The sequence below is a fragment of the Mesocricetus auratus genome, unplaced genomic scaffold (assembly GCF_017639785.1).
Source record: "Mesocricetus auratus isolate SY011 unplaced genomic scaffold, BCM_Maur_2.0 Super-Scaffold_100020, whole genome shotgun sequence".
Taxonomy (NCBI): Eukaryota; Metazoa; Chordata; class Mammalia; order Rodentia; family Cricetidae; genus Mesocricetus; species Mesocricetus auratus.
In genome coordinates, this window is record NW_024429201.1 from 23299085 (window position 1) to 23371173 (window position 72089).

Here is a 72089-nt window from a genome sequence, read left to right on the forward strand (position 1 = left end):
TCTTAATAAATCCAACTTACTTAGTGGTTAAGAGACTCCTGGCGGGGCTTCTCAGGAAAAGCAGTCATTTACCAGAGCTGTACAAATTCGTGCAGTAAGCTGCTGTGGGAAGCAACACAAGGCCTCACATTTAACCATTCATGAGGAGTGGATCCACCACTGGTCCAGAGATCCAGGCCGGCCAGTGGGTCTTGTACTTACCACCCATTCCCAACCAGAGAAAAAAGGCCAAAGTTCAGAATAAAATACTTTAAATTACAGAGGTCACTTCTGCCTCCTTCCTATTGACCAATAGTAGGTTTCCACTGGCTAGAGTCATTGCCTCTGTTTGTGTGGTTATAACAAGATACATGAAGCTAGGCACTTTGTAAAGGGGGAAAAATGCTTATTCAAAGTTCCAGAAGCTCTGAACCGAGTAGCACCATCTGCTTGATCTTATGCAATGGCACATGAGGAAGAAACAAATGCCTGGGGTACCCTTCCTTTCCAACAACCCACTCTGCTTGCCATCATTGACCTCATCCCAACAAACAAACCTACTCCCAATCCCTATTCTGGTCTTTTGAGGACATTACTCTGTTCAGGAGGGTAGAGCTCCTATGATTTGATTATCCCTTAAAGATCCCACCATTTGAGTCTTTACTGAGACTCAAATGTCAATATAGGATCAATGTGCAGATGAGGACAAACTGTAACAATCCCTAACTAGGCAGCTAAGTATCCAGTTAAAACCAGCAGTGCAGTGGGAATGGTTCTGTTATTAAAGAGAAAGGGAAAACAGAGTAGGGACTTGGACCCTGGGTCTAGACACTTAGCTCATTCATTCAGCAGGCATTTTTTTCCCCTTAGGGATTGTAAAGTAGGCTTATTTGTCATAAGTGAGCTTAAGTTTAAGAATCAACAGAATTTGGAAATCTTTGATAAGTAGACTCTTCTATTTCTATAATTGTTTCATACTACATTGTTTTTCAGATTTTAAATTTTTTATGTATATGAGCTTTTGATTGCATATATGCATGTGTGCCACATGTCTGCCGGGTGTCCATGGCTGTCAGAAGAAGGCATCAGGCCCCCAGGAAGCAGAGCTATGGATGGTTATGAGCCACTGTGCAGGCCCTTAGATTGAACCTGGGTCCTTTGTAAAAGTAGCAATTGTTGTTAATGCTGAGCCTCTCTCTAGCCCCAAGCAACATATATTTTTGACATACTACAGAACAATACTATGGGTGTGGCTTGTTTTTGTTTTTCTTTTGTTTTTCCTTAATGTGGATCTTACTAGAAGCATTCTGGTAAGTTTCCCCTTAAGAACAAATGTTGTTCTCCCTACTACCAGTATTGGAAAGAGGGCATGTGGCCAGGAGCTGCATGGATGAGGGCATGAGTTAACTCTCCTGCTCCAGGAGGGACTTGGAGTGGAAATGTATGCACAGGGGCCTAGGTTGGGGAGCAGCGTTTGGAAGCATGAGCCAGTGTTCCCTGGCATCTTTAAGAAGAACCTGTTTTGTTCTAGCAGCAGAGCTGGCTAGCTGGACATGTGAGTAGCCACACTTGGGTCATGTCGGTGTCCTCAGCAAGGACATTTGATCATGCCTCAGGAGAACCAGCAATGTTTTTCTTGCTGTCCCTCAAGATAGAATTTTTTTTCTTTAGTGTCTTGCCCTAGGTGTCAGATCTCCTGGAACTGGAGTTCCAGACAGGTGTGAGCTGCCATGTGAGTATTGGAATTGAACCTGGGTCCTGTGGAAGAGCAGCCGGTGCTCTTAACCACAGCCATGTCTCCAGCCCCAATAGAGATGTTGTTAAAGGTGTCACAGATTGCCCTTTGTTGAGATCTGCAAGGGGCATAGCTAGGGCTGACCAGAGGAGGAGGGATGTAATGAAGAAATGGACAACAATGGGGTCTTTCGTGCCTCTGAACTAAGTCTGCGGATTATTGGAGCCAAAGCCTGGGTCTCTCTTCTTCTTTACACCTGAGGTCCTGACCCGCTTCTTCCCCATTACTCATTGGGTGACATTTTAAAAAGTTCTTAAGTGTGTGCAGATAGCATAAGTGTGCATATCTGTGGGCTTGCCCTTGCCTGTGCATTCAAGTGTGGAACCAGATGGTCAACTTTGAATGTCCTCCTCTATTACTCTTTCAACTTTTTTTCCTTTTTTTTGAAGTAAGGTCTCTCATTGAACCTAGAGCTTACCTTTCAGCCAGGCTGGCTGGGTAGCCTCTAGGCTTTATCTGTCTCCACCCCACCCTACCCCCATTCCTGGAACTGATTACAGGCATGCTTCTCTGTGGACTCTGGGACTGGAACTCGGGTCCTCAGGCTTGTACAGCAAGCCCTCTCCCCACTGAGCCATCTCTCCAGCCCCTACCAGACTCCTTTGCGTTATAGACAATTAACACTGCCCATTGGGACTATAATGATCTTTACAAAGCTGGTTCCCATATTTTGAGATGACTACATTTAGTCAAGAAGTGTTACTCTAACTTCTACCGTGACATCTGGCATTTTAGTTCATTTATTATGCAGGGTCTCACTGTGCAGCCCGGACTGGCCTTAAAGTTGGCAGAGATCCACCTGCCTCTGACTCCCAAGTGCTGGGACCACCACCCCTGGACCATACCTGACATTTAACAAAGACAAAACATGGTAGCACCCCTTGCCCCAACCACTCTATGAGCTCCAGACAGGGAGGACCTGTCGCAATTATTCTGGAAGTCAGTGGCCAAGTAAGATACTACCCTGTGTGGTATAAAAGATCAGAACTGTAATGTGTAGGCCCCAGGGTAGGTAGGGGTGTGTATGGACATTAATTAGAGTTACTGTCCATGGTATGGCTTTTATGATTGCTTGTGGTTAAGTGAGGGTTAGTGGTATTCCTCAAATATCTCAAGAAGCAACCACAGAATTGTGGATGGTAAAAATTGCTCTGTATTTTGAAAGACATCCATATGCATTAGACCTTACTTCCAGTTAGCTTTTTGAAAATGCACTGTGTCTGGTACTTAAACTAGGACATGGTAATAGGTTAAAATGGAGTCCCTAAGCTCTGTGGCAGAGGTTCTCCGCCTTCCCAATGCTGCAGCCCTTTAATACAGTTCCTTATGCTGTGGTGACCCCCGACCATAAAATTATTTTTGTTACTACCTCATAATGGCAATTTTGCCCATCATGACTAATGTAGATATTTTTGGAGATAGAGGTTTGTCAAAGGGGTCTTGACCCACAGGTTGAGAACCTCTGTTCCAGAAACTGTTTCAGGCTTTTTCAGCTCAGTGGCCTACAATACCTAATAAATAGTAGTGTGGTCAGAAGTCTGGAAATGGGGTGAGGGGAAGAGAATTCACCTCTTCCTGTGTCCCTCATGAGTCCAGCACGACTTAGGACGGACAGTTGGAGGGATGGGGCTTTTACTGATAATCCAGTGTTATCTGAGCTCCCATAAAAAACAGCTGGTGTGGCCTTAGTTGGCGGCTTTGTTTTCCTTAGGACCTAAAACCTCTAAGCTCAATATCCGGGAGTTTGCCCCATGTAACAGGAACTGAAGTTTCTGTTTTAAGATAGCCCAGCTGGCCTCCAACTCACCATAGCAAGTGGCTGAGGATACTCAAACTCTCCCACGAGCCAGGGTTACAGGTGTGCACCACCTCCGTCCTGTGAACAAAAAATTTGTTGTTTTCTGTCTAACAGGTAAGAAATTAAGCAGATACTGACTTTGACCTTTGCTCAGTAACCTGAGCCACCGCGGTTCACCACTCTCCTGGGGGCTGATTAGTGGAAATATTGTTGCTCCATTATGAGACACAAATTATATTTCTAAACCGAAAATACCAATACAGGTTTGTAACAAGAGATAAAAACAGGCCTCCTCCTGGTTAGATTGTAACTTACTTAACCTACTGTTTGCTTGGAAAACAACTGTGGAGGTCTATCCGGACCAGGAAGTGCCTCACTCTCTTACTTCCCGAGCTGTCACTCCAACAGGTACTCATATTACCACCACTAGCTTCTAAAAGGAAATCAGTAGGTGAATTTCTAGAATATTCTATTGTCTGTGGAAAGCTTTGAGTAGAGGCATGGAAACAATACCCAAAATAGGCAGAAGGGTTCCTGAAAAAGAACAATGCTAACATTCTGGAATTAAAATTGACACCATGATGATTGAAAGGTTCAGGCATCATACTTGCCTACCCCTGTTACCTGGCAGAATGCACTCAGGCAGCTCTCTGGCCAGCCCAGGGTTCCATGAGTACAACCTGCATGCAGGTGCAAAGGACCCCTTAAAAGGACAGACCCTGCTGGGCGTTGGTGGCGTAGCCGGGCGTTGGTGGCACACGCCTTTAATCCGAGCACTCGGGAGGCAGAGGCAGGCAGATCTCTGTGAGTTCGAGGCCAGCCTGGTCTACAAAGTGAGTTCCAGGACAGCCTCCAAAGCTACAGAGAAACCCTGTCTCGAAAAACCACAAAAAAAAAAAAAAGGACAGACCCCCCCTCCCGCCCACTTGCTCTCATTCTTCTTACCTCACTGTACAGGCTTTTACCTCTCTCACTCTTCTCCTCTCTCTCCTCCTGCTCTGCTCTTACCCCCCTTCATCTGTCTCGTGTGTCTCTGTCCCCCTCTCGCTCTCCCACTATAATAAACTGTGATTAATACACACTCCATGGCTTGTGCTCCATCGAGCCGGTTCCAAGGGCCCATTCCGTGCTCACGCTCGTGTTTCACCTTTCGCCCCCTTTTAATTTCTAATTTCTAGTTTCTAATCTTAAGCAAAATAACAACAATGATGTCATGTGTATTTTTAAAGATTGGAATACGCTATCCACACGGCGGGATGGCTCACCCTATTTGGTGCCAGGCAAGTTGAAATCAGGACTGTGAACGCCCCGAGTGTACTACAAGTAATCCCAACAGGAAGGATGCTGAGCCTCCTTTGCAGGGAATGTTCCTTAGCTTTGATGGGCAGGTTGTCCAACCCCACGAAATGGACATTTACTATAAACATGACAGAGGGGTTGGGCATGAGTGGCAGGGAACAAAAGAAATAGAGGGATTGCTGTCTTTTTCCAAGAGTTCTAAAGGGCTTACAATCATGACAAAAACGTTGTCAAGCTTTAGAACAAAACCAAGGACGTGTCAGCAATAAGCCGTAATACAAAACCCATCTGAAGAGGCAGTCAGAACTTTCAGCGTTCTGGTGGGGCTGACAGGCTCATAGCTGGATGACATGTGTGTACAAGTCGACATGCTACATGTAGCTGAAATGGCTACTTGAGGGGAAGGAGCTGATATTAAGAAACTAAACGAGGAGGTCAAAAGTTGGAGATCTGATGACCTCTTCCGGCCTCTGCAGGCACTCTGGGAACACAGTGCAAGGACAAGAAAAATGACCATACATGAAAATTTTAAAGAGAAATCTCTTTAGAAAATTCACATTTCTTAGAGAATACGAGGGAGAGGAAGAAATACTTCATTCTGTCTTCTCTCCCTTGGTTCTCTGTACTGCAACCGAAGTCTGAAAACTACTTTACTGAATTTGCAAAGAGTTTAAGAACTTAGTTATTTCAAGAGCCCGCTTTCTTCAGGGTACGTTGTAATGTAACTGAAAACACTCTCAACGTCTCCCAACATTTCTACCATTCTTGTAGGGTGTGTATGTGCTCATATACACGTGAGAGTGAAAGTCAATAAATAACCTCGTGTTATTCCTCAGGCTCCACCCACCTTTTTTGAGATAGGATCTTCTATTGGCCCGGAGCTTGCCAGGTAGGCTAGGCTGTCTGACTAGGGAGTCCCAGGGATGTGCTTGTCACTGCTTGCCTCCACAGAGCTGGATTTGCAAAGGCATACCACCCTAATTGGCAGTCATATACATTCATTCTGGGGATGGCACTCGGGTTTTCAAGCTATCTCTCCAGCTCCTCCAACATTTTTAAAGAATATACAGGCCTACATATATCTACTAGTATGAGAGTATACTTTATTGAATAATGTGCAGAAGCCCAATATTGATTGTGAAGATGCAAAGGCCAGAAGGCAGGCCCTGTTTTCTCAAGTTTTGATTTCTACGGTTTCATTCACCAACAACCAAATATTAAATGGAAAATTCCAGAAATGAAAGTTTTGATGCCGTTCAAGGAAGGATGTTGAAAACTTAGTCCAGGCTCTGGATAGATAGCTCAGGGCTTAAGAGCACGCGTTGCTTTTGCAGAGGACCTTGCTTGGTTCCCAGCACCCGCGTAGTGGCTCATAGCCATCCAGTCCCAGAGAGTCCAATGCCCTCTTCTGAAGTCTGTGAACACCAGGTGTGTATGTGGTACACACACACACACACACACACACACACACACACACACACGCAAGGCAAAACACTCAGACACATAAAATAACAAAGAAATTTCAGACTTACACAAGGGTTGATGAATGAATCGTTTTATCCTGTGTATCCACAGTATATACACTATACCCTTGTTAATAACCGTCTCAGTATGACAGCTATCTGTCCCAGTACTTGTGACTAAATAGCCTTTTATTTATTTATTTATTTTGTTTTTCGAGACAGGGTTTCTCTGTATTGTTTTGGAGGCTGTCCTGGAATCGGCTCTGTAGACCAGGCTGGCCTCGAACTCAGAGATCCACCTGCCTCTGCCTCCCGAGTGCTGGGATTAAAGGCATGCGCCACCAACGCCCAGCATGACTAAATAGCCTTTTACTTAACAATGACCCCAAAGCACAAGAGAGTGATACACAGAGGGTATCATGACATCAAAGAAGAGACTAACTGATACTAAAGGGCAATGCTGGAGAAGATACAGGGAAAACCAGTATCCTGCATGCAGGGTTTGGCTCTCCTGGCTTCAGGCATCCACGAGGAGGTTTAGAAGCACCTCTCTACTTCTACTTTACTCCATATCTTTGGCCGTTAAAAAACACAAACAAAAAAAAACCTGTCACTTGTTTTATTACTTTTCTGAATTCTGGGTGTCTTACAGTCAATTGGAGCATCCCTAAAAATCAGTGCTATTCCTTGGGTTAACTGCAGCATTTCACTTTTTCTTGCCTGTGGTCCATAAAAGTGATGAACCTAAAAACCCAACGGTATTTCAGAGAGGTAAGGAAACAATACCATGTTATTAATGTGTGCAGAAGTATGTTAATGGCTCCCACCTACCCTAAAATGTGTTATCTCAAGAGATTCCACTGGGAATGATTTTTTTTTTTTGAGACGGGGTAGGAATGATTTTTTAAAAACTGTTGGTTAGCTGGCTAACTGTTCAACTTAGTGAGCAATTTATGAAGACAATGAGCAATAGCTCTTAGGCTAAGAGGAGGAGCCTCTCTCTGATTGTGTTTTCTCCATTGATTGAAATGTTGAGATTCTACTTGAGGCAAGGTAGTCTTCAGGCAAAATTGTCCTTTTCAAAGTCTTTGCCAGGGGGTACAGAACACCTCTGTGCTGGTTAGTTTTATGTCCCCTTCATACAAGCTCAAGTCATTTAAGAGGGGACCTCAGTTAAGAAACTGCCTCAGATACAGAAGCCTGTAAGACATTTTCTCAATTAGTGACTGAGCTGAGGGGGGGGGCGTGGAGGGGGGGGCAGCTCATTGTGAGTGGTGCTATCCCTAGGCTGCTGGTCTTGGTTTCTGTGAGAAAGCAGGCTCAGCAAGCCAGTAATCAACACTGCTCCATGGCCTCTGCATCAGCTCCTGCCTCCAGGTTCCTGCCCAGTTTGATTTCATGTCCTGATGTCCTTTAGTGATGAACAGTTAAGTTGCTTTTGGTTATGGTGTTTCATCGAAGCAATTGAAACCCTAACTAAGACAACTACCGCACTTCAGAGTCCTGAGCTTTGATGCCTGGGGCCACGGCTCAGTTCTTTGAGCTCTTTCAGAAACCTTTGTGGCTGGGTACAGAACCAGGATCCATTTTCTGTTTTGTTCTGAAAGTCAACCCCACTAGTCACTCCCTAAGCAAAATAAACTGCGGGCTCCTCCTTGTCAGGCCTCAACCACGACCCCCTTTTGAGATCTGACCCTGGAAGGTAGCAAAGCACACACCCTAAGGTTCCAGAGGTTCCAGAACGTGGGAAGGACCCTTTAAAATTCCCGGAAGCCATCCCTCCTCCTCCTCCACATCCTTCTGGCAGGAGGTGCCCAAACATCGCCCACCGCCCTGGGCTTTGGGAATGCGGCTGGGGTTCAGCCGGTAAGACCTTGGAGAACCTGCGCGTGGGTACCTGTGGCCAGGTCCACTCGCGTGGAAGATTAAAGGCTCGACGTGACCCGTCTAAACTGGCAAAATAAAGACATTAAAGAAATAACACTGTCCACACATCTGGGGACACCCTTATCACTGCAGCATCAACCTTTAAATGCATCTCCCCTAAATTACAAAAACAGAAGTCATTTCGCCAACTTTTAGCTAAACTCCAAACTTGGCGAGCGCGCGCGGACGCCAATAAGGGGGAGATTTGGCGCACCACGACGGGGCGGCCCCGGTCTGGTTCCGCGTCCCAGGAGGGTCATTGAAGAGGTGGCGGGCGGTTTTCAATGACCCTGGAGGCTGAGTCACTCCCGGGCTCACAGCTAAGCCACACTGGGAGAATATAGGGTGTGAGCATCTGACCCGGAGCGAGGGGCTGCGGGCGCGAGCGGAGGCCGCGAGCACGCGCACAGCCCTCGGGGCCCCGCCCACGCCCCTGAACCGCCTCCAAATACTCCTCCGCGCGGCCTCGCAGTCGCCTCCGGTCTCCCGCAGGGTCCCAACGCTCTGCTCCGAAGAAAGCCGGCGACCGCGGGCGCCCAGCCGCGCGGGCAGCCTCGGGACAATGGGGCCGCGGCGCTTGCTGCTCGTCGCGGTTGGCCTCAGCCTGTGCGGTCCCTTGCTGTCTTCCCGCGTCCCCGTGCGCCAGCCAGGTAAGAGCTGCCCCCGGTGCGCTCAAGGGGCTATCAGAAGATAGTTTGCGACTGCTCCGCGAGGGGGTCTGCCTGGCTGCAACCCTGCCTCAGTTTCCCCCAGGAGCCAAACAGGCGTTTGAACCGAAATCTAGAGCCTCCCCTAGTCACATCCAGGTGGGGTTTGCCATCATCCTCTTTCTGCCCCCGCAGGGTCGATGCTCCTTTGGACTCTGGTTTGGGGCTGGGGGAGGGGTGCAGCCCACTCGGTTTTGGCTCGGGAGGAGGGGCCCGAGTCTCCGGAGCAGTCTCTGTCGTTGCATTTGTTGTCATTGTGTGGCCTCTTTTGCAAGACCACCTTCAGAAAGAAAGGGTCCGGTGGTTTGGATGTGAAGTGAAACCACTCCCGCCTAAGTTTTGCTTTGTTGGAACTCTCTTTCTTGCTTGATTTACAAAGAAAGTAAGGTGATGTAAAAAAAAAAAATCCATAAGCACACTTAGCGGACAATGAAGACTGGCAGCCCCCCAGCTCGGCGTAGTTACCCGGGAGGTGACTGAAGTGTGTGTGTTGGGGGTGGGAGGTGTCTTTGTTATCTGAAACTCGTTCCTCTGGGAAAGGGACCCCTCCTCAGAATCAGACTCATCTAGTCCCAGTTTTTCCTCAATGGAATTTCTCATCTGCCTCAAAAAGGTTGCCTGCCTTCAGTGCATTCGTTATCGACTGTATTTTTAAGCATCTGCCTGTTTCACCAAGCAAACTAATTTGGCCAATTTATTTCGTCAAATATTTTCTCTCCTTTCTCCAAAGTAGAGGCGTTGCCTGTAAAGTTCCTGATTAGAAAGCGAGGGAGCTGGTTTTGAATTTCTTAGTAGGAATAATACGGTAGAAACCCCTAGCCAGAAACCCCTCGCCGTGTCTTTCATGCCGAAGAAAATCTAGTGGGTTTTTGTTCGTTTGTTTGTTTTTTTGTTGTTGTTGTTGTTGTTTTTGTTTTTGGTTATCGCTGAAAGAATGTGCACTCCCATGCTCCCAAACGCCAGGATTAAGAGGTGACAAAGAGTAGGGTGTTTCCTATTTTCTGTCCTTTCTCGGTGTGTACTGAGTGATGCTCATGGGAAAACTCAAGAGCCCCAGACAGGGCCCCAAGTTTAGCTGCAACTAGCCAGCCTGCCTGCCTGCCTGTGGGTAGCCATCCTTAATCAGCTGTGGGGGAGAGGGGTGGAAAGTGTGTGCAGAGGTTCCATGTCACGTAACTCGATGTTGCTTCCTCAGTTTTATTTTGAGACAGGCCTTGGAAAATACAGACTTTGAAACTTGGGCAGTGCAGGGCATCGGCGTGCTCAGCTACACCAGGCTGATCAGTCCTTCCTTCGGGTAGCCCGCATAGCGGATTGGGGTGCCTGTAGGGAGCGAAGTCAGAGGCTGCTCCCCGCTTCTTCCTCGTGGAAGGGATAGAAGAGCACCAGCAGAAACAGAGACTACTTACTGAACAAGCATTGGCTAGTGTGTCTACACTGGGTTCTGGAAGCCCTTGATGGGGAAAGAAGAAAGGGCAAGAGAAGGGGGAACTAGGTGGTAAATGAAGTATTTTATGTTCCCACCTCTCAAACAAACTCCCTGATAAGAAGAGAGTTTGCCCTCTTTTACTGATTCTAACACTGAGGCCAAGGACACCGAGTGACCTGCCATCAGGGACTGGCTATAGGAGTGACCCACCCATGTTAGGTGCATGCAATACGTAAATTCACAAATAAAATCAACTCAAAATAAGTCTGCTTCCCATTACCACTGCATGCCAGCAATTGTAAACTGTTGGTGTCTGAAACACTAGCACATCTAACAATCTCTCCCCATCCGGTGTCTTCCCTTGCCCCGATACCCTCAAGGCTCTCTGCAGCCCTGCCCACCAGTCCCTGCTTTCCTATGGTATCTTGTCATTTCCTGTCTTGTCACTTTGTATCTGTCTCAATTCCCTGCCAAGGTCCCCATGGTGTCTAGAACAAATGTTCAATCCACAGGTGTTTGTTGAGTAACTGGTGAGTTCATTAGGCAGTTAGTTTCCCCTGGCACAGGCAGTTTAGGTCCAAAGACTTGTATTTATTAAAGAAGGGGGTGTTAAAGGGTAAGGGGGATGCTTATGAGAGAGAGAAGGTGAAAAAAAGTTTGAGAATAGCTGATGGTAACTGTGGCAAAGTGCATTGGGATTTCAGGGCCACGCCTGGCTCGTCAGCAGGAAGTGAGGGGACCCTGTGCAAGCCAGCCAGCCAGCCCCGCTTCTCTCTGGCATCCCTTTCATGGCTTCTCTCTGGCATCCCTTTCATGGCTTCTCTCTGGCATCCCTTTCATGGCTTCTCTCTGGCATCCCTTTCATGCATCGGTCGCTCACCCGCCTGTGGATGTGTGCCTTCTCTGACTTCTTTCCCCATCACCCCAGGCCAGCTGGCCTTCCTCAGCTTCCCGTGCCCCTTTAACCAGAAGCCGCTCCTCTGGACGAAACACCACCCTAGCTGCCCCTGTTGGGTCTGCCATATGGACTTGGGCTTTTCAGAGTCCAGGATTTGTTTCTTCTCAGAAAATCTCCTTCCCATTCTCTTTCCTCCCCTCCCTCCTCATTGCTCATTTCTCTTTTGTTGCTGTCAAACTGGAGCTTAGCTGGGCTCTAAGCAAAAGGACCCCAAAGTAATGGAGTTCCCAGAAACCTGGGTTTCTAACAACCTGGGTTTTTACTCTCCTCATTTGGAGCCCATGTCCCTTTTCTCCCTAGGAGCTCCGTTTGTCAGTCTGGCTGTGTCTTATGGTTTATTTGTTCCCCACATCTTCCTCCTTGTATTATTTGTTCCATTGAGATGAAGCCCCCAGAACACACAGTCACCTACTCTGAAGTTTGGGGCAATGACTGCTTCCTTTGCTGTGTTCCCAGTTACCACGCCAGAAGGAACCCTGTGACCCCGGGCCCCCTTTCATCTGCCCCCTAACAACTACCAGTTGCTTTTTGTATCTGTGACTCTATCTGCTCTTGGAATTTCACCATCCACATGTGGCCTTGTGTTTCTGGGGATGAATTCATTCACTAGATCCAAAGTTCCCAGGGTCTGCTTCCACTGGGGGGACACCAAACACACTACTACCAGGATAATGTTAGGAACTGTGACATGTGCATGTTTACCGTGTTGCTAGCATCAGGCTCTGTATTTTCTAAAGTCAGTCTTCTCTGTTTCCTGGTTTGTGGCTTCTTTTATTCGGCTTTTCCCTCCCTCTTGGTGAAACTGTCAGAGTAAATGGCACTCCCTACGCGCCAGGTGTTTTTCCAGGATCCCTTCCCCAGGTATGTCCTCCAACAGTGAGCTTGCTGTAGTTCTCTGTCAAACACACTAGAGTCACCAAGTTGGGGCAGGGGAAGTGTTCAAGCCTGTGCTAGCAAGCCCCAGTGATGTCCCACACAGGCTCACGAACGCATGCACAGGCACAGTACTAGGATAACTGTCGTGTGTGTGCTGCCATGGCAACTCATGCTTGAGCAGCAAGCACTCTTACTCACTGAGCCATCTCTCCAGTACTGGTTTTTTGTTGTTGTTTTGTTTTGTTTTGAAACAGGGTTTTCTGTGCAGCACAGCTGGCATTAAACTCTGAAGTCCTCCTGCTTCAGCCTCCCAAGTGCTAGAATTACAGGCATGCACTACTATGCCTGGGTTTTGAAGTGAATGGCTTTATCCTACGTCCTAAGGTAGCCTACAAATCCTTTCTAACCTTGTATGTATCATCTGCTTTCAAAAGTAACTTTGCTGTCTGAAATTGCAGAACTAATCTGTGATTTGCATGTAGGAAGGAACAAATCTGTATAGCTTCAGGAAAAGGCAAAATAACGTGTATTTAAAGTTTGTGACAAATTGCAAATAGAGTTTTAGAGTGCTACAGAAAGGTGTTTTTTTTGTTTTTGTTTTTTTTGGCATAAGAAATACATTTTACATTAGGCACAGTTGGAGTATATACAATAACGTCCATGACACCTGTGTTGTCTAACACATGCAAAGCAAAGTTTGCCAAGAAGCCCTTGCCTTTACGGTGTGCAATCCATTCTCCACACTGTTATAGTTAAAATAGAACAAAAAAAAAAAAAAACGAACAAACAGAATGCACAGGAGGGTGAAAAGATGTCTCAGTAGTTGGCACAGTGCTCTTGCAGAGGACCTAGGATTGGCTCCCAGCTCCTGAATCCGGCAGCTCACAATTGCCTATGACTCCAGCCCCAGGGTGTTTAGATTCCTCAGGCCTCTGCGGGCACCCACACTCATGTGCACCCCACATGCACACAGTATTTATAAGTATTGGAACCTTACAAATAAATTTCATAGCCACTGCTCAGTCTTTACTGGAATTTAAACTGAGCGTAGGTGGGACAGTGACTTGTCCCTAAAGAACAAAATCAATGGTTTGCCAAGAGCCCTGCTTTCCCAGAAGTACCATTTGTGAATCTCTTATCTTGTCTAGGACCGGTTTGTTTCCATTGAGATTCGGTGACTGCAGAAGGACTGGGGTAGAGGGACAGCTGTAGTCTGGGAGGGACTAGGGATCCTGTGTGCCCTGACTGTGAATTGGTCTTTTATCTCACTGCTGAGTAAAGTGCAGACAGAGCTTTCCTGGGACCTGAGGCTTGGGGATGGTGATTCAGTGCAGAGAACAGACCAGCAGGGCTAAGGGAGGCCTAGAGCATCCTCTAACCACACCTCTGTCTCCTGCCTCCAGGCACCATAGGCAAGAGCCCTACAGACTTGTGTGCACCTCCCCATGCCTTGGGAACACCATAATGACTTCCTGTAGCTGGCCTGCCTCCAGCTCCTCCTGGCCCGCCTGAAAGCCCCAGGGTGTGCCAAACAGACAACCTCCAGGACATGCTACCTTGAACTCTGCCTTACTGGTCTGTTCTCCCACTGACCTTAGGTAGACCCATCTAGAACATCACTTTAAATATTTGATTGGGGGGGGGTGTCCCAGGGAGGATGGTGGTCAGTAGGTAGGAGTACTTCTTGTGCAAGCAGGACAGCCTGAGTTTGAATTACAAGCACCCAGCCTCAGCATCCAATGACAGAAACAGGCAGACCTGGAGAGCTCTCTGGCTAGTCAGCCTGCTTAGCCAAAACGGAGGGCTTCTGTCCACTGAGAGAGCCTGTCTCAGAGCGATGAAGCAGAGAGCAGTCACAGAGACTCTCGATGTCCTTCTCTAGCCTCTGCATGCACACACATGGTAACACATACCCGCACACTCTGCAGGCACGCGCGTGTGCCCGCGCGCACACACACACACACACACACACACACCGGTTGGTTTTCACTGTCCATCTCTGTGCATGCATCTCTACTTCCATGCATGTCTGTGAGGGCTGAGGTGGGGATAGGGGTTGGTACCCATCCATAATCATGAATGAACTCCAGAATTCCCAAGCAACAGGAAGACTGTCCCCAAAATAGACGTGAAACACCTGAAAACTAAAGGACAGCATGGTTCATGTGGTCAAAGGGTATTGAGTAAGTCTTGATGCCGGACTATCTAGGCTCGAGTCATGGCTCACCCTCTTACCAGCTGTGTGATCTTGAATTAGTTACTTAGCCTCTCTGTGCCCCCGTATTGTCATTTAGTTACATGCTTATCTTGTAGGTGTGGTAGAGCTGTGTGAGGTCAAAGCAGGTGAAGTGTCTGGTGTTTAGTGGGTGTTCAACTCATGCCCACACACCAATTTCTAGATATTCCTCCAGGCCTTCAAAATGTTAATACTAGTCAGGCATGGTGACTCTTAATCCCAGCACTCTGGAGGCACAGGTGTGCAGATCTCTATGAGTTTCAGGACAGCCTGGTCTGCACAGCAAGTTCCACACAAGCCAAGGCTGCATAGTGAGACCCTGTCTCAATACATAAAATGTGGTAACAGATGATTTCTCTCAATGTAAAATCATGTCCGTAAGAACATTCAAGAACTTTCCCCTCCTTCAGAAATCAGACAAAGAAAAGCAGGAATAGCAATCCTTACATTTGGGGCTGGAGAGACGGCTCAGCAGTTAAGAGCACATGCTGCTCTTGCAGAGGTCCCGTTTGATCCTCAGTATCCATGTCAGATGGCCCACAACTAGCTCGAGGGAGGGCACCTGGTCTCTCTCTCTCTCTCTCTCTCTCTCTCTCTCTCTCTCTCTCTCTCTCTCTCTCTCTCTCTCACACACACACACACACACATGCATATACACACATGATTAAAAGGAAAACAAATCTTTTTAGAACAATGGTTACTGTTTTTAAATAAATAAACTTTTCATTTGTAATTTCTAGTGACAAGTAAGGACCATGAAATACTTGTTTTGCTTTTTCACATAATTACCTGTGGTCCATCATTCCGCTTCCATGTGACCAGCCTTATTTTATCTACATCCTCACTGTCATCCACAAGAGAATTTTAAAGCAAATCCCAGACTACATCTTACTTCATCTCCCCTCCCCTGACAGGGTTTCTCTGTGTAACTGCCCTGGATGTCCTGGAACTCTCTTTGTAGACCAGGCTGGCCTCGAACTCACGGACATCCGCCTGCCTCTGACTCCGAGTGCTGGAATTAAAAGCGTGCACCACCACTGCCCGGCTACCTAATAGAATGTGACGGTGATCTGGCTGAGAGGAATCCATTAGCCTGAGCATCACCAACATTGATTTGTGGCATCTGCATGGCTAGGCAAGTGTCCCCTCCTCTCTCACTGCTGTGTGTGTGTCCCTCCCAAGGCTGTTTCCCTGCAGGACCTTACTTGCAGAAAGAAGACTGCTGTTTGAGTAGCAGCACTCCTGCTGAACCTCCAAACAAGTTCTCAAGATCTGTCCTTAAGTATATTATTAAATAGAAATAGAAAAATTTAAAAGGATACTAAATACACATACAGCCCTAGAGATACTAACTCTTTTTTCCCATAAATGCAGTATCATTGTTAGAGGGTAACGAACAATTTTTTAATGTCATCCACTATGCCAGGTGTCCAAACTTTCCTGGTTGTCTTATTAATGCCTGTTGCTACTACTTACAAATCAGGAGGGAAGCTTACCTCCTACCTTCCTGGTCTTTTATCTGTAACTGCTCCTTAGCTCCTTTTAACCCTGGGGGCCAAACCCAGGACCATTGTGACTTCACCCCTTCTAATTACCATTTATTTATCTGTCTTGAAGGCTTGCTTCCCTCTGCCCTGATTGGCTGCAGCTTGAGCAGGCTCTTCATACACAGACAGTCTGGATCCTCTCCATCATCTTTTATGTTCAAAGCAATCTTTTTTGGCCAGTGGGAAGCCACAGGGTTTTGACCTGATGCTAATAATACTCAGAGGTATTCAAGGTCATGTTGTACATTTCCTATCCAGATGTGAAGGAGGGCATTTCCCTAGGGGGCCTGGCTCCTGCCCTGGGAAAGCAGTGTTTGTTTGCGTTGGAGGGAGTGGAGCATTCTAGAGAGGCTGGTGTTTTGCTTGACAGTCTGTCTCTGCCATGTTTTTCTCTTCTCGTGTTCTCCTCCCCTGTCATTCCATTTAGCCTGTGAAATGCAAGCCACAGTTGACCTGCTCTCTATGGGAATGTGGGCGAGAGCCTGACTTTCGCTTAGCACGTGAGCCCGAAGAAAACACTGAGTCACAGTTGAGACCCTGGCATGGTATTAAATCCCAGGATTAAAGGGACAGGGAAAGGGTATCTAGTCACCCCTCTGCTTCTAGCCAGATCTCAGCAAAGTCAAACCTGACACTGAGTTCAGGTCTCTGGTTTAGTCTGTGTTTAAGCTAGTTAGCAATAATAAGCTGTATTCAATATCAAAACCAAAGCCCAGAGTGTTGGTGAACACCTGTAATCCCAGCACTCAAGAGGTGAACACTACAGGATTGGGAGTTCAGGGCCAACTTCAGCTACATAGTGAGTTCAGGGGCTGCCTAGGCTACATGAGTCCATGTGTCAAAACCATGAAAATAATGCCAGAACCAAACAGGGCCCTTCACTAAGTTAAACTTAGCAGGAAATGTCAGGACCAACTTTGGGCCCTATATTGCTTTCTCTGTGAAACCAGAACTCTACTTTTTCTTGCTGTGACAACATCTTAATAGCCAAAGGCAAGGTGAATCAGACGAGCTTTGGTCAGCCAGCTCATAGACACTTCTCCTTTGACCTCTGAGACGTGCCGAGACTGCAGGAAAGTCTGAGGTGAGCAAACTTTAATTCCAGTGTGAGGCTCTTGAGCATATTGGAAGAATCTAGCCACGTTGCCTGGATAGTGTTAACAATGATGCTGACATACGCTTCTTAAAAATACTTTTTCTAGAGCTGGGCGTTGGTGGTGCATGCACTCCCAGCACTCGGGAGGCAGAGGCAGGCAGATCTCTGTGAGTTTGAGGCCAGCCTGGTCTACAGAAAGAGTTCTAGGACAGCCTCCAAAACAATACAGAGAAACCCTGTCTCGGAAAAAAAAAAAACTTTGTAAAAAACTAGCATATCAAATCTAAAGTGGGAAGGAAGGGTAACGCCTTCGGCAGTGATATTTAGTCGAGGGATTATGCATTCTTCCCCGTTCTAGACTGTAAATACCATGTGTTTCCTGGGTATAGTGTTCCTGTGATAGATATTGGGCTGGTGCCAAAGGACATGCCAGGGAGGGCATGTCAGAAAGCAGCATCAGCAAAGCTGCTAAGCCCAGGGACTGTTTTGTTTTCAGGGACAACATTCTAGCCACTCAGTTAGATGAGCAGTTTCAAGTCGTGTCCCTCTTTCAGTGTCACATGCGTTCCTACGGTGTTTGTATGCACCTGTTTCCCTCTGCATCACCCTCCGTCCGTCCAGGCTCATGGAACTGAGCATCAAGGCGTTTCCTTTGTGTCCATGCTCAGCAGTGGGAGTGCTGAGTCACAGGGTAATTCTAGTGTTAGAAGTTCCATGCCATCTCCATGATGGCTGTGCTTCCTACCCCAGCTGGTGTCCAGGGGTCCCGCCTTCTCCACACTCTTGCTGACAGACACTTGTTATCTTCCATTTTTTTCATCGCAGTCATCCTAACAAAAGTGAAGTGAACGATCACAGCGGTTTTAAATGACAGTTCCCTGACAATTAGTAACGCTAAGCATTTTATCACATGCCTTTTTGCATTGTGTTTAGAGAAATGTCTTATTTAGTTTCTGTCACGTTTTTTAGACAACTTGTTTTCTTGCTAATGAGTCAAGAATCCCTTGCCAGGTAGGGTGTGTGGTTTATAGCATTGTCCCCGTCTGTAAGCAGTCTCACTGTGGATGGTCCCTTTGCTGTACAGGGCTTTTATTTGATTCCACTCCTTCTGTCTTCTGCTTTTGTGGCGCAGGCCTTTGGGTCAGATCCACAAAGCTTTCACTCTGTGTTTTCTTACTAGAGTGCGTAGTTTCAGGTACTAGTTTTGGTTTGAGTCTTTAGGCCAGTCTGAGTTAGCTTTTCTATATGGGGATAAGGGAAAAAGTGTGGTGGCAGCTTGCTTCACAAGTTCACTGCAGCCTGCTCCTGAAGATGCAATCTCTGCCCTTCTGACGCTCTCACCACAACTCAAGAAAGCCAGCCAGGGGCCTGGAGAGATGGCTCAGAGGTTAAGAACACTGGCTGTTCTTCCAGAGGACCTGAGTTCAATTCTCAGCATCCACATGGTGGCTCACAACCATCCATAATGAGATCTGGCGTCCTCTTCTGGCTTGCAGGCATATTTGCAGACAGACAGAATGCTGTATATATAATAAATACAGTCTTTAAAAATAAATAAATTAGGAGTCACGTCTGAAGCCACGCCTCTAGGATGTGGTCACCACCAAAAGTTCACTGTCAAGCAAGATGCTACTACAGAAAAAGGTCCTTATTTTATTCCTATTTTACATTTTATTCCTATTTTATATTGCATTTCCCCTTTTATTTTTTTGGTATTTTTGAAATAAGGTCTCACTTTGTAGCCAGGATGACTTATACAGCAGCCCAGGTTGGCCTGAAATTTTCAGTTCTGGTCCAGTCTCCCAAGTGCTGGCATTACATGTATCTGCTACTGTGCCCAGCTGTCCAGTTATATGTATGTATGTATGTATAAATTATTATTATTGGTGGAGGGTTTTAAACCCTGGGCCTTCTACATGCTAGGCAAATGTTGTCACTGACCCCCAGTTTTGTGTGTGTGTGTGTGTGTGTGTGTGTGTGTGTGTGTGTGTGTGTGTGTCAGGGTTTCTCTGTTTAGTCCCTAGCTGTCCTATAACTCACCAAGTAGACCAGGCTGGCCTTGAATTCACAGAGATCTGCCTGACTGCCTCGTGAGTGCTAAGATCTCCTCCACCTCTTCCTCCTCCTTTTTTTCCTTTTTTTAAAATTTTTTTTATTTTATTAAGACAGGCCTGATCCTTCTACCTTCTGCCTTCCAAGCCCTAGAGTTCTAGGTGAATACTACTGTTGGTTTTTGTTTTTGTTTTTCTTAGTGATTGTTTGGGAGTTTTGTTTTTTATATCTACCTTATGAGCATGACTCAAGTGTTGTCCAAAACCGTGAGCAGAGGCTGGGCGTGGTTCATAATGCCTTTAGTCCCAGTACTTGGAAGGCAAGAGGCAGGTACATTTCTATGAGTTTGTGGCCAGTCTGGTCTGCATAGCAAGTTCCAAGCCAGCCAAGGCTATAAAGTGTGACCCTGTCTAAAACAAACAAAAAAGCTAACTTAGTGCAGAATTTGCACTGGAATTTGGACTCCTTTCGTAAGACTTTCCTTCCTGAAATTTTTTCCCAGTGACTATGGAACTTGTGACCAACCTCCTCCTCTGCATTTATTTGCTAGGGATTAGGGGATGCAGTAAACTTTGGAGACTAAGTGAGAAAGCCCAGAGGGTCATAGAAAGTCTGCTTAGGGTTTTGACTGGTATCCCAAAAAACAGACAAAAGGAAAGGAAAGGTTACAGTTTGAGTTAGAACTCAGAAAAGTGGGTAGGTGCGGTGATGATCTGTAAATGCCTGCTCCACTGCATAGCAGAGCTCTGTAAATGGCTGGCTGCATCACTGCACAGCAGAAGCTCTTATGCCTGCATCCCTGCACAGCATCAGGGAGGGTTTCTGGGAAGAGTAAGTACATCCTCTCACTAAAGGAATAATTCTTCCTCATCTCCTTAGCATGTCTTTCAGCTTTCCTGGGAAGTGGTCTCCAGGCCTCCTGGTGATTAACAGACCCAGTTGGATTAACTCTTCAGGAAGGAGACAATAGTGGGTCATCTTCTCATCTTAGGAGCAGATCAGGATGTCATCTCCACTCAGGGCCAGAGGGAGAACTCAGTAACTTTACCTTAATGGACTTCAACAAATCCCTGACACCTGCACCTTTTTATTTAGTGTTTTAATTTTGGCAGTTGGTAGGAGGCGGGGGTTAGCAATTGGGATGTTTTCCTTTCTGGTTTATCCAGGAAAAGGAAGACGGTCCAAAATCAGTTATAAGCAGAGTCCATTGTAGGTGTCTCCCAAGGTGACTAATCCCTCTTTGGCTACCTGACATCCCCCTCGAGATTTAAGATCTGTTAGGAGATGGGCTGGGATTAGGACTTACAAGGGTTTAGAATCTCTACTCCTAATAGTATTAGATTGCAGGAGGCCCATGAGTATCAGCTGTAAAGGAGAAGAGATGAAATTGAGACAGCAGTTGAGTACATGAGATCTAGAGATTAATAGATCTTGTGTACCAGGATTATAACAGATAAAACCCATTTCCACTGTGAACACTCTGACATCATTCCCAAAGTTCTTCACCCGAAGCAATGGTGGTGCCTTGGGCTGGAGGTTCAGTCACACTTTCATGCATAGCTTCTAGGCATCTGTGTAAAAGAAAAGAAAGATAGCAAGAATCCAGACCAGGGGCAGACGCCCTAAACACTTCTGACATGTGTGGCCTGAAACAAAGACAAAACTTGTCCATAAGATATATCCAGCTCTAGCTAAGGAAAAAAGATGATGCATTGTCCCCGAAACTACCTGGGAATATCCTGCCTGCTGTCCCTGTCTGCTATGAACACCAAAGTGCCTTCCCCACTGTCTATGCAACACTCCACTAAGTGCCTGTGAGCCCTAAGGGATCAAGGCTGTTTCCCCTCACTCCGCCTTGTCTAGCCTCTGGCAGATTGTCCAAGGAAGACAACCATGAATCTTCTCATCTCATTTATTCTGACATCATCTACCTGGACACAGAATCAGCTCACCGTTTAAGGGCTCAGCCCCATATATGAGCTCTGTCTCAAACCTCAGGTCCCTGAGCCCAGACCCCCAGAACTATAACCAAAAAGGCTGTGTTAGGGGCTTCCATAATATCTATTTTTATTCTATAATTTGCTAGAGCAGTTAGCTCAAGGAGCCCAGGAAATAAGTTCACCCATTCTTCCCTTTGATCATAAATGATATTACAGAAGATGCTAATGAATGGCCAGGTGGGAAAAAGACAGAGCAAGATGTGCAGAAGGGGCAGAAACTCCCCTGCCAACCTTCCAGTCGTGCTTTGGGCTTTCATGTGACCATCCTTGGTCCTGAAGCTATCTAGAGGCAGTCAGCTCATTAGCATACAAAAGATATTCTTATCCTGGAGATTTCAAGAATCTCTAGACCTATGTGCCAGGAAATGAGACAAAGGACAAGTAGGTATTCCAGGTTATCACAGACACTTTGAGGTGAGGACAGAGCTGATGCATACCATCTTTTACACCAAGACTCACCCTCCCTACCTGTGCCTTCTACTGTTCTGTCATCCTGAGTACCTTGGTCATTGATGGGGTACAGCAGGGAGGAACTGCAGAGCCTGTAGTTTTATTCTTAGAGGATTGGCTCAGCAGGACCCTGCGTAGCTGTGCAGAAGCAGAACTCGCCAGTGCCTTACATTGTGCCTCTCTGAAAGTGTGTTTTCAGGAAGGTTCTTGTTGTGGAATACTCCTTTACACTGCGTGAAGACGTGTCACTGTGTTTAGTTTAATAAAGACCTGACTGGCCATTAGCTAGGCAGGAAGAGGTTAGGCGGACAGAGGGCTCTAGGGAGAAGAAAGGAAGAGTCGCCAGCCAACACCGAGGAGCAAGACACGCAGGAGGAGAGGTAAAAGCCATGAGTCACTGGCATCTGGGTTGATGTAAGTTTTAAGAGCTAGTTGAACAAGTCTAAGCTATAGGCCAATCTTTTATAATTAATAATAAGTCTCCGTGTCATTTTGTTTGTGAGCTGGTAGCTCAAAGAAAAATCTGTCTACAGGTTCCATTAAAGAAAACAAAACCAAATCTGAAAATCTACGGCACTTGTCAAGTTTTAAGGCTTAACTCCTGAAACATCCCTGAGAGGCACATCCAGCCTTTGCCACCAGTACCCCCCAAGATCAGAGACCTCGTCCCATCACTCTGTGGCTCTTGTCTGCACAGCTCAGCTCCCCAGCACCCAGCAGATGTAGGATTTTATCAAAGCTCTGTGCAAGGAAAACCCAGTTGTCTGACTGGTACCACTGCTCTTCAAGTGAATAATTTTGATGGATGACTGGGCTAAGGAGGTGTATCGAGCTGAGCTTTTATTTTGACACCTGGTTGATACTTCAAAGAGCCTGGCTGGCCAGGTGTGCACCTCGAGGCATACAGCGATCTAGAATAATGTCATGACCTGGTGTAAGTGGCCAAGCACGTCTGCTGCCAGACTGACCTGCTGGACAAGGAGGCAAGTGATGGCTGAGGTGAGAGGCGCCTCCTGGTTGTGTGAAGTAACCAGAAGGCCTCTGAACCTAGATAGGAACAACATTTAGGACATCTGTTTTGTAAGCAAACTGAAGACAGGAAAACTACTGCCATGTGGACCTTGGTCGTCAGGTTGGGGAGCCCTGGGTCCTACTCTGGATGGCCCCCGTTCTATGGCACGTAGGAACTTTTCTCTCTATGTGGATTCACCCTCTGGGAGAGGTGGGTTCCTCAGGATGGCTCAAACTCGCTGTGGAAGGAAAGAGAATTGATAGAAACTAGAGGTAGGCCGGGTGGTGGTGGCGCACGCCTTTAATCCCAGCACTCGGGAGGCAGAGGCAGGTGGATCTCTGTGAGTTCGAGGCCGGGCTGGACCGATAGCCTCCAAAACAATACAGAGAAACCCTATCTCATAAAAAACCAAAAAAAAAAAAAAAAAAAAAAACTAGAGGTAAACTGCATGTATAGATGGCGAGGTGTAGAACAGGGAAGAGAGCACTTTTTGAGGACTGCCAGAATGGCTCGTGGATAAGGGCACTGACCAGAGTTCAATCCCCTGGGTACGCATGATAGAAGGAGAGAACCAACCGCCTGTGGTGTGCCTGGTCTCTCCTACCACATAAAATAAAATACATAAAATGTTAAGGAAAGCACCGTTTGATCTTTCATGCAAGTGAGGACTGCAAGGTAGATCTGGGTGGTGGTTTGTCCACCTTTGTCCCCCGGAGGGGCAGAGTATTGGGAGTTAGCTTACATCCAAGGAGAATGTTGCACCGTGCTCTACGAGAGGAGCATATTCACCAACAAAGTCCGTAGTCCATTTGTGCATGACCTGAACCTAACCATCTGCACCCCGGGGAAAACTGCAAAAAGCAGACAAATGTACCCTCCGCTTGCCTGCTTGTTTATCAGACTCACCTTCTCAACGTTTTCTTTTTCAGAATCCGAGATGACAGATGCCACTGTGAACCCCCGCTCATTTTTTCTCAGGAATCCCAGTGAAAACACATTTGAACTGGTCCCCCTGTGGGATGAAGAGGAGAAAAATGAAAGCGCCTTGCCTGAGGGCAGGGCAATCTACTTAAACAAAAGCCACTCTGCTCCCGCCCCCTCTGCCCCCTTCATCTCTGAAGACGCCTCAGGGTATCTGACCAGCTCCTGGATGAGGCTCTTCATCCCGTCAGTTTACACCTTTGTGTTTGTAGTCAGCCTGCCTCTGAACATCCTGGCCATCGCGGTGTTTGTCTGGAAGATGAAGGTCAAGAAGCCGGCTGTGGTGTACATGCTGCACCTGGCCATGGCTGACGTGCTGTTCGTGTCCGTGCTCCCCTTGAAAATCAGCTACTACTTTTCCGGCAGTGACTGGCAGTTTGGGTCTGGGATGTGTCGCTTCGCAACTGCAGCCTTTTATTGTAACATGTATGCCTCCATCATGCTCATGACGGTCATAAGCGTTGACCGGTTCCTGGCCGTCGTCTACCCCATCCAGTCCCTGTCCTGGCGCACTCTGGGCAGAGCTAACATCACTTGCCTGGTCATTTGGGTGATGGCCATCATGGGGGTGGTGCCTCTTCTCCTCAAGGAACAGACCACGCAGGTTCCGGGGCTCAACATCACCACCTGCCACGACGTCCTCAATGAGACCCTGCTGCAGGGCTTTTACTCCTACTACTTCTCGGCCTTCTCGGCCGTCTTCTTTCTTGTGCCGCTGGTCATTTCCACCGTCTGCTACATGTCCATCATCCGGTGTCTCAGCTCCTCCTCGGTTGCCAACCGGAGCAAGAAGTCCAGGGCTTTGTTCCTGTCGGCCGCTGTGTTCTGCGTCTTCATCGTCTGTTTCGGACCCACCAACGTCCTCCTGATCACGCACTACCTGCTCCTCTCTGACAGCCCTGCCACGGAGACGGCCTACTTCGCCTACCTCCTCTGCGTCTGTGTGAGCAGCGTGAGCTGCTGCATCGATCCCTTGATTTACTACTACGCCTCCTCTGAGTGCCAGAGGCACCTCTACGGCATCTTGTGCTGCAAAGAAAGCTCCGACCCCAACAGTTACAACAGCACCGGCCAGCTGATGCCGAGTAAGATGGACACCTGCTCTAGTCACCTGAATAACAGCATATACAAAAAGCTATTAGCTTAGGGGAGAAGGATTGCTGGAAGGTCACACAGAAAAGGTTGGAATGGACAGCCCGGGAGCCTGTTAGTCTCTGGCAAGAACTAGATTTACTTCACAAACCACGACTGATTTGCATGCCTACTTCTTACAAGTGCTGTCAAGCATAATTACCAGAAAAGTAATGGGAACCAGAGAGAGATTTCCAATGTTGCCAGTGCTGCGATGGCAACCGTCACTTCTTGTATATCTAGGTGACTTAAATATACAGATGGTATGCACACACATATTTGCAATGCAGTATGGAATCAGTGCTTTGATACTTTCTTGTTTATTCCCTACCAATTACTATGGAAATAATTGGATTCTCTGAGTTAATAAACAAAGTCTGTTTTGGTGGATGTTAACACTGAACAGCTGAAGGTATCTAATGATAGGGAAGGAGTTCATAGTTTAGACCTAACACAGCTTTTGCCCATATATATATATGTATATATATTTCAACTATTTGATGGTAACGTTTAAACAATAGAAGGGTGAAACAGTATTATCTGTGTAGGAGAAGATCTCGTTCTTTTCATCTTGAATTACCAAAGCAGTTGGAAAGCCCATTTTGATATGGGGTATCATTTTTTCAGTTTACATGCTAAATATATGGACCAAGACTAAGCATAAAACTCACCAGGATCATAAGAAACCTTACAAAGCAGCCAAAGTCTGAGGAGATAACTTGGCACAGCCATCTCCATGGGGGCCTCTGAACAGCAGATGCATATTTATCCAGCTGTGCCTCCCAGAGAGCAGTGATGGGGACCACCAGGCCCACTCCTTCCTCCTAGGCATCCCATTAGCTATGAGTTGACTATATCTGCTTGAAGCTGGCAAGATAGGATATGACATCCTGGGGGGGAATAACTACAAAAGTCGCCCGCACATCTGAGGAGCAGAGAAAGGTGTGTTTATATCCAGTAGCTGCCCTGAAAGGCTGCCTCTTGCACAGACACACACACCCATGTGGCCTGGGCACTCTGGTAGATACTGGGCCTACAAACTCACCGACTGCGGAAGATTAACTGAGTCTTGCCTTTACTCAAGCAACTCAGAAAGCTGACATGGCCAACTCGATGTATGCACTGCAAATACACCATTGTACATAGAAGTGTCTTCAGCCACACATCACCAAGCGTATTTCACATAAGTAAGGCCTAACAGCTAAACAGCTTTGGATATCTGAGTTTCTGCTTCAGTAGCTGTAGGTTAGGATAAAAACACAGTTTAAGATGTATATTTTTAAGAAATAAACCCTTAAGTCTACAATAATTAGACACTATTTATTTACAGATATTTTATTAAAAATTATCCAAATCAGCCAGGCATTGTGGTGCATGCCTTTAAGCCCAGCACTTGGGAGGCAGAAGTAGGCAGATCTCTGTGAGTTCAGGTCATTCTGGTCTACATAATGGCTTCTAGGCCATCTAGGGCTACATAGTAAGACCTCCGCTCAAAACAATTATGACATCAGAACAAAACAAAAACACCTTTTTAGAAAGCAAGAAAACACAAAAAGTTTTACCTGAACCCAGTTTTAAGAAATATATAGGCATTTTCCCTAACAGTTAATTAAATTATTTTAAAAGCATTTTCAATGCCACTGTGACTAATAAGCATATGAAAATCTTCATGGCTTTGACAAAGTAATTTGAAAATTAATTTGAAACATATACTTTTCCTGATTTAAGAACTATGTTGGCATTTTAAGCAAATAAAGGAGAGTAGAAAGGGTACATGTTTATTTAAGAGAACAAAGTATTTTCAAATATTGTAGAATAGCTTCCATGAAGGTCCTGTAATTATACTGTTAACTCAGTTACTGTATTGATTTATAGAAATCATCCGCTCACTGTTATATGTTCTGTCTGTGACGTAATATAACTATCATTGTACTTGCGAACTTTGGTGTCACTGTTTCGTGTTCACTCTTTTTTAAAAATATTATATAACATATTAATAAACATGAAAATGTGCTTGGTGTCTATCTGGAACAGATTATTGTGGGCCCTGGTGGGAGAGCAGAGGTGCTTTATGGAGGTGGAACTAGGGTTTCAGGGTGAGTAGGGGACGGGGAGGGTCCCCAGAGGCTATAGGTCAGGGAAAGCCCTTACCATAAACTAATCCCCTCTACAAGACCCTGCCACTCCTTGCTAGTGCTTCCCATTTGTGCTGTGTGTGTGTGTGTGTGTGTGTGTGTGTGTGTGTGTGTGTGTGTGAGATCCAATCATCATGATGCCATTTCCATACCTGTATATAGGGTACCTTGATCATCTTTACATCCACCACCTCCCTTACCCCACTCCCTCCCTCACCCTCTGACTGCTCCACAGCCACCGCACCCCCACTCACACCCTTCACTGTCATGTCCTTTCTCCTAAATGACACATATGAGCTCAGCCACAGGGTCAGACGCCAAGAGCACCATACATGAGCTTCCTTGGACATGGAGAAGGGATCTAGGGGAATAAGAAGAGAGTGGAGAGGAGAGTTCAGCGTGGTTTCTGCAAAGGCATTCACTGGACAGTTATCTTCCTGTGTTTTAATCCTCTTTTGGGGAAATTGATGATTCTAACATTGAAAACACATTCAGTCCCGCACTTAGGCACCTGAGTGACTGCCCTGCACCAAGTAGCATTCTTGGGGTGAAATCAGAATGATGCTTAGCCTTGAGAACTGAAAAATCAATAAAGTTTCAGCAGTGTTTCTGGACTCATAGTCAATTTTTAAAAAATATTATTTCACCTAAACAATCGTTCTGTTAGCACAAAGACTTGTCAGCGTGAATTTTCTAAGGTCATACAGCAGAAATTAGGCAGGTAGTGGTCTCAGCGCAGGAAGCCCCAGCCTTGGGACCCTGCTTCTAGCCAGAAAACAACCTCAAACTCTATTACAACTTTTCAGAATATTCTTGAGCTCAAATAACACTTGAATTTTATCAACATGAAATGTTTGTGTTTTCCACCACCAAGTGAAAAATACCATTTTTCGAGGAAATGAACCATCCATCTGGCTGTTGAATAGGTAGTTGGAAATTTTTATGTATGCTTCATTTGAAGAAATTAGAGAAGCAGCATGTCCTTGAGGAAGCCTTGAATTTCAGAAGCCAACGGAAAGACAGCTTTAAGCATGGTCTGTGAGCCAGCTGTTTCCATTCTGAGGCCTGGGCCTTCCCCATACAGCTTTACCTTCTTCACAAAGGGCCCAATGACGGGGCACATCCACACATGTATGAAACCCTCAATAATTAAGGGGAAGGACTGTCTCCAGCGGTGGCCACCAGTATCATCGGTGCTTTGAGTTGAGCCTTCCAAAGTTACTAGACCAAGTGTGTGTGGGGAGAATTGGCCCCGCTATAAGACAACTGGAGTTTTCTATAGGAGAAGCAGTTAAGTGAGCTATGGTCTGAGGACAGAGAGACCGGTAAGGTCATTCTCAGAGACACCTGTGAGGTCAAGACTAAGTGGGAACATTGACCTTTCCTGAGTGTACAGCTGAGTTTTCCAGAGGCTACTTGTCATGTGACAGCCACTGATCTCTGAGGCAGACAGGAAAATGTCATCCACTGAGCCAGGCTTTAAAGAGATTATAAAAAGATACAAACACGGGGGCGGGGAGGGCCTGGAGAGATGGCTCCGAGGTTAAGAGTGCTTTTTGCTCTTTCACAGGTCCTGGCTCAGTTCCCAGCACCCACACAGTGGCTCACAAACTCTTGTAATTCCAGTTCCAGGGGATCCAACACCCTCTTCTGACCTCTGAGGGCATCAGGCTCGTACACAGCACACACGTCCACGTATGAGCAAGAACATCTGTCTCCAGACGCTGGAGAGAATTGTTCTCAAGCACAACTTCCCAAGCTTACTGACTTCAAGAACGCAGAAACGCAGGTCTGGTGGCTCTACTAGTAACGGTGCTCAGTGCCCGGGCGGCTGAGACAGGAGGATCACTAGGCGTTTCAGACACCATGAAAAGTTCTGGGCTGCAGTGTAATCCTACTTCCCAAAAAGAGGAGGAAGACTTGGAGGAGGAGGAGAGGGAGGGGGAGGAGGAGGAGAGAGAGAGAGAGAGAGAGAGAGAGAGAGAGAGAGAGAGAGAGAGAGAGAGAGAGAGAGAGAGAGAGAGAGAGAGAGAGAGAGAGAGAGAGAGAGAGAGAGAGAGAGAGAGAGAGAGAGAGAGAGAGAGAGAGAGAGAGAGAGAGAGAGAGAGAGAGAGAGAGAGAGAGAGAGAGAGAGAGAGAGAGAGAGAGAGAGAAGAAAAAGAAGAGAAAGGAAGGAGGGAAGACAGACAGACAAGAAGGGGAGAGAGAAGGGATGAGCATAGGAGGATGTAAAGGTAAATGAGAGGGGGAAGGGAGAAGAAGAAAGATGGAAAAGAGGAATAGAATTGGAGGCAAGAGGGGGAGGAGTGGGGAAGGAAACAGAGCAAGATCATTGTATTTAGAGCAAACAGGAGGAGACCATTACGTCACTGCTGGCCACCAAGCTGATGTTCTGGCTGCCTCATGACTAAGGGGACTCATGCCTTGAAGCAACAAATTATAGACTTAGTAGACTCACGGCAGGCACGGTGTGTGTGACCCATGGGTCGGGAGGCAGGCACGGTGTGGCCCGTGGGTCAGGAGGCAGGCACGGTGTGACCCATGGGTCAGGAGGCAGGCACAGTGCGGCCCATGGATCTGGAGGCAGGTGCCGTGGGTTGGGAGGCTCTGCTTTTCAGCTAGCTTCTGCCTAAAAGGAAGAGATGAACTTTTACTATGATCTCTAGCTGTCAGGGCAAGAGGCAATCTAAAACAGCAGTGATCTCCCAAGCGTCGTCCTGAGACGCCAGAAAGCAGGCCGAGTGTGGTACTGCACACCTGTTACCCCAGTCCTTGAGGCAGACTCAGGTTCAAGGCCAGCCTGGTCTCAAAACAGCTGGGGAACTCAAGGAGTCATAAGGCAGCTAGCGTTTGGGCCTGCAACCCTGGGCACTCAATGGGCACTGGACGCTGCTCTTTTAGAAACACGTGGGAAACCAGAGATCGAATTCAGCAACTTCTTGGATTTCAGATCAGACAGCACTTGCCCAGTGATTTCTCTCCAGGTGGCTACCTGTTTGTTCCTAAAGGAAATGACTCAGCCAGGAGGGAGATTAGCCTCAAACGCTGCATCCACAGTGGTCTGAAGCCTGGCCTGGCCATCCTAGTGACTTCAGCATAGACCATAGTAACCAGGCTGGCCTCAAACTCACAGAGATCCACCTGCTTCTGCCTCCCGAGTGCTGGGATTAAAGGCATGCGTAACAGTACCTTTTTAAGGTGCTGCTGAGCAACCAACTTGGGGGGCTGAGACAGTCCACACAGCGGCACAGTGGTCAGACAGTTGCTTCGCTATGCTTTGGCTCCTTTCTTATCCTGAGACACATAGTTACTCTTGACCTGCTGAGGTGATGAACACAGCTCCCCAGAAAAAGAAGGAGACAAGAACATCCCTTCCGTTGGGTTTTAGACATTTCTGTAGTGCTGAGGAATTAAACTTAGAAGATCACACATGATAGGGAAGCTCTTTCCCACCCAGCTACATCCCCAGACAGGTTCATTCATATGTTAATCACAGTATAGTTTTACTTTATTTGCATTGGTGTTCTGCCTGCATGTCTGTCTGTCTGTGTGAGGCTGTAAGATCTTGGAATTATAGACAGTTGTTAGCTGCCATGTGGGTGCTGGGACTTGAACCCAGGTCCTCTGGAAGAACAGTTGGTGCTCTTAACCACTGAGCCATCTCCCCAGCTAATCACAGTATGTAATACTTAATTAAGAAACGTAGAATCAAGGGCCTCAGACTTAGAAAAAGTTTGAGTAGTTCTGCCTTACTAGAAGGGAGTTTTGGAAACTTCTTGTCAGTTCTGAACCACTAGAAAACTCCTAAACAAATCTAGCGTCCCCACCCCACACCCAACCACTCTGAGTCACAGCCTTTAGGGAACTGTGCCTGAGCACCCATCAGAACTGTTTGGTCTCCATAGGCCAGACTTGACAGCATGACTTTAAACAAATGTTTGGGGACTGGTAGAGCATTAGCCTAGCCTGTGACGGCCTCATTTCCCAGCACTACGAAAAGTAAAAGAAAGCGTGTTCAGCTCTACCCTCTGGGGACCTACTGAAGCTGCAGGCTCTGAGCTGTAGGCCTGGGTCAGGGCTGATGCACATCTAACAGCATTTTAGGAAATGTTAAAGTTGCTGGACTCGGGACTACACTTTGTGCAGCAAGACCCTAAGAGCCAGCTTTGCAAAGTTAGCTCATTTTGAGGTCCAGTCACCCACAATATGGAATTCTTTGGTCCTTAACAATTTTCGGAACAACTATTTTATTGCAATAAAACTGAGGCAGTTTGGTTGTTGTAGTCACTTTTGTTGTTTTGAGACGAGGTCTCACTGTGTGGTCCAAATGGACAACACTGCACCACTACACTGGAGCCATTTATAAAGTAGCAGTAGCATGGTGCTTAATTCAGCTTACTTCAAACTTGTTTGAGGTGATATCCATCTTCCTGTGGGTTCCCTCCCTCTTAAGTCCCCCCACCCCCAGAGTTGAGTGGGGAAGATAGTGTAAAGGGGCTCTTAGGAGTATTGACTGCCCTTTTTAGAGAGAGTGCCCAACAGATAGTCCAAATTCTGGGAGGCCAGAAAACAGATGTTTTCCCACTGGGGAAACTGTTTCACACCGGGTCTGGCTGAAATATGGTGACCCCGGGCACACACATTCTAGTTAACATCAGGAATGTCATCTTGACCATGCTGGAATGGGAGCGATACAGACCCTGAGGCATATGACTCAGTCCAGGGTTCGTCAGCAGGGATCAGTGACCCCATGGTGCCTGGGAACAACAAAGGGCTGAGATCCGCTTTGGAAATACGCACGCGCAGCATATACAGAGAAGGCTGGGGCACCCTCTTCACTGTGTACCACCTTAGAAGCAGCTGGTGGGGGCGGGGGACTACTAAATGCTGAAAGCAGAGATCATAATTTGTTAAACCAGCTTAGGGAAAATGATGCGATCCAGCGATGATCAAACAGCTGTCAAAGGGCTGGGTGAGATGGCTCGGTGGGTAATGGTACCTGTGGTGCAAGCCTGATGTCTTAGTTACGGTTTGCTACTGCTGCAAAGAGAGACCATGACCATGGTATGTAGCATGAATTCTAATTGGTCTTAATAATAAAAAAATCCGTGAGTCAGATATAGGGGTAAATGCTGAAAGATCAGAGAAGCAAAGCAACTAGCCGCTAGTTCTAACTTTTACCGAATCCTCAGACCAAACGGGCTATCCTATCTCTAGGAATTCTCAGACTGAATGCCCTGAGCTCCTGTCTCCTCCTGCCTCGTATTCCTCTCTCTGCCCAGCCATGTCCCTTCTGTCTCCACCTGCCTAGTGCTGGGATTAAAGGTGTGTAACTCCCAAATCCTGGTATTAAGGTGTGAGCCATCACCTCCTGGCTCTGTTTTTCTTTTAGACTGGATCAATCTAATGTAGCCCAGGGTAGCCTTGAACCCACTGAGATCCATCTGCCTCTGCCTCCCAAATTCTGGGATTAAAGGTTTGTGCTACCTTGCCCGGCCTCTATAGCTAACTAGTAGCTTAGCTCCATACCCTGATCTTCAGGCAAGCTTTATTTGTTAGCTCACAAACAAAATATCACCACAACAATAGCTCTTATAAAGGAAACATTTCATTGCAGTGGCTCACTTACACTTCAGAAGTTCAGTCCATCATGATGGGGAGCACAGCAGGGCATTAAGGCAGGAAAGGTGTTGGAGAAATAACTGAGTGTCCTACATCTTTCAGGCAACTGGAAGTTGACTGACTCACTGGGCAGTATCCTGAGCATGGGAAAGCTCAAAGCCCACCTCCACAGTGACACACTTCCTCTAACAAGGTCATACCCACTCCAACAAAATCACCCTCCTAACAGTGCCACTCCATATGAGATTATGGGGGATAACTACCATACCAGGTGACCTGAGTTTGATCTCCAGAACCCATCAGGTGGAAGGGGAGGACTGACTCCCCCAAATTGTCCCCTGAACTTCACACTCATGCTGTGGCATGCATGCACTCCCCAATAATATTTTTTTAATTAAAGAGCTGTACAAGATAATCTTGGCTTCTATCTAGTTAGCAATAACTTTTTTTCTACAATGGCTACAAATGGACCATAATAAATACATCCCTAAGAGTGAAGGACACGGGCTAAATAATACAAATGCCAACAAGGGCAGGATGATGCTGGTGGACATGGTTTTCATAAGCAATCTCATAAAGTGCCACCATCTTTAAAGATATTTGTGATGTTTGACGCAACTGTATGACTTCTAGGAACACGTCCTAGATAATTAATTAAAACTAAGACCGGCAACACAAAGCAATAGGACACTGGTTGTTAATGCAACCTTATTAACATAAATGGCAAAAGACTAAAAATCCTGTAAGTGCCCAACCCTAGACTTCTCCAAAGATTAGCATACTCATTGAAAACGGTGTGTTTTAAACTGGGTATGGTGATGCACATTCACAATCGCAGCACTTGGGAGTGGAGATAGGAGAAATGCTGTACATTTGAGGCTAGCCTTAGCTATAAGATGAGCCTATGCTAGCCAGGGCTACATAGTATGTATGACCTTGTCTCAAGAAAAAAATAAAAAAGAACTAAAAATGATATATGTGTTATATATAAAGAAATGCATAGAAGATTAATCAAAAGCAATCAATGACACATACATAATGTGACACTAATAATACTGGGCGAGACCTAAAGTAAAGCACAGGTTAGTGAGGAACACACCAAGACAGCTAAACATGTGTTTACAGTGTGACTTGTTAGGTTTAGTTTTGTTTCCTGTTTCTACATTTCCTACGTCTCCCCTGAACACACACCACTTCTTCAACAGAAAAGCAACTCACATCAAAACAAAAGGCAAACAGCAACAGGACCATCCTGAACATCTGCCAGCCACAACCAACATTTTGTACGTTGAAGTGTCATCCAGGCAGTGGGTACGGAGGACCAAAACATGGTAGAACCGATGAGAATCCTTCCAGAATTACCTTGTGGAACCTGGGATCTCCAAAACAAGAAGAGAGAAAGCAAGCCTTTGCAGCTACACCCTGAAGCCACAGCTGTTTCCATCTGTCCTTGGCAGCTGTTTGGGAGCATTGGTGTCACACTCCGTCCTCACACTCAGCCAGAACTTCACCCTGACTAAAAGACGTCATGCTGGCGTCACAAAGACACTGATTTATCTTCTTTGGGAACTCTTTGTTCATCAAACAGCAAACATTATTCTCCCAAAAACACTGGACTTTGAAGACAAGAAGACTGATTTAGTTCTCTTACTGAAATGAATTTATGCATATGCACCCACATTCTATACTCCAGAATTTCAGAGAGCTGATAAATTCCTTTTTTTTTTTTTTTTCGAGACAGGGTTTCTCTGTATTGTTTTGGAGGCTGTCCTGGAACTAGCTCTGTAGACCAGGCTGGCCGAGCTGATAAATTCCTATTCAAGTTCATTTTGTATAAGTACTGACATGATTTCTTCAACATTTACACTCCTTCACCAGCAGTGTTGGCGTCTTAATTTCATGTTTTCTCTTACTTTTCTTCTTTCTTTATCTGCTCTGTGCATGCGTGCATGCGTGTGTGTACGTGTGTGTGTGTGTGTGTGTGTGTGTATGTGTGTGTGTGTTTACTTTTGAGACAGGGTCTTACTTTGCCATCTGGTTTAAAACTTGTGACAGTCCTGCTCCCTCAGACTCCTGAGTCCTATGAACACAGGCATGTGTCACACTCCCAACCCTGGAATCTTTCTGTTTTCTTTCTATTCCTTCCTTCCTCCCTCCCTTCCTCCCTTCCTCCCTTCCTTCCTTCCTTCCCTTCTCCCTACCTCTTTCCCTCCCTCCCTCCCTTTCTCCCTTCCTTTTTTCCTTCCTTCTTTCTTTTTCTTTATATATATATATATATCATTATTATTCTGCAATACATCACATTCCAACCACAGTTTCCCCTCCCCCTACTCCTCCCAGTCCCCCACACACCTCCCATCTCCCCCAGATCCACTCCTCCTCCATTTCCAGAGACAGGGTCTCACTATGTAGCTCTGACTGGCCTGGAACTCACTATGTAGATCAGGCTGGCTTTGAACACACAGAGATCCACCTTCCTCTGGTTCTGGGATTAAAGGTATAAGCCTCAGTGCCCAGGTCATTAAATAAAATGGCCTCCTAGGGGAGTCTAAGTCAAGCACTGACAGGTTTGCAGTTTCTGGGCAAGACAGAGCATAAGAAGTTTGGAGACATTCTTAGTGACTACAGAGAGCTTTCAAATGCATTCCATGGGTCTTTTGCTCTTTTGGTGATTTAGATTTCTGAGCTCCATCTAGACCTGCAATCAGTTGCTGACTGGATCTTACAAGTATCAAAGTTTGAGGTCTATGGAATCAGTGTTTGGAAAAATTGTCTTACGGTATGTTTTGTGCTTGGCAAGAGGAAAACCACAATTTACCCTTTATGATGGAGATAGTTTTCAAAACTGACCTATGAGGATTATCATTTCTATCTATAAGGCTGTCAAGGTGCTAATATTCCTTAAACATACCCCCAACTATTGCCCTAGTTCTTTGACTTAGTCTGCTGGAAAATTTATCCTTGTAAGAAAATGTCTCTTTTACCCTGCCTTGATTTCTTTTTCTTTTGGGGGGGTGAATTTTTTCAAAACAGAGTTTCTCTGTGCAGCCTTGGTTATCTTGTAACTCATTCTGTAAACCTGGCTGGCCTCAAACTCATGGAGATCTGCCTGCCTCTGTCTCTGAGTGCTAGGATTAAAGCTGTGTTCCACCACGTCTGCATTACCTTGATTTCTTTCTCTTCTAAAGGTACATATCAGTGCCTTATATATATGAAAGGTTTTCACTGTTTTTTTGAACAGGTAACACATGGTTCAAATGTCACCAGAACAAAAAGATGTGTAGTAAGTCCTCCCCCTCAAGCCCTTGTCATCAGACAATGCAGTTAACATCTTCTTGGGCTGAGGATGTAGTTGCTAGAGTGTTTGTCTAGCACAGAGGAAGACCTGAAAAAGTGGGGCCTGATGGCTTAGTCGGTAAAATGCTTTCCTGGCAAGCATGCTGGCGTGAGTCTGATTCCTAGAACCCATGTTGCTTTAAAAAGCCAAGGTGCGGTGGTATGTGCTTGCAATCCCAGTGCTAGGGAAGCAGAGACTCGTAAGCTCAATGGCTGTCAGCCTAGCCTGCTTGGTGAGGTCCAGGCCAGGGAAAGACCCTGTCTTAAAAACAGGGTAGGAGCCAGCAAGGTGGCTCAGAGGATGGAGGTGCTTGCCAAGTCAGATGCCCTGAATTTGACCCAATCCTTGGGATACAGATGGTGAAAGGGGATAAGAAAGTTCTCTTTGACCTCCACATCTGTGCCATGGTACACACACACACACACACACACCTCTACACATATACCCATACCCAAACACACACACACACCTACACAAACACACACATATATACACACCTACCCATATACTCCCACACAAACACACACACAAATAAGAGGGCATGCCTTGCATAGGCACATCATTGGAACTGGCACACCATTGGAAGTCACCACAGTCATATTCAATTGGCCAAACTAGACCTAGGCCACTCAAGGTCACCCCAGAGTCAAGGAGACTTAAAACTAGACACGGTCTCTTCAGGAAAAGGATTTCAAAGTCACGTGACAGAGCCAGAGCCGACATTAGGCTTAGCTTCCACTATTGCTAAACACAATCTAGTTTCTAAGATTTTTCAGTTAAACATGTTTTTTAAAAACAACAAAAGAATTGCAAAGTATCCTAAAGGATTGCCCTCCCCCCAAAGCAGTCAGCCTATATCTCGCACCTGCAGAGGGCTAGGGTAAGATGAGCCCCTCCCCAGTGTTGATTTATCTAACAGGAAATGCAATGTGGTAAGTCCCCCGAGCCTGCTGTGCTTTGTTCTGTTCTATTTTGATGTCTTCTCAGTGCTGGAAATCATCAAACCCACTGTTCAGCAAGTGCTGTACCACGGATCTACACCACCAGCCTGAGAGCGGCAGTTTAATGGGAGATTGCTTCTGAACACATCACTTCCTCCAGCAGGGAGATGACGTGCTGACCAGCCACTTGGTCAGTACATCAGAACATGACCCACCATCGGAAACGTGCTGTGATGGAGAACAGTTTCCACCCTTCAGTGCCAGCGTGCCCTGGGGGATTGTTGTTAGTGTTCTGGTTCCGACCACAACCTCTGACTTTTTAAAATCATAATAATCATGCTCTCAGAGTGACCTTGGAAGAAGGCCAGTGAAGCAAATGTCAAGAGTGAGACTCGGCTCTGTTTCCCATTTAACTTAATTTCGGTTGCTATTATGCTTCTTTTGATATAGAAACTTTGCTTCCTAAAATGGCACTGCCTGGGATGCTATCTGTAGCCTCATCCTCATAATTTAAAAAAAATAAGCTTTTTGCTAGAATTTCCAAGTGCCTCAATATGTGCATGGAGTCACTTAAGCATATGAAATTTCTTGACACAGGCATACTCCGTCCCACTGGTTGGGAAGGAGTCCCTGGAAGGCTGGAGCATTTCTCTCTGACAGCAATGAGAGGTGGGACTTGGTATGGCTCAGAGAGTAGACCATAGTTCCATGGCTACGTTTATACTTAAGAGTCTAGACTGTAGGAATGATGAAATAGGTCATCGTGTAAATGTTCTTGCCGCCACGCCTGATAACACGTGTTCTGTCCTCAGGTAAAAGGGACCGATTCTTGCAACTTGTCCTCTGACCTCCCCATATATGCTGTGGCTCATGTGTTACCTGAGTCAGATAAATAAATGCATTGACTTTTCTGTTTTGTTTTGTTTTTCGAGACAGGGTTTCTCTGTGTAGCCCTGGCTGTCCTGGAACTCACTCTGTAGACCAGGGTAGACTTGAACTCAGAGATCCGACTGCCTCTGCCTCCTGAGTGCTGGAACTAAAGGCGTGCGCCGCCACCGCCCAGCCACTACTGTACTTTGAAAGAACTTGGGTTTGAAAATGAGTTTGAAGATAAGCGTGCACTTGCACTTGGTGGGAGGGCGTAGCCCTATTGTTGCCCCCGTCAACACTGGGCAGGTATGAGTGAATGCAGAGTGACTTCCAGGCCCCACTCTTCCTCCCCAAGCTCTCAGACCAAAGCCAGTGTTTTCCCAGGCACATGGGAGGGGCCCCGGGGCCGGTGTCTGAGTGGGGAACTGCAGACAGGCTGGTGGACCCACGGTGGAGGGACGCCCCTGCACAGAGAAGGCTTTGGGTAGAAGATGGGGATGCCAGAGCCTCGGCCATCAGGTGCTGCAAGAACAACGTGCTCCCAGGAAGCAAAGTGGGGATAAAGCTGGCAGTTTAGGGTGGGGCCCAGAGGAGTGGTTGGCAAGCCGTGTTCGGACACCTGGGCTTCATCTTGTGGAAGTCCTCTGAGCCTTTCGACAATTTACTGACTGGATGTGATTTGAGCTCTAGCGAGAGGAAGCATGAAGATGGGCCAAAAGGTACAAGCAAGGGCCAGGGTTCCAAATGCACAGCTTCCAGGGTCTCTGCCTTTCGACAGAAAACCACCCCCCTAAAAAACTGATTTGTTCCAGCCAACCATTTCCCACATCACTTTGAGCAATGTTCACATCTCACAGCCTATTAGATCTCAAGAATTTTAACGCAAACTTCCTTTGTCTAAGAGAAATCAAAGCAGTTACTGACAGAGACTTTGCCTCCAACTCTGCCCTTTCAAACTCTGATCTATTTGCTGGCCCCCTCCACCCCCGCCCCATCTCCCCACTCCCACCCACACGGAAATCCCAGCTCTCCAGCAGCCCACAAGGGCTGGGCCTGGGCAGCGATGCTCAAATCAGATTAGTCGGCCTAGGCCGGAGCTCTCTTGGGATCTCAGAAAGGCTGCAGACCTGGCAAGCCCACGGGTAGACTGAGTGCTCTCTGCTCCTTTCTGGACGTAGGAGTTGCTGTCAGCAACGGTCAGTCAGTCTCAAAGCTGACCTTTGTCCCGTTCTGCTCCTTCCCTCAGGCTCTTCTGAGATGGTCCTCAGACACAGACTCTCATGTCTCACTGAGAGGAAGGTCTGGTAATCCCACAGGAGGCAGCCGGGGTCTGGGTGCTCAGCAAGAGTACCAGGTGATTCTTATGAAGACTGCCAGTTCTGTCCCGTCGTTCTGAGGGGAAGTAGGGACTGGCAGAGTGGTAAATGTCTGAGCTTCTCTCAGGAACTTGGGAGCCTGCTGCTGCCTTTCCCAGCATGCCTTTGGTGTGCTGACACTTTAGATTTTCCAAAACATTTTCCTAACAGGACATGCACTTTATTTTCATCTTTAATTAAATCTAGTTTCTCTCTTTTTGCTTTCTTTGACTCCCTAAGTGTCTCTGCAGTGACTGCAAGTGGTGGCTGAGCCTGCCTGTGCCTCCATCACGAAGGCAAAAGCACCCAGGTAAACGGACACACCTGTAACCTCAGCGCTTGAGAGGCTGAGGTGGGAGGATAAAGACAGGGATGCTATCTGGGCTCCAAAGTGAGATCTTTGTCTCTACGAGGAAGAGGCAGAGGAACGGAAAGGGAAGAAGAGAGGGGGAAGGATATAGCTGATCTCTGATACCTCAGAAGGGAGGCCCTACACTTGTCCCAAAGTGCAGCCAAGTTTCAAGAAAGAGGTAGAAACGGCTTCTAAACCAGATAAGTCAGAGTTTTCAAAATGCTTTGAGTGATCTCTTGCCTCTACCTTTATTCTTTTTTATCACAATTGCCACAGCCTCATTATCTCCTTGCTCCTGACCTCCAGCAGACTGTAGTCCAGTGCTAAGAAGAAAAGATACAAGAGGCAGTCACATGACTTATGGTAAGTCAAAGAGAGAGGGACAGGGAAACTGTAAGGAGCCAACAGGAGAGCCTAGAAGCGTCCAGGGATGGGCAGGCTGCTGCTGAACCATCCTGTCTCCCGAGCAGATAGATCAAAAAAGGATTGGAACTACTGAAGCCCCTGCTGCCACTTCCTGGCCACGGAGAAAATTTTTAAAAGATAAGCATGTTCCATGTGCTCTGTTGGAAGGCTTCCGTGGAGTCCAAGTGACATTGAGGATTCACTTGCAGATGACACTGACATCCTGGGCCCTTTCCCTCCAAGAACATCCAAACACCTGTGTTTGTTCCTGAGTCATTTGCGGGCTTGGAAGGTTACTTTCATGAATAGTCCTTCTCGGTGGCCCAAAAGTGACAAGGAGGTAGCCTCCTGCCCCCAGGAGCAATGCTCAAATGACAACCACCTTTTGTCTGCCAGTGTCCCCCACTAGAGAAATCCTGTTTCCTCGGGTCACTGGGCTGGGAGTACAGACTTCAGTGAGTGCTGTCCCATCCTTGACCAGGTCCCTGCTTTCTGGTAACTGTCCTTGCACTATAAGCCAGTTTCCTTTTCCCAGAAGGATTCAGCATCCCACATCTGCCCCTAGAAGAATCCATACTAAGGCAGAAAGGGGAAGTCCAGTAACAAGACTTGCCCTCCAGCCATGCTGGAAAATGAAATACACAAGCAATTCAAATGCTTTGGCTTCTATGCACCCTCTCCCTGGACTGCTCTCTGTCTCCTTGTCTTCTACTCGCTTCTGTTTTCTTCCAGCGATTGAGCTCAGAGATGAGTACAGGATAAACAGGTATTTCCTTTGAATTCTCAAACTACAGCTCGAATTCACAAAACATCCAAGTTCAGAGTAACAGGTTGGCTCGAGGGCTCAGCAAAGAGGTCAGAAAACCTTGGGTCCCTTCACCAGGGAAGCATAAGGAACCTCCCAGAGCAGAGCTGTCTTTCTGGGGTCTTGGCTTCAGGTGGTTGCTGCTTGGGGGCCAGAGCATACATGGCTTCATTCACTCAGCTCTAGACTGGCTGGACACCTCAGTATCTGAGCAGCAGGTGACTGTCACATACACACACATCACCCACTGGGTGGTTAGAAAGAAAATGGCCCCCAAAGGGAATGTCACTAATGGGCAGCATGGCTTTGTTGGAGGAAGAATGTCACTGTGGAGGTGAGCTTTGAGGTCTCATATATGCTCAAGCCATGCCCATTGAGACAGATCACTTCCTGTTGACTGCAAGTCAAGATGTAAGACACTGGGCTACTTCTCCAGGACCATGTCTGCCTGCACGACACCATGATGAGAATAGACTAACCCTCTGAAAATGTAAGCCACCCCAATCAAATGTTTTTCCTTTATAAGAGTTGCTGTGGTCATGGTGTCTCTTCACAGCAATAGAAACCCTAAGACACTCACCATGGGTACTGTGGAAGCCTCTGTGACCCACTTGACAAAGGGGTGAACAATCAAACATTTGTTATTTAGACCATTCAGAAAGACAGAGACACTGACTATAGGATCATCAAAGGAAAGGAAATTCCCAAGTAAGAAATGCCTTGCTAGCTTCTGCTTAGAGAGTAAGGATTTCTTTGGGTGTCACTGACAACAATCCACAATTAGTGAAGCTGGAAACGGTTAAGGAGGACTCCTGTCTCTAGACTGGACAGCAAAGAAAAATGGTGCCAACAAGACGCTTCAGGGGATGATGATATTAGAATTAGTTTGGGGACATAGGACTGGTGTCTCTGCAGTTGTGGAAGAAGTGACATCATCACTTTACTGTCTTTCTGAGATTGTTGTTTTTTTCTGATCTAGAGGTTTAATAAAGATAACTTGAATATTTTAAAGTGTAAGTTTCAGAATACCATTAGATTAATCCATAAGAAAGAGCCAGTCTGAAGGCTTCAAATTTTATTATAAAGAAATTAAGAGAAAAGAGAAGTTTTTATTTCACAATAATGAAATAAAAGGGATGCAATGTTCTCCCATATAATTTAGATGGTGATTGCATTAGTCAGGTTCTGTTCCTATAACTAAATGCCTGAGACAATTGATCTTAAAAATGGGAAGGCTTGTTTGGGCTCAGGGTTTTGGAAGTTCCAGCTGGTTGACCCATTGTTTATGGACCTATGGCAAGTAATGATGGAGATAATATACTTGGCAGAAAAAGCTACCCATTTTCTGGTGACAGGAAGAAATAAACCATGAGATCAGTGCCCCACGGCCTCCTTCAAGGGCACACTTCCAATACAGCCTCCGCTAGACACCACCTCTAACAGGTCCCACCACCTTCCGGTAGTGCCTAGCTATAGACCAAGTCTTTGACACCCGGTGTCCGAGGGAAACCCAGCTCCAGGTGACTGTGTCTGAGAACAAAGTCATCAGCTGTGTGAAGAGCAGAAAACAGGACAGGAGAGAAGAGAGCTCCTGTAGAGTTGTTGCTGATCACCCACACAAGCCCACAGGGGTCACTGCATCTCTCAAATGAGAAGACAGCAGTAGGGCATTTGCAAGGCCAGTACATCGGTTGTTGGGGAAGTCTTATGTCAATAAAGTACTGTTGAGCCTATAGGGAACCAAGATGGGAGGGACTAGGAGTCCAGGAGAACTCTGGGTAGGAGAAACACAAGAGAGTCGACATGTGACGCCATGGGGGTAGGAAGCCGGGAACTATTCTCTGGTAAGAAACATACTTAGATTAACAATTATGGGGTAATTACTTAAGGCAGAGCTAGCCAGTAAGGGACAAGCAAGGCCAACAGCTTCATAATTAATATAGCCTCCTGTGTGTTTATTTGGGACTCATGCGGATCTCGAAACAGGCTCGCGAGGCAGAGCCCAGGTGACTGGCGGGGGATAAACCAAAGCGGCTAGCAAGGAAAAAGCTTCTCTTAACATAATGGTTGTCAGGAGTGGGATTGAATTTCCACGCAAAACAACAAAAGCTTTAAAGGAATTTTAGAAACAGAAGAACGGAGAGAAGCATAGATTTTGGTAGCAGCATTTTCTCAGGTGTGCTCTGTTTTGCTAGCAACAAGCCGAGATTCACGTGGCTCGCTTACCGGAGTCTTCCTGACTCGGCATAAAAAGAAAAAGAAAAAAAAAAACCAACAAGGTTGTTTTAAGAGACTCTGCTAACAATTAAAAGGTGTGTACGTACAGCTGGAAGTGGCAGCTTTTGCTGGATGTCAGCATGGACTGAGGCGGTAAGCTGGAGTCATGCTTACGCCCGCCATCTTGACGGAAAAACCGGCAGTTTAAACTGCCACGGTTTTAACAGATAAGACACGTGGCCACAAAAACATAAAGATTTACAGTAAAGTCAGACTTGGATAAAGAAAAATCTCTAAAGGTTTACAGTGTGTTTAAAAATATACGTGAGATTGAGAGAGAAAATGAAACGACAAAGTGGTATATAAATACAAAAGCCGGCATTGTGGTGGCGCACGCCAGTAGGATTTACTCCAGAGGCAGAGGCAGGCAGATTTCCAAAGAGAAATCCTGTCTCAAAGAAAAATAAATAAAAGTAAAATAAATAAAGTAATAATAGATAAATAAAAAAGCCACGTAAAGATGGAAAATACACAGAGAGTCTGGATACTGTACGCTATTGTGCTTTTCAGTTTTTTGCTTGCTCAGGAAGGAACTGCTACTAAAGTACACTTGATTATAAATGCTGCTAAATTAATACAACTTATATCTTTTGAAAATACCTTGACTTCAAAATTTATGCATAAGGATATGTTATTCGGAAAAGGAGTTTTTATTTATGTTTCTACAGAAAATGAAAAGCTAAGGATTCCTTCCAGGCTTTTGTGGTTTGATGAACCAAGACCCCCGGAAGCAGTGGACCAGGTGTTCCAACAATCGAAACAGTGAAGATGATGCAGTCTTACAGACCCTGAAAATATGGACTTATACAGGTTTCTGAGTTTTGTCATGATCCCCATGGTGTGAACAGCGCCCCCTTCCAGCAGGAAGCAGTTTGGAATGAGCGACGTCCCAATTCCCATCTTGTTTATAAATCTTTGTTTTCATTTAAATGGGATTGTTTATAATTGGCTAATGATCACAGCCAATCTCCTTTTAATGGTAAAAAAGGGAATTATGGTATGGGTATTGTTTTTCATTTATTGATACAAATTCAAGGTCAATTTTGTGATGCTTATATTTCTCCTCTTGATTAAGTATTGTGCTTATACTGATCTTTTAAAATGTAATGCATAATTGAATACAGACTATAGATAGTTACTTATAATAGAATTTATAGTTAGGTAAGTTAGGTGTTCTAGATATACAGAAATATATTTGAGATAGATAGACAGTCTTCATACCTCTCAAAGACCTTCAGAACATGGCATTTAAAATGGTTTAGGGTTTTTCTTGACAATGAGAAATGTCTGCTCCTGGCAGCACCAATTACGTCTGAGAGGAAGATGGGCATCGAAGAAACTTGTTATGGAGTTTGCTTTCAACATGGCAAGATTAGCCATTTGGGCAAGAAACTGCTCTTGCCTAGACTGTTTGACTATTGTTGTATAATCTGGACATGCAGGACCCATAGGAATGTGACTGCTGAACTAAGTCTTACAGGGTTCCTGCTGCATGAAAGAGTCTACGGGACTTTCTGCAGGACACAGAAAAATGACTGACAGACTGCTGATGCAGATGGACAGTTTGAAATTTCCTGCTTTGCTGAGAAGTGTTCCAGATACATTGTGGCCTATGGGCTGAAGATGGATGCCCCAACGTTACAGAGGAACTTCGGGTGACTGTCCAGGCAGTAAGATATCTCTGTCAATCCTAGTGTTTATATATTATCCTTCTGTGGTCTTTGATAGAGTTGAAGACAGAGAGCTATAATTATAGTTTTCCTTAGTTATGATAAGAGATAAGCTACATATAGAACTTTAGACTCACAAGGATGGGATGGATGATATTTTCTTTAGATCTTGCTAAATGTTAATAGACAAAATGTTGTAACTGTGTTCTTACTTGATAACTGTACTGTCATATACAATTTGACTATGTTAAAGTTAAGACCTTTCTTTTTGTTTAAACAGAAAAGAGGAGATGTTGGGGAAGTCTTATGTCAATAAAGTACTGTTGAGCCTATAGGGAACCAAGATGGGAGGGACTAGGAGTCCAGGAGAACTCTGGGTAGGAGAAACACAAGAGAGTCGACATGTGACGCCATGGGGGTAGGAAGCCGGGAACTATTCTCTGGTAAGAAACATACTTAGATTAACAATTATGGGGTAATTACTTAAGGCAGAGCTAGCCAGTAAGGGACAAGCAAGGCCAACAGCTTCATAATTAATATAGCCTCCTGTGTGTTTATTTGGGACTCATGCGGATCTCGAAACAGGCTCGCGAGGCAGAGCCCAGGTGACTGGCGGGGGATAAACCAAAGCGGCTAGCAAGGAAAAAGCTTCTCTTAACAATCGGTAATGTGTCGGTTTAATCTCTAGATTTCTACAAGGAAACCTGGGAAAAGTGGACAAATGACACTGCATGTTCATGCACGGTAACTTCAAGGAAGAACTCGTCTTGGATTTCACTCCCTTACTTTCAGACATTCCTGCCTGAATGGCACTGGAACCTTCTGCTCTTCCTTGTTAGGGCACTAACAAATTAACAGTGTGGGCAGCACAGACTGAAGTGTACCTCTCAGATAGCCCATAGGAGGCATTACCACTCCTCAGCCCTGGACATCCCATGCCTGAGAGGGCTCTTAGTCAAGGCTCAGTTTGTTCTGTACCATCGAATAAGGTTGTGAAGCAGCGGTGTGTTGTTCACTGGTTCTTTCTCTTTGGTGAGTTTATTCACTCATCGAAATGACTCTACCATGGACCAGAGGCCACCCTCCCCCAAAAAGATCCTGGGGAGATATAGAAAGGGATAAGTCATGACTCTGCAGTTAGAAATACAGTATATAGTAAGAAAGAAAGACTTATAAATTAATTGTTGTGTCAGAAGCATGAAAAAAAAGGCCTTTGCATCAGTGGTTCTCAACCTGTAGGTTTTGACCCCTTTGGCAAACTTCTATCTTCAAAAATATTTACATCATGATTCATAACAGTAGCAAAATTAGAGTTAGAAAGTAGCAATGAAAATAATTTTATGATTGAGGGTCACCACAACATGAGGAACTGTATCAAAGGGTAAGCACCTTCCTAATGGGGTTGGTAGTTTTTATAGGAACTCTAATGACAAAGCAGTGGACTAAAGTCCCTATAGTAGCAATCTTCAACTCGGACTGGCCATTTTTACCACATGGAGAAGGGTTGGACCTTAAAGAAGAAAAAATAAAAGAAAATTTAAAAGTAGAATGTAAAAGGGTGCTTTTGCCTTTAGCACAAATGAATGAAATCAGAATGTCGAAAGATAAAGCATGGACATCATTTCTTTTTCAATAAACACTTAATTTACATAATGTAATATTATCTACAATAAAATTTACAAAATGATTCATCTGACAATATGAGTGAACCTTAAAAATACTGTACTGTGATGGTTTGAATAGGAATGGCCCCCGAAGACTCATAGGGGAGTGGTGCTATTTGACAGGTGTAGCATGTAGTCTTCCTGCCAGCAGACTGGGCCCTGCCGAGTTGTCTGAACCTCCAAATAACACACAGGACACTTTATTAACTATAAGCTGTTGGTCGTTTGCTTGGTTTCTTACTGGCTAGCTCCAACTTAAGTATTTAACCCATAATTGTTCATCTGAGTATTTCCATGTGGTCTTCACTTTCCGGAGAACATGGTCCGGACCTCTTACTCCTCTGGCTTCCTATATCGTGACTGTCTGTGTCTCTCTTTCTCAGAATCTCCCTCAACTCCTAGTCCCACCTATCTTGCTTTCCTATTGGCCAACAGTGCTTTATTCAACAACTATTAAGAGAGACAGGTTTACAAAATGACATCTCCGATCAGACAGGGATTAGGAGGAGTGGCCTTGTTGGAGGAAGTGTGTCACTGGGGGTGGGTTTTGAGGTTTCAGAAGCTCAAGCCAATTCCAGTGTCCCTCTTCCTGCTGCTTGGGGATCTGGATAGAACTCTCAGCTACTTCTCCAGCACCATGTCTGCCTTCATGCCACCATGCTCCCTGTCATAAGGATAATGGATTAAACCTCTGAAACCATAAGCAAGTCCCAGTTAAATGTTTTTCCTTTATAAGAGTTGCTATGGTTACGGTGTCTCTTCACAGCAATAGAACACCGACTAAGATATATCTTAAATGAATGAAGTCAGACACATACTTCATGATTCTATCTACATCAGCTGGCCCAAACAGATAAATCTATAAAGGAAGAAAATAGGTCAGCAATGGAAGAGGGTTTCTGCTAAACAATAAGTTTTCCATTTGAGGTCATAGAAATGTTCTAAATTTATTAGCGATTGTTGTGCAACATTATGAATATACTAAAACCACTGACCTGCTTGCTTTAAAGCAGCATAGTTAATGTTACATGAGTTTTATCTCGGTACAAACATTGGAAGCAGAAAATGCTTCCTAAGGAATTCTAATTTACAACCATAACCAAGTTCCCTTAATCTACAAATTACTGAAAGTGTGACGATCCTCAATACTAATTTTCCCTTTTTCCTAAACTCCAGTACAGCTCTCTAGCACTGTGGCATACCTGTGCCCAAATCACCTGAGAGAAACAACTTCGGGGAGGAAGGATTGGTTTGGGCTCATGGTTTCAGAGGGTTCCATCTGTGTGCATTCGGCTCTGTGCTTCTGCAGGGTACCACAGGGCTGAAAGTGTGTGACAGTGGCTCCTCACCTCATGGCAGCCAGGAAGAACAGAAAGAGGGTGGAGGGTAAAATAACAAAGAATTTCTGAAAATGTCATAAGAAATCATAAAATTAACTATATACCTAAAAAAACCCGATAATACACATGAGACTGTGTCTAAATATGCTGGGTGGTCCAAGCCTGAGGAAACAAGGGGGTGGCAAAAGTAGAAGTGACATGGGTGCCATTTAGTCCGAGCAAGTAAGAGAAGGAAGCAGAAGTAGCTGAAGGGCCTAGAAGGGAGAAGTAGGAGCCATGGTTGCAGGGTGTAACTGGAGCCAGACATGTGACGGGGAAGATGGGGAAGAGACTGCAGAAGACCCAAGGTATAAGCCAAGGTGGGCGAAGGGAGGGCTAGACTTCCACAAGGGTTGTTTAGGGTTGCGACAAGGTCTACACTGTGATGTCAGTAGCAGATTTCTGAGCTTGTGTCGAGTCCTGTGGCTGAAAAGAAGTCAGCCACCCACCTGTCCTAGCAGGTGTTTGGGGATGGCAGGTACAGGGAGTGGTGAAAAGGTGGTGTCCACAGGGACCACACTTCACACTTAATCCCATGTTGACCAGTGCTGTGTGTAGTGTTTGCATGCTAGGAATGAGACCCAAGACCTCCCGAGTGCTAGGCAAGCCATTGTAGCTGGTGTATATAGGATTGTTTCCTTGGTTTTTGTTTTCTGATTAGTTTATTGCTAATAATAGAAACAATAATGGTTTCTCAATGTTCATTCTACATGTGATATTGCATACTTTTGATTTTGGTCAGTTTTGGGTGACCATGTCATTTGTAAATACATACTTTTCTTGGTGTTTTGTTTGTTTGTTAGTTTTTTAAATTCTCTTCCTCTTGACCAATTATTCTGACTAAACTGTCTAGTACGAGGTAGTGATACAGGGGAAATCAGGGTCTCCTACTGGGTTCTCAGTCTCATTAACAATATAATCTAAGGACAGGATCAAATGGATGCTCAAGGGCTATTTTATTATAAGAGTTTTTTAAAAAGCCCCCAGGGCAGGCAAGAAGTAAAAACCTCAGCAGCTTCCTGGAGGAGGATGTTGGAGGTGTCATGGGGGAACAAACCGTGTCATTTAATCTGGCACAGAGGGCACACTCGTGGCAGATGAGCAGCTATGTAGTAGGGAGGGAGGCTGCAGAGAAAGAGTAAGAAAGCCCAAAATGTTGAGGAAACCCAGTGTTAAGGAAAGCATGCTTAGAAAGGTGATAGAAAGACAGGAGGTTACACTTTCTTGGATAATTAAAAAAACCTGGCAGACTTACAATACTTCATGGCTATGCCCTAGTAAGCTACATGGCTGTGTCCTGGTAAGCTACATGGCTGTGTCCTGGTAAGCTACTGCACTAGGGCTAGGGATTCTGGGAAGGAAAACACAGTGTTTCAATAAAGGACTTGTCTTCCTAGGGTGGTCCCTTGGCCAGATGATTACCTAGCCTAACCAGAGAAGTTTTTTTCTTCTCTGTCAGTTGAATAGAAACTGAAGAGCAGCATTGTGCCTTGTTTCTGATCCTTGAGGGAAAGCTTTTGACTTTTCACCATTGAGTGTGATATCAACTGTGAGCCTATCAATGGCCATTAGTGTGCTGAGATACATTCCTTCTATGATTAGTCATACAGTCTTTATCATGGAAGGATCTAGAATTTTGTCACCTGCTTTTTCTGTATCTAGTGAGCCTTTGTCCTCCATTGTGTTAATGCATTATATCACATTTACTGTGTATGTTCAGCCATCCTAATACCTCAAAGGGCGAGTCCTGATTGATCCTAATGTGCTGTTCAATTGTGTAAGGATTCAGGCACTATGCTGGCCTGCCCCGTCACCCAGCAGAATACACTCAGGCAGTACCTTGGTCAGCATGCAGGTTCAAAGGACCCCTTTAAAAGACAGACACCCCCCCCTTCCACTTACTCTCTCTTTCCCTCTCTCTTTCCCACTGGAGCAGACAGGACTTTTCTTGTCCCCTCCTACTCTTCTGTCTTGTCTCTGTCTCTGTGTCTCTTCACCTTATTTTCTTACCTCCCCCTCAGTAAAACTTCCAATCTGAGCCACATCTACAGGTCCCTGTTTCCCATCCACCCTCCAGGGACCTCCATCTTCGTGGTCCCAGCATGGGACCTGCGGAGCCAACCCACACGGCATTATTCCTAACAGATTCACTTTTCTAGTGTTTTAACATTTTGAATCTGCATTTATCAGGGGCGTTGGCCCTTCTTTGTTGTTTCCAGAGTGATTTGTCTATTTTATGGGTGTGAGTGTTTTGCCTGCATGTGTTTGTGTGCCCCTTGTGCCTGCAGAGTCCGAGGAGATCAGAAAAGCGCATCAGAACCCCTTGAACTAGAGTTACAGATGGTTGTGAGCCACCATGTGGGTGCTGGGAATGGAACCCAGGATCTCTGCAAGAGCAGCCAGTGCTCTTAACCTCATTAACTACTGTGGCCATTCTACTCTTTTTCTTTCTTTCTTTTTTTTTTTTTTTTTTTTTGTGGTGTTCAAATCTGGCTCTGGAATCAGGGTAATGCTGATCCAGTGACTCAAGCTCCGAAGTGTTCCCATCTTCTTCAGGAACAGAACGAAGACTGAAGGTATTTGGAAAAGGTTAAAATTAATTCTTTCAATGTGTTGGTAGAATTCAGCAGTGAAGTCATCGGGATCTTCTGGGATCTTCTACCCTGAGAGGATTTATTATTGATTCCACCTCCTTACGTGTTACTCACTGGTTTGTTGAATTGCTCTTTGGTTTTGGTTTCTTTTTGGTGTTGTTTGCTTGCTTGTTTTTGCAGTGCTGAGGGCTGAACGCAGGACCTTGCTTAAGCATGCTAGGCAAGCACGTACCAGTGAGCTACACCCCGACCCAGTTCAGTGTACGGCGCTTCACATGGTTTTCACGCAGTAAATTCCCAAAGCACACAGGACAAGACATTAGAAGAGCCAAAGATCAGACCCACTTTGTGGCACCCACAGACAGCTTTGTCACTGGTTGGAGCTAGCCTGGGTTCTCTGTCTTTCCCCTCCTGCTATGGAACCTATCAGGAGATATGTGTGACAACCTGCACGTAGTACAGGCTCAGCCAAGAGCAGAAAGCAGTCAACACAAAATGCTTTGCCAAGATTCTTTTTTCAACTTATTTTTATGTGCTTGGCTGTTTTGCCCTCAGAGGTCACAAGAGGGTGTCCAGGCCTCTGGAACTGGAGTTACAGACAGCTGTGAGCTGCCAGGTGGGTGCTGGGAATTGAACCTGGGTTCTCTGGAAGAGCAGTTGAACCGCTTCTCCAACCCTGTGAGGTTTGTTTTTGCAGTAACGAGTTTCTATACCACATGTATTCATTTGAAAGGCCGTTACTCAAGTTAGACTCCACACGGCTTCCAGAAAACCGCGGTGCAGAGCCTGACTTGGGAAAGGATTCTGTGTTTGGGGTCCATTTCTTTTTCTAAAACTTTACTTAGCATTCAATGAGTACTTCCCTAGAGCTCCATGGATTCAGAAAATTTAAATTAAAAATGAAACAAAACACTTGTTTCTAGACTTTACCTGTAGTCAGCTTAACTAAAATTCATTGAAACATTAATTTTAAGACTTAGACTGACTTGGGCCTGGTGACTTTCCAATGTTAATAATGGAAAATCAAGTTGAGGGGGAAAAATCTGATTGCAAAATTTAGGAGAGCTAACCTAAGGCAGCTAAACATGTTTTTAGTAAGTGCTCAGCAATATCTGAACTGTTTTTGCTAAATAACATAAAATTAAAAGATTAATTTCACAAATGCAGAGATAGTTTTGTCTTGCTTCATTTAAAAAGTAAATGTATTGGGGATGTTGAGATGAGCTCCTTTTTGCTTTAAAATTGTTACTAAGAAATATGACACTGTGTTGCAAATAATGTATTTCAGTATCTAAAAATGTTACTAGTGTTTCCTTTCTGCGTCCCTTAATCTATTGATGCAAATTTGAAAATAGGGCTCAGAGAGAAGATATAGGACCACCTACGATGAAAAGGGAACAAAGCAGGCATGTTATTGGTGTCCAGAGTCCCTATACTACCTGCAACATCTACTAAAGGAAACAGAAAGAGAACAGCTGGGTCATAGGATAGTCCAGGCTTGGCAACTAACCTATTGCTGAAAATAATCTCAACCCTAAAACTAATCCTTAATGTAGTTCTAATTCTAACCTGAGCCTTAACCCCTACCTCTAAAACCAATCCTAGCCCTAGACTTAATGATATACCTAACACTAGATATAACCATGAACTAAATTGAAGTTAACCTTACCACTGGCTCTCACCATTCACTTAAGTATAACTTAAACATACTAAATATGTCACAACTCTAAATGAAACTATAACTATACTTCCAGGCCAAATAGTAAAACTACCTTTAGTCCTAACACTAACTTAGCTCTTATGCTAACTTCATACCAAACACTAACCTAACTCTATAGGTAATCCTAACCCTGGCTCTGCTACCAGTTTTAACCCTAAACTTAACCTGACTCTAATCCTAACCCTACTGACAATCCTAGTCCTAACTTTAACTCTATGCCTACCTCTAACGCTAATACTAACCTCAGAAATAAGACAAATCCTAACCAAAAAACTACTTCTAGCTTTAAGATTAATTTTAGAATAGAAGCTGAAGAGCCTCTAGCCCTCACCCTAACCCTAATCCAAACACTAGTTCTCATCTTAAATTTAATTCTGGCTCAAACTCAAACCCTAAATATAACCCTAGCCCTGTGGTGATATTTTGCTCATGATATAACAAATTAAGCTTGCCTGAAGATCAGAATGCAAAGCTAGCCACACTAGTCAGTCATACATCCGGGCAGTAGTGGCACACACCTTTAATTCCAGCATCCACACTAGTTAGCCATAGAAGCTGGGTGGTGGCGCTGCACACCTTTAACCCCAGCACTAGAGAGGAATGTAAGGTGGGTGGAGACTGGAGCACAGTGTATTAGGTCTGCAGTCACACCGAGGACAGGATCGCCCCAGCCTTGGTAGAGGTAAGAACTTTCTAGTGGTTGGCTGCTTTGCTTTTCTGATCTTCAGATTGAACCCCAATATCTGTCTCTGGGTTTTTATTAATCATGCTACCTAGCCCCAAATGAAATTTTAACCACACCTCTAGTAAGAACCCTAACTCCAGTACTCGGATGCCAGCAGCAGCTCCAGTGGCTCAAGTTCTTCTGTAGCTCTCTCCCTGTCTCCCTTTCGCTTCTGGAAACGTGGCCTCTGGTGTGGCTGCCTCTAATGGTGTCATCACGGTGCTCAGTTCAATGACATGAAGGTGTGCAAGTCCTCGACACCAGAAGTGAAGAAAAGCAAGAAGGCGGTGCTCTTCTGCCTGACTGAGGACAAGAACATCACCCTGGAGGAGGGCGAGGGAATCCTGGCAGCAGATGGGGGGGCCGATGTGGATGACCCCTACACTACTTATGACAAGAAGCTGCCAGACAAGGACCACCGCTATGATGCAACCTATGAGACCAAGTATAAGAAGGATGACTTGGTGTTCATCTTCTGGACCTCCCAGTGTGCAAAGAGCAAAATGACTTTGCCAGCTCCAAGGATGCCATCAAGAAGAAGCTGACAGGAATCAAAAACGAATTACAAGCCAACTGCTACAACCAGGTCTAGGACCGCTGTGCCCTGGCAGAGAAACTAGTCGGCGGCGCCATCATCTCCCTGGAGGGCAAGCGTTGGTGAGCTGCCTCCAGCCCCCAGGCTGGAGCATATAGCAGCCCCAGGCCTGCTCTTGGGTATTGCAGGCTGCCCCTTTCCTGCCAGACCGGAGACACTGGGGGCATCCCAGTATCAGGAGGGCAGTCACTTCACCCCAGTTGCCATATGTCAGTTCCCCCATCCCGTCCCAGACCATCCACCTCCTTCCATCCCTGATGGTTCCAGTCTTCCCAGACTGCTCTTATCTTCTGATTCCTCTTGGGTTGAAGTGGACCAAGTCCCTTTCCAGGCATGAATTTTGGAGGGAGCCTGTATATTTTTTTTAACAACACGACTGCCTAATCCTCATCCCTTCCCATCCCATGCTGCTAACCTCTAACTACAATAGTGACTCTGTGCTCGTCTGTTTAGTTCTGTGAGTAAATGAGCCATGGAAATGACCCTCCCTGCACCAGCTGGTTACCCTCCCCTTTCCCTTGATATTGGCCACTCCCGAAAGCATGACCAGTAAGGGTCCTTCAATTAAAAACAAAACACATTGGTGGTGCATGCCTTTAATCCCAGCACTCGGGAGGCAGAGGCAGGCAGATCTCTGTGAGTTCAAGACCAGCCTGGTCTACAGAGCTAATTCCAGGATAGCCTCCAAAACAATACAGAGAAACCCTGTCTCGAAAAACCAAAAAACAAAACAAAACAAAACAAAAACCCACAAATGAACAAACAAAAACCAGTAAAAAGTCTAATTAGCAACAACAAAGAAAAAAATACCTAAAACTAGATCTAAATTAACCTAAAGAGATTTAACAGTAATTGTAATCTTTTACTAACTTTATCCTAAATTCTAACCTAACCTGATGCATAATCCTAACGATGGCTCTGCCACCATTCCTAACCCTAAACATAGCTTTAAACCTAACCTAAGGTCAAACACTAACTGTAACAACAAAGCTAGCACCAGTTGAACATCTAACTCTAAGACTAATGTTACACATAGAACCAATACTGTCTGACACTCTAACCTAACCCAACATCTAACTCTAACTCTATTCTTTGTAATACCTAAATGGTCACAAGCACATCCATTAACTCAGACCTATCCATAACTCTAAAATCAATCTTCAAAAACTGGCTCTAGTTCTAACACAAACCTTAACCATAAACCTAATCCTAAGCATAAATGCAATGGTATCTAACTGTAATCCAATTGTAACCTTAACTCTAAGCCTTACCCTAAAACTAACCCTAACCTGTCTTGACCATAACCCTAACCCTAAAATAGGACTAATGAGACCCTAGCCAAAACCCAAAGTCTAACCCTACATGTATCTCAAATGCTAAACTTAAATCTAAAACTAAGCATAAAAATTTTTAGCATTAACTGTACCCTTTACTCTAAACATACACCAAGCTCTGTCTTGAACCTGAATTCTATATTTTTGAGACAGGTTAGGGTTAACATCCCTAGCTGTCCTGGAACTCTCTTTGTAGACCAGGCTAACCTCAAACTCACGTAGATTAACTTGCCTCTGCCTCTCTAGGGCTGGGATTAAAGGCCTATGCCACTACAGCCCAGCACATAGTTCTATTTTTAAGTTTAGTTCTAACTCCAATACTAACTGTAACTCTGCCCTGACCCTAAACCCACAGCTAACCGTAACTACAATTCTAGACAAAACCTTAGCCCTAAGCCTCACTAATCATACCACTTAACCATAATCTAAACCTTGCCCTAACCCTATGCATAACCTTAACCCTGACACAAAACAAAGGTTTACACCTAAGCCAAACACTAGCTTTATCCCTAAAGTTAACCCTAAACACAACCCTAATTCTAACCCTACCTCTAACCCTAGCTCTAACCCTAAGCCAGTCATTAGCTTTAATCATTACTAACTTGAATACTAACCCAAACCATACTCTCATCCTAGTTCAAACACTAACACTAAACACATGCCAAGTCCTAAAGAAAACTATAACTGTACTTCCAGTCTAACCCTAAAACTAGTTCTAATACTAATTGTAGCTCTTATACCAAGCTCTAATTTAACCCTATCTGGTTCTCCCACTAATTCTAACCCTAATTCTAAACCTAGCTTTTAGGGTTCTAAGCCCAGGGCTGACACTAAATCAAATGAAAAAGTTAGCAACAACCTTAACCCCAAGGCTGTCTCTACCACTACCCTTAAGAGTATCTCCATGCCAGGCATTGGTGGTGCACGTCTTTAGTCCCAGCACTCGGGAGGAAGAGGCAGGCGGATCTCTGTGAGTTCGAGGCCAGCCTGGTCTACCGTGCGAGTTCCAGGACAGCCTCCAAAACAATACAAAGAAACCCTGTCTTGAAAAAAAAAAACAAAAAAACCAAACAAACAAAAAAAAGAGTATCTCCAATACAACTGTCCCTAGCCCTAATACTAACCTTCACCTTACCTCTAACTCTGAAGATCTTAGATATCTAACACTATCTCTGGGGACTCTGCCTCTTGGTGTGGACCCAGGATAGGCTTTTCCTTCTTATCCTATCATCCTTCCCTCTTAGTTCATCCCCATTCCTCTGTGTCTGCCTCCAAGACCCATAAATACTTTCTGTACCCGCAGTGGCCACAATGGGCTGAAACTCTTGTAGATGTTTCTCATTATCCTTCCTGACCTGCTCTCTGTTGTGCTTTCTCCAGACTTACTCTTAGTCCTAAGTGGTCTGTTTGAAGGAGCCCCTCCCCCTACCCCAATTCCTTTCTTTGGGGACTCTACCTCATGGTGTAGACCCAGGGTTCCCCTAGCCTTTTCATCCCTGTCTCTCCAGACTTCTCCTGTGTCCTACTGTAGCTCACTGCCAGGGGCTCCTCTTACCACTATTCCTCCACGCCCTGAGGATATGATGCAGATCTCATCCTGCCAGCTCTTGCTTTGGAATAATCCTGTACACTGTGAAGATGTGCTGCTCTCATTGTTAATAAAAAAAAAAGTGATTGGCCAATGGCTAGGCAGGACTTTCAGGGCAGAGAGAACACTGGGAAGAAGGGAGGAGTCAGAGGAGTGGACGGGGGAGTTCATAAATGAGATAAAAGAGCCTCAGGGTAGCACATAAATGAATAGAAATGGGTTAATTTAAGTTGTAATAGCTGGCTGGAGACAAGCCTAAGCTATCACTTGAGCATTTATTTGGGAACTGACTGGTGGGACAGAAAAGTCCACCAACAAGCTCTTTTCCATAGGCCTTCTCATCCTTTCCTCCTAGCCCAACTCTACTCTATTCTGTCACTCACCCACCTTCAGACACTCTCTCATCCAGGGACCCCACAGCCATCACACTTAACACTTACCCAGGATCCAGAGACAACAACCGCAACAGCAACCAAAGCAACAGCAACCAAAGGTTGGAACACCCACCTAACAAAGACAAGATGATACCAACCAATACCTCAACATTATAACTCCAGAGCTTTAAACCCCAGCACAGAAAACACAGACATGCCAATTCAATATGCCTCCATCAGGACACAACCCTATTACCATAGGCCCTGAGAAATGGAACATAGATGAAGTACAAGGCAAGGACTAAAATTAGCAATTATGAATGTTCAAGGACCTTAACGCAAGTCCCTTAGTGGACCTCATGAAACACAGAGAAATAGTCAAACAAAATAATGAAAACAGTTCATACCATGAAAGTAGAAATAGAATCACTAAAGCAAACCTAAACTGCAATAAAACTGGAAATGAAAAATCTAGGATGTCAAACACAAACTTCAGAGGTTAGCCTCACCAACACAGTACAAGACATAGAAGAAAGAATCTCAGGTGTTGACAATAAGGTAGAAGAAATGGATACCTCAGTCAAAGAAAGTGTTAAACCTAAAAAAAAAAAATCCAAACACAAAACATCCAGGAAGTCTGGGACACTATGGCAAGAACAAAATCTGTGAATAATAGGGATAGTGGAAGGAGAAGAAACTCAAGTCAAAGCCTTAGAAAATGTTTCTAACAAAACCATAGAAGAAAATTTCCCCAACCTAAAAATGAAGGTGTCTCTTAAGCATACAGAACACCAAATAGGACCAGAAAAGAAACTCCCCATGACACATAATAGTCAAAACTCTAAAAATAAAGGGAAAAAAAGAAATCTAGGAGGAAAAAAAGACTAAGTAGCATATAAAGACGGATCCATTAAAATAACACCTGACTTCTTACTGGGCATGTGACACATGCCTTTTGTCCTGGTACTCGGAAGTCAGGTCTGCAAACCGAGCTCCATGACAGCCAGGGTTACATAGTCTCCATGGAGACTCTGATGCCAGAAGATTATAGACAAATATTCTACAAACTCTGAGAGACCACAACTGCCAGCCCAAGTTACAATATCCAGCAAACTGTCTATCACAATTAATGGAGAAAGAAAAACATTCTATGATAGAAACAAATTTAAGCAATTCCTGTCTTCAAATCCAGCTCTTCAGAGTGCACTAGAAGGAAAACTTCAGTCTCAAGAAGAAACAAGGAAAGACTGATCCCAGGACAGCAAATCTAAAGAAGGGGAGAAAACCCACAACATAACAACAACAGAAAAAGGAACTTTGCTGTCTGACTGAACTGAACTCCTGGAACCTAGGGACAGAGATGGAGGAGTGATGAGCAAAGGGGTCAAGACCATGATGGTGAAACCCACAAAGATAGCTGACCAGATAAGGGGGAGCTCTTGAATCCCAGACTGATGGCTGAGAGGTCAACAGGAGACTGATCCAGACTCCATGAATGTAGTGTCAGGGAAGAGGCCACAGAAATCTTGGGTAGTAGATCAGTGTTTACCATGGTGTATGAATGAACTTTGGGAGCCCATTCCAAATAGAGGGTTGCTCTCTCAGCCCGAACACATGGGGAAGGGCCTAGGTCCTGTCCTAGATGAAATAACAGACTTTGGAGATCCCCTCAAGGAGGGCCTCACCCTCCCTGAGGAATGATGTGGGGATTGGGTGGGGGACTGGGGGACTGATGAAGGAACAAGAGAGGAGGGGTGGGAGAGAGAGCTGGGACTGACATGTGAAGCATTCATGTTTCTAATTTAAATAAAAACATATATTGAGGAAAAAAAACTTTGTTGTCTGATGGATAACTCTACATAATGTCTCAATTTCCCCAATAAAAAGATATAGACTACTGAGTCACCTACACCACCCCACTTGGTACTTCCCATTTCCTCCTCCAGAGTCTAGCCTGGTGGCCACCACTAACCTCCCATTCACCCTCTGCAACTGACCAGATCAACAGCCTGGATCCAACGACCCATAGCACCAGCCTGGTCTGGCCTCCCCTGCCTGTACCACAAAGGAGCTGGAGGCTTTGGCCAACATCCTCCCTACTTGTACCCCAACCTATAGGACTCTGTGATGGTATATCCAACTTTCCTACCCAGCCAGATCTACCCCACATTCCAGGCTCAGAACATACTATACACCAGCTCAGTCCCCTCTGTCCATCTGATTTTATTCCATCCAAAACCTTTCCAACCTCTAGACTCAACCTGCCTGAGCATCCTCTCCTCCTCCAACATGCTCTGCCCATAACAAACTCAGAACCAACCAAAGAAATCTACATGTCCAGACCTCATTTCAAAAATACCAACAATCTGAAAGATCAAGCCAGTCTCCCATCTCCAAAACCTGACAGTCCTGTGGAAATGTTTGCCAATAAGAATGATCCAGATGAACCCCAGGACACAGAATTTAAAAGAACATTGATAAACCTCATCAACGAATTCAAGTAGTTAAAGAAGACATCAAGAAACAGCTCGGTGACGTCAAGGGGAAAAAGCTAAAGAAGAAAGACTTGAGTAATGCCCAAGAAAACACAAACATAAGGCTAACAGAAATGATGAAGACAATGTAAGATGAGATGGATTTAGGGTGATAACTGTATCTCTCCGTTTTAGAGGTTCAGTCCATTTTTATCATAACATTTGGGAGCATGGCAGCAGGCAGATGTGGTGCTGAAGGGGTAGCAGAGAGTCCTACATCTTGCAGGCAACAGGAAGTTGACTGAGTCACTGGGAGGTATCCAGAGCATAGGAAACTTCAAAGCCCACCCCTAAATTGAGACACTTCCTCCAGCAAGGTCACACCCACTCCAACGAAGTCATACCTCCAAATAGAGCCACTTCTTGCGAGATTATGAGAGTCAATTACATTCAAATCACCACGGTATATTTGTGGCTACTTCCTCTCTGACACTCACCTCCACTGTGTGTACCCCAAGATAGGGGAGGAACCTTTGGAGTAACGACAACAACACCAAAGTTATAAACTGAGAGTGGTTAGAATGGTATTCTTTAGCACCATGAGAGCCTACCAAAAGAGGAAGTTTTAGATCACTCTAAGGTGTCTTTCTCTACTCCTGCCACCAATGTGCATTATGTCTTCAGCAATAGTGTGTCACCATCTAGTAGCTAGATTCCAATCTGTGGCGGGCATGCATGGCAATAGCCCATGCTTCTTGTTTGCTTGGATTTGTTTTTTTGTTTGTTTGTTTGTTTTTGGTATTTGTGCATTCACGCCTGTTTCCACCTGCCTGCCTGTGACCTTCCTGACCCAGAAACCCTAGGAAGGCATCCTTGAGATTTTTGTTTGATAACATAGGCCCTGAAACTCCTTAAATTGTGCTGTAAGTCTCTTTAACCCATTGGGGTCTACAACCTACACTGATACTGATATATAGGTAATGAGTTGTGTGATATGTAATTCTAGTATCTCAGACTTGAATGAGACAAAACGGGACTGAGTGGTAGGTACCTGCCTATCCAACCAGAAATTGAGAGGCAAAGGCAGAAGGGTTAGAAGTTCAAGGCCATCGTCCATTCACAACACCTTGACCTTGTGCCAGAGACTGGAGAGGAGAAAGCATGATGGGTGGGACCACACCTTGACACTTGATGTATCTCTTTTCTTCTAGTTATACTTTACCTTCTTATGGGAAGGTGGGGAAGGAAGAGAAGCCACCAAGATTTCCAAACTCAGTAAATCTCAGCATTTTGAGGAAACTTCATGCTCACACATATTTTAGCATATTTGATCTTACTTCACAAGATTACACTCAATCCTGGGGAAGACTGAATGTTATCATCCTGTGAAGAGGAAGATTAAGCTACACAAAGTATATAGGGAAGGGATGTCATGTGATACTTTATTAGTGAGAAGTCATTTACATGGGAAGCCAGGAACCTGAGGTCAGCGCTCTGCTGGTCTCTGAGCCTGGACCAGAACCTCAAGAGAAGAATGTCCCCTTCCTCCTAGCTCTTTATGCCCCTGCCTTTCCCCATGTACCTGTGGCCACACCCAAACAGGCATGGTTAGTGCTACCGGTATGTAAGATCTCTCCCCACAGTTGAGTGTGTGTGTGTGTGTATTTAATTTCTGACAGAGTCATGCTATGTAAGCATAGATGCCTGAAACCTGCTATGTAGTCCAGGTGTAGCCACGCTAGTAAGCAAGGTTCAACCATCCATCCTCCATAGGCTAACTAGAAAAACCAAAATATTGAAAGCTGGACAAGAAAATTTATTCAATGTAATCACATGGCAGGGAGACGAAGAGATCCAGTGTCCACTCTAGTCCATCTTCATGGTCCTATCATAAGAATAAGATTTAAACAGAAGGCAAGAAATATACATAATTGAGTAGTTGCTGGGTCTTAAATGAGAATGGTCCCCATAGGTCCATATATTTGGATGCGTGATAGGGGAAGTCCTGTGATTATGTCAATAAAGCACTGTTGGCCAATAGGAAAGTTAGATAGGTGGGACTAGGAGTCCAGGAGGACTCTGGGTAGGAAGAACACTGAGAGTCAAGATGTAATGTCATGGGGTAGGAAGCCCGGAACTATTCTCCGGTAAGAGAAATACTTAGATTAACAATTATGGGGTTGCCGGGTGTTGGTGCCGCATGCCTTTAATCCCAGCACTCGGGAGGCAGAGGCAGGCGGATCACTGTGAGTTCGAGACCGAGACCAGCCTGGTCTACCGAGCGAGTTCCAGGACAGCTCCAAAGCCACAGAGAAACCCTGTCTCGAAAAACCAAAAAAACAAAAACAAAAAACAAACAATTATGGGGTAATTACTTAAGTCAGAGCTAGCCAGTAAGAAACAAACAAGGCCAACAGCTTCATAATTAATATAGCATCCTGTGTGTTTATTTGGGACTGATGCGGCTCTAGAACCAGGCTGGCGGGAAGGCTTCTCTCAAGGAAAAGGTTTCCCTTTACATAATGGTGATCAGAAGTGGGATCATAAATTTCTACGCAGAATGACAAAAGCTTTAAAGGAGTTTTAGAAACAAAACACTGGAGAAAAGCATGGATTTTTGGTAGCAGCATTTTCTCAGGCGGGCTCTGTTTTGCTAGTGGCAGGCAGAGACTTGCGGCTTGCTTAAGTGAGGTTTCCTGACTCCGCATGAAAAAAAAATCCAACAAGGTTCTTTTAAGAGGCTTTGCTAATGATTTAAAAGTTGTACGTACAGCTGGAAGTGGCAGTGACCACATCTCCAAGCCTGCAGCTGGAGTCACACTTATGCCCGCCATCTTGGAAAAAATGGCAGTTTAAAACAGCGGCGGTTTTAACAGATAAGACATGTGGCCAGAAAAACATAAAGATTTATAGTAAAGTCAGACTTGGATGAACAAAACCTTTAAAGGTTTACAGTGTGTTTAAAAATATGCGTAAGATTGAGAGACAAAAAGAAACGGCAAAGTGGTAAATAAATAGAAAAGCCGGCTGTGGTGGCGCACGCTGGTAGGAATTGCTGCAGAGGCAGAGGCAGGCAGATTTCCAAAGAGAAACCCTGTCTCAGCGAAAAAGAAATAAAAGTAAAAGAAATAGAGTAATAATAGATAAATAAACAAGCCTTGTAAAGATGGAAAATACACAGAGAGTCTGGATACTGTATGCTATTGTGTTTTTCAGTTTTTTGATTGCTCAGGAAGGAACAACTGCTAAAGTACACTTGATTATAAATGCTGCTGAATTAATTCAACTTATATCTTTTGAAAGTGCCTTGACTTCAAAATTTAAGTATAAGGATATGTTACTTGGAAAAGGAGTTTTTATTTATGTTTCTACAGAAAATGAAAAGCTGAGGATTCCTTCCAGGCTTCTGTGGTTTGATGAACCAAGACCCCCGGAAGCAGTGGACCAAGTGTTCCAACAACTGAAACAGCTAAGATGATGCAGTCTTACAGACCCTGAAACTAAGGACTTATACAGGTTTTTGAGTTTTGTCATGATCCCCATGGTATGAACAGCGCCCCCTTCCAGCATGAAGCAGTTTGGAATGAGCAACGTCCTAATTCCCATCTTGTTTATAAATCTTTGTTTTCATTTAAATGGGATTGTTTATAATTAGCTAGTGATCACAGCCAATCTCTTTTTTAATGGTAAAAAGGGGAATTATGGTATAGGTATGGTTTTTCATTTATTGATACAAATCCAAGGTCAATTTGGTGATGTGTATATTTCTCCTCTTGATTAAGTATTGTGCTTATACTGATCTTTTAAAATGAAGCCGGGCGGTGGTGGCGCACGCCTTTAATCCCAGCACTCGGGAGGCAGAGGCAGGCGGATCTTTGTGCGTTCGAGGCCAGGCTGGACCGATAGCCTCAGAAACAATACAGAGAAACCCTGTCTCGTAAAAACCAAAAAAAATTAAAATAAAATAAAATGTAATGCATAATTAAATATAGACTATAGATAGTTACTTATAACAGTCAGAACTTATAGTTAGGATAGTTAGGTTTTCTAGATATTCAGAAATATATTTGAGATAGATATACAGTATTCAAACCTTTCAAAGAGCTTCAGAAAATGGCATTTAAAATGGTTTAGGGTTTTTCTTGACAATGAGAAATGTCTGCTCCTGGCAGCACCAATTACATCTAAGAGGAAGATGGGCATGGAAGAAACTTGTTATGGAGTTTGCTTTCAGCATGGCAAGATTAGCCATTTGGGCAAGAAACTGCTCTTGCCTGGACTGCTTCACTGCTGCTGTATGAACTGGACATGCAGGACCCACAGGAAAGTGACTGCTGAACTCAAACAGTCCTATAGGGTTCCTGCTTCATGGAAGAGTCTGCCAGACTTTCTGCAGGACACAGAAAATGACTGATGGACTGCCAATGCAGATGGACAGTTTTGAAATTTCCTGCTTTGCTGAGAAATCTTCTGGATACATTGTGGCCTATGGGCTGAAGATGGATGCCCCAACATTACAGAGGAACTTTGGGTGACTGTCCAGGTAGCAAGATGTGTCTGTCAATCCTAGTGTTTATATATTATCCTTCTGTGGTCTTTGATGGAGTTGAAGACAGATAGTTATAGTTTTCCTTAGTTATGATAAAAGATAAGCTACATATAGGACTTTGGACTCACAAGAATGAGATAGATGATATTTTCTTTAAATCTTGCTAAATGTTGATAGACAAAATATTGTAACTATGTTCTTACTTGATAACTATTCTTTAATATATACTTTGACTATGTTAAAGTTAAGACCTTTCTTTTTGTTTAGACAGAAAAGAGGAGATGATGGGGGAAGTCCTGTGATTACGTCAATAAAGCACTGTTGGCCAATAGGGAAGTTAGATAGGTGGGACTAGAAGTCCAGGAGGACTCTGAGTAGGAGGAACACAGAGAGTCAAGATGTAACGCCATGGGGTAGGAAGCCCGGAACTATTCTCCGGTAAGAGAAATACTTACATTAACAATTATGGGGTAATTACTTAAGTCAGAGCTAGCCAGTAAGAAGCAAGCAAGGCCAACAGCTTCAGAATTAATATAGCCTCCTGTGTGTTTATTTGGGACTGATGCAGCTCTAGAACCAGGCTGGCAGGAAGGCTTTTCTCGAGGAAAAAGCTTCCCTTTACAGATGCGTGTTTCCCACTTAGCAGAACTGTTTAGGAAGGATTAGAAGTTGTGGCCTTGTTGGAAGAGGCGTGTCACTGGGAGTGGGCTTTGAGGTTTTAAAAAGCCTCCACCATTCCCAGTGAGTTCTCTCTGCCTCCTGCTTTGGCTCAGATATGAGCTCCCAGCTACTGCTCCAGCACCATGCCTGCCTCCTGTAGCCAGTCTCTCCACTCTGGTCAGGGGCTCTAACTCTCAAACTGTGAACTTCAAACTAAATGCTTGCTTTAACAAGTCACCTTGGTTGTGGTGTTTTGTCACAGCAATAACAAAGTAACTAAGACAATTGCCTTTCCTCCAAGGAGATTGGACAAGTTGCTAACTGTCTGAAATGTTTCCCAGAAGGCAAGCTTCCCCTCTATCTAGAAGATGTCTTCTGCCTTTCCCTCCTCTCAGCATGAGATCCCTGGGGGAGGATTCCTATTCTTTGTTTTTTTTTTTTTTTAAGATTTATTTATTGCATATACAGTGTTCTTTCTACATCCTAGAAGAGGGCATCAGATTGAATTGTAGATGGTAGTGAGCCACCATATGGTTGCTGGGAATTGAACTCAGGACCTCTGGAAGAGCAGTCAATGCTCTTAACCTCTGAGCCATCTCTCCAGCCCGGATTCCTATTCTTTGAGGTATGTTGTTTCAGCATTCCAGACTGCCTGTCTTAGTTGGCATTTCTATTGCTGCAACAAAACACCATGGTCAAAAATCATGTTGGGAAGGCAAGGCTTATTCGGTTTTTACTTTCATCTTGCTGTTCATCACAAAAGGAAGTTAAGGACAGGACTCAAGCAGGACAGGAACCTGAGGCAGGAGCTGATGCAGAGGCCATGGAGAGGTACTGCTTACCGACTTGCTCCTCATGTCTTGTCCAGCCTGTTTTCTGATAGAATCCAGGACCACCAACCCAGGCATGGCACCACTCATAATGGGTTAGCAGTGTTTCCCCACTGATGACTAATTAAGAAAATGCCTTAGAGCTGGATCTCATGAAGGCATTTCCTCAATTGAGGCTCCTTCCTCTCTGATGATTCTAGTGTGTGTCAAGCTGACATAAAACCAGCCAGTACACTGTCAGAGTGGGGGACTCGAGTCTTTCTGGATATTCTCATTCCTCCCAGGCATGGTCATTACACAGGCTAGGCTTAAACCTGTGACCTCTGCCTCCATCCTAAGTGGTGGGATCAGGTACGTGCCCCCAGATCCCCATACTCACCTTATTAAGACAAGACTTTTGTTCAAACCGACAATCACATGACACCCGAAGGGGCCCGTAAGTCATAAGGACTTTGCTAATTGGCATTATTTACTCTTTGATGGTATAAATACTTGTGTCTGTTTTGCTCTTGGAAAGAATAGCTTATTAGGAATGAAGAAATTACTTTTTTTATACAGAGCACAGTTCCAGGAAGAATGTGAGTTAATAGATGCTTATTCTAAGGAATAATCAGAGTAAGCTGCATCCTCCAGCTCGTGGTCAGCGTGTCTCCCTTGCATGTCCCCTTTCCAGTCTAAACCATGAGTTAATCCATCAGTAATCCAAACACATCCAGAGACCAAGTTAAGCTTACAAAGCTGCTATGTAAACATGCAAGCAATGGTTTCTGCCAAAGGAGAGTGAGACCCTGGTAATTATAAAAACAGACAAGGGTAGGGACGTGCAGCAGGGATTACATCAATAGTACATGAAATGGGGTCTGATTTGAGAAGGTAAATGGAACACATACATTTATCATATATGTTAGTTGCTGTCTTAGTCATTGTTCTGTGAAGAGACACCATGATCAAGGCAATAATTGAGGCTTGCTTACAGTTTCAGAGATTAGTTCATTTTTACCATGGTGTGGAGCATGGTGGCAGGCAGGCACACATGGTGCTGGAGAAGGAGCTGAGAGTTCTACATCCTGGCCCACACGGGGGGGAGAGAGAGAGAGAGAGAGAGAGAGAGAGAGAGAGAGAGAGAGAGAGAGAGAGAATATGCCTGATATGGGCTTTTGAAACCCCAAAGCCCACCCCCAGTGACACACTTAATCCAACAAAGCCACTCCCTAATAACTAAGCTTTCAAATATATGAGCCTGGGGGTGGGGGGCATTCCTAGTCAAACCACCAAAGTTACATTTCTACTCTTGTGAGAAAATACCCTGACCAAAGCAGTCTAAGAAGAAGGAGTTTATTTGGGCTTATGATTCCAGATGGGTTAGACTCCATGAAAGCAGAACGAAGGCATGGTGGCAGGAGGCTTGAGGGATCCACATCCTGAACCAGAGGCAGTAAAGTGGGAATGGCACAAGTCCTCAGAAGACTAACACGCTTCCTCCTGCAAGGCCATACCTACTAAGACTCCCAAACAGCACCAGCTCCTGGGAACCAAATGTTCAAATGCCTGCAGACTATGGGGAACATCTCATTGAGCCAGCACATTGTTCTCCTTTCCCAAGAATCTACGAAAGCAATAAAGGACACAAAGACACAAGAGATGGGCTGGACATTGGAAGCTGGGAGATCTCAAATCATTTCTCAGAGATGAAAAATTAATCGCAGGAGTGTGAGGGGGTGAAGGAGGTGCACTAGGAATGGAGAGTTGCTGCCAAGAAACAGGGAGCCGAGGCTGCACGGTGGGGATGAGAAAGGGGCTGACCCAGACTGCTAAAAGGTGCCCACCCCATTTCGAGACAGGGTTTCTCTGTGTAATCCTGGCTGTCCTGGAACTCACTCGGCAGACTAGGGAGACCTCTGCCTCTACAGTGCTGGGACTAAAGGCCTATGTCACCATGCATGGCTCAAGGTGGCACTTTCAAAATAAGGAAGAAAATTATTTGCTACATAAATCACCTGGGCATAGTGGCAATAACTTTAACCTGAGGCAGGAGGATTACAAATTGGAATCTAGGCTAACCTATATATGAGTTAAGAAGCAAGACTTTTTCAAAGAAAGAGAAGGGGAAAAAAAAACAGCCAGGCCTGGTAGCACAGGGTTGTAATCTCAGGTGCTGCATTTGCTGAGGGAGGAGAATCAGGAATTCAAGACCTGCCTGGACTATGGTGCAGGCAATTTAGTCCCACCTTGTCTCAAAATACTAAGTTCTTAAAAATCGGGGGCTGGCCATAAAACTCTACAGCAGAGTAATGACCTACCAGAGCAAACCCTAAGTTCAATAGCCAGTTCTGGAACAAAAAGAAACAGGGAAGAGAGAAGAAAGAAGGAAGGAAGGAAAAAAGGAAGGAAAGCAGTACTGAAAAATAAAGATAGATAAAGACATTTACAAGCTGATAGAACCCATTACCTTTCTAAGAAAGTTACTTGAGGGTGTTAGAGCATGGGGAAAGGGAGATGGGGAGGGGGGAGGGGTGGAGAAGAGAGAAAAAAACATAAGATGCAAGCAATGCAGGAACCAAGTCAGAATGGGAGCTGTGCATTGACAGAATCAGTCAGTGGGCTGCAGAAATAAATTTATGCAGGTGTCAATTAGGAGGCCTAGGTAATCTATGGGGCCTTGGGTAGTATTTATCCCTGGTGTACAAATAGACTTTGAGTGCCCATCCCACAACGAGGGATGCTCTCTCAGCCTGGATTCTTGGGGGAGGGCCTAGGCCCTGCCCTGAATGAAATGATAATCACTGGAGATCCAACATGGAAGGCCTCACCCTCCTTGGGGATCAGAATGGAGATTGGGTGGGGGACTGTGGGGCCTGGTGGGGAGGGCAGGGAGGAGGGGAGGGAGAGGGAGCTGGGATTGACATGCAAAACAAACTTGTTTCTAACTTAAAAAAAAAAAGAAGTGTACTGGGTTTCAGGTCACATTAAAAGTAAAAACAGAAACTGTTAAAAAGGCTGGAATGTAGCTCAGTGGATCTTAGGATATTTGCCTCTCATAAACGAAGCCCAGGTTTGATCACCAGCAACACACACACACACACACACACACACACACACACACACATATCACTCTGGAGAAAAAGATGCCTAGAGGCAAAGACATGTTTCTTCTTTCTTTAATTTCTTACAGAGAGGTGGATAAATTGTGCGGAGTGTGTGTGTAAGGACTAGAGTCAGCACAGGACACACCCAGATCACATTCTCCAGGCAAAGGAGACAAAGGGACAAAGGACAGGGATTATGAGACAAAGATAGGAGATAGAGAACTAGGGAGAAGAGAAACGGGCAAGGGAGAGGGGGCAGGGGTATTTGTGCCAGGGGACAAAGGACTGCCTCTGGATAGAGAGGAGGCAGACACAGCACAGAGGCAAACGGTGGTTTATAAGGGGTAGCCCCATGCTAGGATGAGGTGTTTAATTTTAATTAGGGAAGCCAAAGGGGGCTTTTGTTTTCTGAACTTCAATACTTTGGTATCTACACCTTGGTGGTCAGCCTCAATAGGAGGAATAGCCAAATAAGGGATGAGACCTTAGGAGCTTGCTTTAGGAATGTAACCTAACAGTTTTTAGCAAGGAGAAGGGTAAAAGGCAGAATCTATTACTATCATGTTTGCCATGTTCCGGCATGCTAAAGCACTTCAGCTTGTACCCTTAGTCCCACTTACTCAGGAGCTTGAAGCAGCAGGATCTCTTGGATCCAAGGCAGCCTGAGCAGCATGCAAGACCTCATTTACAAGCAAATAAAGAACTGCAGAGGTGTTTTGAAAGTTCTTCCCCTTGATGTTCTCACATTTCTTTAGCAGAGATATGACCACCATATTCACAGCTAAAGAAAGGCTTGGTTGTGAGGACCCAGGGACTCAGTAACCGCCCCTAGTGAATTTCCCGTGGAATCCCAGCTCCTGCCTGCTCTTCAATTTCCTGGCTTATGGCCCATGCCCACATCGTAGGATTAATTTTCCTTCCTTCCTTCCTTCCTTCCTTCCTTCCTTCCTTCCTTCCTTCCTTCCTTCCTTCCTTTTTCTTTTCTTTTGGTTGTAAATTTGTGTGTGTGCACCACCTTTGGAAGCCAGGAGAGAGATCCCTGGGGAACTGGAGTTAGGCAAATGTGGGCGGCCTGTTATGGGTTCTGGAACCCGAACATGGGTCTGCTGGAAGATCAACGAGCATTCTTAACTACTTAGCCATTTCTCCAGACCCCACATAATCGGCTCTCAAACCCACAAAAATTCTTTGAGCTGTCTTGGAAACCTCTAGCATGCATCTCTTAGGGATGCAAAGTAAAAAAGCATGGCAAGGGGTCCCCCTTCTTAATAGACCAACTTTGGGAGTGGCATGTAAGCTTAGAAATAAACCCAGATCCTCACACATGCTAAGAGTGTGCTTTGCCATGGAGTTCCCAAGAGGTGAACTTTGATTTTAGCTGTCGGTTTTTTGGACTTTCCTTGTTTTAAAGGGGGGGAGGGGCAAGCATAGTGGCTCAAGACCAAAATCATACCAACTCGGAAGACTGCAGCAGGAGGATTGACCTGAATTTGAGTCGATTCTGGACTACCCAGAGAGCTCCAGACCTGCTGGCTACAAAGTGAGACTCAATGTCAAAGTAACAACAGCAGAAGTGGAGAGAGAAAGTTGAAAACCACTGATCCCAGCAACGAAGGTCTTCACTCTTCTTACATTGCTGGCCGATGTACTCCATCTCTCAGTCTGCAGGCAGAGGAGTAACATTGTTACACCCTGGGGTAGGGGACTAAAGGAGTTACATTGTTACACCCTAGGGCAGACTAAAGGAGTTACATTGTTACACTATTGGACAGACATTCTCATGAGCATCCGCTCTAGCATTCATGTTATCTCTTACACCTAAGCCACATAACCAGGCTTCCAAAAGGCTGCTGTCTCAGAGAAACGCTACTAGTTCTGCCAAGACAGTTTCTTTTAGTTTACACTCATTCTCCCCATTGGGGCTGCAGGGGGACTGAGTGTAACGTGTGTAAGGCCCTGGGTTTGAACCCCAGTACTCCAACCCCAAGTTCTCACAAATATTTAAAACAATTTTTTTCTTAAACTCCTTTTGAACTTTTTTCTTCCTTCCTTTCTTTTTTTAATTTTATTTTATGTACATTGGTGTTCTCCCTAATATTGGCTCTTGGAGTTATAGAACTGTCATGTGGGTCCTCTCACCAGCACCTGTTTTTCTTTTTTATATCCACATCCATATATCATTGGATTTAAGAAAAAAAAATCTGTGTGTAACTGTTGAATTGAAGGTATGTCAACTAGCGCTCTGACTTGTAAGTCTGTGTTTGAAGAAAGGTATATTTAAGAGATGATTATCATCATTTTCTTTAAGTACAGTAGTTAGCTCCATTGATTACAGCCTTTTGCTTATTTGATTTCACAGCAGTTTTTCAAGGTTCTCCAAAAGGATAGTGCACCACTGGAGCTAGTTGTTTAATGGAATAAAATTCAATTTTGCTTTGAAGTCTTTAGGATGTCCCATAGGGAAATGGTGGCATTGTGTAGTTCTGAGTATACCCTAAAATCACAGGTGCGTACATTGCCATTACCTACAACTCTGGTTACCCACTTTGCAGAATTCAGCACCAGCAAACAGCAAAACAGGCCTGTCCTGCCCCCTACTGTTCTTCTTGAAAACTTCACCTTCTTGAGCACCATTCTTGGGGTAAACCTTAGGATTTAAGTGGGAGAACAGGAAATATGATTCCCAATGGGTATTTGAATGAGTACTTGATGAGCTGGGGACATCATTATTTATGTTCTTTCTACTAATAATACTTTAATCTTTATATAATATCCTCCTTTTTGTGGACACTGAAGTGTTCAGTGGTGACATGTTACAGTGTCTTCAAGTGACTTTTGGTTGGCTTCCCTTCTCTTTCAAAGTACATGCCACAGCCCCCATAGTGACCTTCAAAACATACCTGAAATTGTGTGTAACTTTGAAGGAAAGCTAGGGATTTCAAGGCTGTGACAAGGCTTAGGAAAAGTTAACAGGCAAAATAGCAAAAGAAGAAAAGTTTATGAATGAAAGTAACTCTCACACACCCACAGGGGGAAAGAAGAGGGCAGAGCAGGAATTTCTCCCCCCTGGAGTCTATTCTCATATACTTTTTTTTTTTTTTTTTTGGTTTTACGAGACAGGGTTTCTCTGTATCATAGCAAGGCCTTTGAGGAGCTGGTTGGTGTACACTGGCCACCACTCTTCCCTCTGCTGGCTGGATGTGCAGTTCACAGAGGGAGTGTCACTCCTGCACTGCACACCAGGTCAGAATTCTGAAACACAATCTGGCTGTCGTCAGTGCAATCAGGCTCATGTATGTCCCGTGACCCAAGCAGCCACTTCTGATAAGTTTCCTAGAGAAGTTATCAAAGACTGCAGGAGAACAGTCACATTTATGCACCATTACTGATGGTAGTTTGAATCCGGAGTAACCCAGGTTACCATGTCAGTAGGAACAGGGAATAAAGTGCTGCTAGACACCAAGAGATGCTGTGCAGGGCTTAGAAACCCTACAACAACTGTAGGGTTTAAACAATCAGTGGTGTTCAGTGGGTGTCTCTAAGGGACCGAGAATGGGGGAAGGGCCTGGGGCAAACAAAGGATGGCAGCAAACTCTCCCTTTAACTAACCGGTTCCCTCTCCTGTGCAATGGGATCACCCTGCTCCCCCAGCGTCTTCCCAGGCTCTCACTGAGAGGGCCCTGAGCAGCCCTTAGTAAATCCCTGAAGAATGTGGTCTTCTGAATGTCTATAGTTTCCTCTCCCTGGTGCCCTCTCCCAATGCTGAGTTCCCGGAATATGTTTCAGCCAATCATCTGAGAAATGGAATTTTGTTTGTTTGCTTGTTTGTTTTCATAATATAAGTCACAAATTGAGTTAAGTTCCAATGGGCTTAATAAAATTCAGTGAATGTAGACTTGAGTGCAGCTTTATGTTGGTGATCTGTCCCCCACCCCTGTGGAAATATAAAACTTGACTTTGGGGGATTGGAGAGATAGCACAGAGGCTAAGAGCATTTGCTACTCTTCCAGAGGA

At 45.1% G+C, this 72089-nt stretch overlaps 1 protein-coding gene and 1 pseudogene across 1 annotated transcript; both read left to right on the forward strand.

Moving 5' to 3' along the window:
- The first annotated feature begins 8721 nt into the window (after window positions 1-8721).
- On the forward strand, window positions 8722-26748 carry F2r (coagulation factor II thrombin receptor). Its single transcript, XM_005065633.4, has 2 exons — window positions 8722-8910; window positions 23553-26748. Exons 1-2 carry the CDS (start codon window positions 8823-8825, stop codon window positions 24749-24751), a joined length of 1287 nt encoding a protein of 428 aa, XP_005065690.1. The 5' UTR covers window positions 8722-8822; the 3' UTR covers window positions 24752-26748.
- A 26023-nt stretch (window positions 26749-52771) lies between these two features.
- On the forward strand, window positions 52772-53246 carry LOC101831016 (annotated as a pseudogene).
- Window positions 53247-72089: the final 18843 nt, after the last annotated feature.

Bases quoted from the DNA above. Each gene is read 5' to 3' on its own strand.
- F2r (XM_005065633.4), top strand. From the start codon at position 8,823: ATGGGGCCGCGGCGCTTGCTGCTCGTCGCGGTTGGCCTCAGCCTGTGC. The intron at 8,911-23,552 runs GTAAGAGCTGCC...TTTCTTTTTCAG, and splicing joins CGTCCCCGTGCGCCAGCCAG to AATCCGAGATGACAGATGCC.